The 61,668-nt window shown below is 37.0% G+C and overlaps 3 protein-coding genes across 5 annotated transcripts; 1 reads left to right on the forward strand and 2 right to left on the reverse strand.

Annotated features, from left to right (window-relative positions):
• Positions 1-11,492: 11,492 nt before the first annotated feature.
• Positions 11,493-22,490, reverse strand: MAIP1 (matrix AAA peptidase interacting protein 1). Of its 3 annotated transcripts, none has more exons than XR_006720696.2 (5): positions 21,857-22,490; positions 18,289-18,360; positions 17,746-17,872; positions 16,356-16,457; positions 11,493-14,630 (listed from the first exon to the last, which is right to left on the reverse strand). XR_006720696.2 is itself a non-coding variant. In XM_010971894.3 (5 exons), exons 1-5 carry the CDS (start codon positions 22,304-22,306, stop codon positions 14,552-14,554), a joined length of 876 nt encoding a protein of 291 aa, XP_010970196.2. In that variant the 5' UTR covers positions 22,307-22,484; the 3' UTR covers positions 11,493-14,551. The 3 variants fall into 3 exon arrangements, 1 of the variants encoding a protein (XP_010970196.2); XM_010971894.3 differs by having other exon boundaries at positions 16,356-16,503; positions 21,857-22,484; XR_012507137.1 differs by having other exon boundaries at positions 14,584-14,630; positions 16,356-16,499.
• Position 22,491: 1 nt separating this feature from the next.
• On the forward strand, positions 22,492-41,090 carry TYW5 (tRNA-yW synthesizing protein 5). Its single transcript, XM_010971895.3, has 8 exons — positions 22,492-22,704; positions 27,544-27,698; positions 31,767-31,836; positions 34,141-34,185; positions 34,936-35,073; positions 36,791-36,878; positions 37,263-37,379; positions 39,423-41,090. The coding sequence occupies exons 1-8, from the start codon at positions 22,627-22,629 to the stop codon at positions 39,677-39,679; spliced, it is 948 nt and encodes a 315-aa protein (XP_010970197.1). The 5' UTR covers positions 22,492-22,626; the 3' UTR covers positions 39,680-41,090.
• A 2,797-nt stretch (positions 41,091-43,887) lies between these two features.
• Positions 43,888-54,455, reverse strand: C5H2orf69 (chromosome 5 C2orf69 homolog). The gene is made up of 2 exons (XM_010971897.3): positions 53,483-54,455; positions 43,888-46,885 (listed from the first exon to the last, which is right to left on the reverse strand). Exons 1-2 carry the CDS (start codon positions 53,837-53,839, stop codon positions 46,058-46,060), a joined length of 1,185 nt encoding a protein of 394 aa, XP_010970199.2. The 5' UTR covers positions 53,840-54,455; the 3' UTR covers positions 43,888-46,057.
• Between the last annotated feature and the right edge of the window lie 7,213 nt (positions 54,456-61,668).

A 61,668-nucleotide genomic window follows, 5' to 3' on the forward strand; every position in this document is an offset into this window, starting at 1 on the left:
GACCGCCTCAGGATCTCGGATTCAGATCTTTGACAAGGGAGTGTCTACAAAGGTTGGGAAAACTGCACACTAGAATCAAGTGCCTCTGCGGAGGGCTTAGGGTGAAGGGCCATCGCTGAAGGCAACACCCACAGGAACAGGAAGCAAACAGGAAGCAGCTAGTTCTTCCTCTTCCTTCCACTTTCGGTCCCTCTTTGGCGCCCCCTCCTGGAGACAAATGGCTGACCTTCTTCCTCAGTCTTCAGGGCGTGTGTTCAGCTTATTGATGAACCTTATTTACAGCTTATTGATTAAGCTGTGCTGCAAACTTTATGGTGGATGAAATAAATCATTCAGCTCTATCACAATCCTAGGAGTCAGAAATGGCCACAAAGAGGTTATAAATAGACGTTATGCTTATGCATAACCAGTCTGGGGTTTTTGGGGGTTTCGTTTGTTTGTTTGTTTGTTTGGAGAGGAACCTTAGTTTGGTAAAGAGTCCACACAGCTAGGAGCCAACATTTTTTATTCTTTTTTTGGCTCTGCTACTGAATGGGCAGTCTTATATAAACCACATAATCTCTTCTAAAGTAACAATAATAAAAATACATTCTTGTATGGCATTTATCATTTGCCAGGTACTAAGTGTTTTACGTATATTAACTAATTTAATCCTTGCAACAGTTCTATGAAGAAAGGGACTTTAGTTAATTCACCCCAGGTCACAAAATAGTGAGGAAAAGACCAGGGTATGAACCCAGCAGTCTGATATACAAATTTTCTCTTCGTTCCAAGCATTACTGCCTCTCACACCCTGAAAATAGAGAAAAAGTCCTCAGAGATAAAGCCCATTACGCCCATTTTACAAATGAGGAAAATGAAGCCAGAAAACGCTGATACTCTCTGGCCTCCATCGCCCTGTCTGTCACATGAGGAGATTGGACCAGCTGACATTGAACACTGTTTCTGCAAGACACTAGGATTCTAATATAGAGGAGGTCAAGGGTTCTGGCTAAAACCCGGCTAGAAAGACTCCTTTTACATATTTGCAGACCCCTCTGATCTCACAAGTTTTCCACTAGCCCAATCGTGCATAGAAGTACAAAACTTGCCAACTTAACACAGGTTATTCTTCCACATCATCTATTCTTTTGCTAGGAATTATATTGGAAGCAAAAGGAAGGGATCAACAGCTTCATTTAGGGTGGTCACTTAGGATAACCTGTTTCTAGCTTTTGGCAAGTAGCTCTGTGGCCATACCCACACCTGACCATCACTCTCAGCGTTAAATTGGAACAGAGATAACACACACTTTTTATGACTTTGCTTTTCCCCATTTTTTATATTTTATTTGACTTTTATATTTTCAGTCTACCACAGCCTTTGAGATAGGATAGTATTTTCACAGCGGAAAGGTTCAGACCACAGGGAAGCTCAAGAACTTGCCTGAGGACACCTACCCGGTAAGAACTGAGCTGGGATTTGAACTTGTGATGAGTTTTACCTAAAGTGACAGTATCAGGACTGCTAGGACTAAAATTGATCTTGTCTTAGAAATCTGATTTTGTTTTCAACAAAAACTCTCCTGTCAGTGTATATAACATTGTAACTTTTGACAAGCCCAGGACAGGGACCTTGGTAAATTTCCAGCCCCTCAACCAAGTGACCTGACACCATTGAATCCCTAGCAGTGTCACCATAGCAAGTCACAGGCCAACCATGCGCCATGCTGATACCATCTGGGGTCCACAGGTGTCTAATGTCCCCAGGAACTTCACACCATAATACAGGGCCTGGTATGTGGAATATGGCAACACCTTTAGGAACCTCAGCATGCAGTGATTTTTTAAAGACAGATGCCCATTTTCTTAGAAATGTTCCTATGAAAAAAAATTGTTCATGTGGGCAAAATCAAGCCCTCTCTGTTCACCAACAGATGACTTTAGCCCACACTTTTATGGTGTGCCGCTTTAACTAAAAAATAAGTTTCCTAATTGTCTTTCGGACTCTAATCTGCTGGGAAATGAAGGTTTCCTGTAATAACAGAGAGAGATCTTAATTCCTCATTTGAACATCTGAAGAACCCCGTAAAATAGTTGAGGTAAGGATGCAAATGAAGGGAGGAGAGCAAACCTCCCCAAGGAATGGTCCTGGAACGCAGGTTCCATGTGATCGATTCCAGGAAGAGTTAAGCGAAAAGATGATGGAGAGCTGCTCTTGTTGTCCCCTCTCCTTCCCAGCTAGGCTGGAAGTCCTCTGGGAATTCTGTGCTCCCTTTACATACTGCCTCCCACAGCTTGTGCCCCATGTCCTCCTCAAACCTGAAAATGAATGACTGAATTCAACTAGCAAAGTCAACAGCCAATTGAATCCAACACTCCTGAAGGGAGGTTGGAAGGCTTTGGGAGTTTGTTACATTGGTTCCAATCCCAGGTCCTCCAGCGACTGCAATTCTATGCAGGTAGTTCGAGCCTGGGTTTCTTCATTTGACCAGTGAGGGTCACAGTACCCATTTCATCAGCTGGTGTATTAGTTTCCTATGGCTCTTGTAACAAAGTACCATAAAGCAGGTGGTTTAGAATAACAAGAACTTATTCTCTCATAGCTCTGGAGGCTGGAAGACTGGAATCAAGCTATCAACGGGGCTATATTCTCTCTGAAGGCTCTAGGGAAGAACCCTCCTGGCTTCGTCCAGCATTTGGTGGCCCCTGACGTTCCTTGGCTTGTGGCTGCATCACTCCAATCTCTGCTGTCTTCGCCTTCCTCTGTGTCTCTGTTCTCCCCTTTTCTTATAAAGACATCAGTCATTAGATTCAGGGCCAGACCTAATCCAGGGTGCTCTCATCTCAATCCTTAACTAACTACATCTGCAAAGACCCTATTTCCAAACAGGATCAAATTCTGAGGTTCCAGGTGGACGTGAATTCAGTGTGAGGTGGTGGTGGCGGGACAATCAATCCATGATAATAGATTAGGGGGTTGACTGAGAAGGTTGCAGTTAAAGTGCCTCATAGAACACCTGCGCATTATAGGACTTCAAGAAATACAGGGGTGGTTATTGCCTTTTGTTATTATTGCTGCAGTGGGGTTCATCGTTGCTCTTCTAGAGGATAAATAAAAAGGTTTGATTTGGGCCTGAGAAGCAGCCAGGGGAGGGGCAGCGGTGAAAAGTAGGAGGTTTGGAAAGAGGGAGGAGAAAGTGCTGGGGGACAGTCATCGCCTGAGCTTGCCTGGTTCCTGTGCCCTCAGAGGCCAGGCTCTGGGATACACTCGGCGGCGTCAGGCAGGAAAACGGACACCGCAGCCCAACTAGCTCCCCATGTGGCCTTACTTCCCTGAGGGAAAAGAAACAGAAGCATCGGGGAAAGAAATGCTCTATGTGCCTCCTTCTTCCTCTCCTTCTGGTGCGGGTCTTTCAGAGTTGTCCCTATGCGAGTTGGGGAACAACACTCGCAGAGCGCGGAGGCCTCCTCCCTGAAAAATAAGTTGAGTCTCAGTGCTGAGTGCGGAGAGAAACTCCTGTTATTTCAGAAGATTCCTGAGCCCTGGAAATGAACCAAGCATAACAAAAGTATGAAGTCAAAGGCAACTGGAAAAGCTAGGCCCCTTCCTCCCCAAGGCCAGGATGACAGATGCTCTAAACTCCAGTCAACACAATTCTAAAGACACCAAAATTTCATCCTGATGTAAACTGGACGCTGCCAAGCATCATCGCTACTAGTTTCGACATGTGTGGCACATGTTTATGTCCCCGGAAGAGATCCAAGGGCGAGAGGTGAGTCATGACTAAAACTAATAAGAATACATATCCCCTCGAAGACTAATTTCTTTTCTCCAGAGACCAGCCTAGTAGCCTGTCAGCCAGGTGTTCTTAACCCTTTTTTTGTACCATAAACACTCTGACAGTCTGGTGAAGTCCATGGACCATGCCTCAGAATAATGTTTTAAACTAAATAAAGTAAAATAAAATACATAAGATCACAAAGCAAACTAACGATATCAAAAAACAGGTACTAAAATACCATCAACAAAACAACAAATATGTTGTTCTTTCTTTTTTTTGTTAATTGGTGCAAATCTTCTAATGCCATGTATGTGTATTTCTGATGTATTTACATCCTTACTATTTAGACACAGGCACTTCTTTCTTAATGTATTAAATCACAAGCCCTAGCAGCAGGTCCTACAGCTACAGTAATTTTGAAGGAGTGAGGGATATAAACGATATTTCAAGATCTCTGCAGCAGCTGTAGTGGGCTCTGCAAATATCCATGATTTGTTGTCTACACTCATAATCGAAGAAAATGCAAAATTTCAGTAGGAGGTTAGTGAGAATAAACACATATTTTTTCCCATCCAAATTCATGGAACCCTATTCATAGAGATCGGTGGCCGCCAACTTCAGAACCCCTATTCTGAGCAAACGTTTCAAACGTAGCCACAATTTTTGGTGGTGCTCTGTGGGTAAGGCAGTTATGCTGGCAAAGGACGCCCCCTGCTGGCCAAAAGGTCTATGCCAGTCATCCGAAAATTCACTTAATTGGCCGTGTTAGAAAACAATAGGTCAGGCGATTAATTCACTGACTCACATCAAGAAATGGAGCTCAGAAGGCTACTTGTCAGCCAGGCCCTGGGATAGCTAATCAGCACAGATTTAAAAGGCCCATTTGGCTTAATGGGAAAGCGCTGATGGTTTGTGCTGTTGGTCATTAGCAGAGGAGGAGGTGCCACCCTGGACGGCGGTTGTACAAGGCCGGTTTCCCCTCGCCCTGTCGGTAACAACAAACCCTGCAGACTGCTTACAGGTTAGATTTCCCCATGGGCTGGTCTGACTCAGGTCTTTAAAACCTGTTTTCAGTGCTTGCAGCTTGGAGCCGAGGACAGAAGAAGGAGAGGAGATAGGAGGAATTCAGGACTTAGTATGTTGCAGAAACCTGGCTAAGTATTTTCATGTATGCTATTGCAATCAGTCCCTAAAGCAATGCTGCGTAATTCTTATTATTGTTATTCTTTACAGAGGTAACTGAGGCTTGGAGAGGAAAGTTGTCACTTGCACATGGTCGCTCAATGAATGGCTGTGTGGGTTGGGAGGATGGGTAGCCCATCGGATGCCCAGTTTCTGCCACCAGAGGCTGTGAGACTCCCACATCCATGCCCACTGCTGTTAGCACAGAGTTCTGGAGCCTGCTGTCTGGTTTGAATGCTGGACTTCACACTTATTAATGGTGTGAACTTAGTTTATCAATCATCCTGTGCCTCAGTTTCCCAATCTGGAAAATGAGGATAATAATAGCACCTATTGTAAGGATTGTTATAGAAATTAAATGTAAAACTCATAAAACAGTGCCCTCTATCTGTAGACAGTCGATGAAGGACAGCTATGATTACTCTGAGACAATTCTGCCTCCTGAATACCACAGCAGCAACACAGCGGCCAACGTTCTAAACCAGGGTCCTCAACTGCAGGCTGTTTTGTTCCCTTGGGGACGTTTGGCCATGTCTGGAGACATTTTTGATTGTCACAACCAGGGGACATCTAATGGGTAGAGGCTAGCGATATTGTTAAGCACCCTACTCTTTAGGAAAAAAGATTGCCTCAAAGTACTCAATGGTAACTGAAATATGTGATTGGTTATGTGGTATAAATTTTAAGTTAGTTTTAAGGTTGTTTCCTTTAGGAAGCAATAATAGGGAGTCTCTTCCCTAGCAATGAATTAACAAGGTCAATTAACAAGGTCAGTTATTGGATTTGATTACTTCCAGTTTGAAATAAGCCACATATGTCTTCCCGTTCTCTGTAGCGTGGGGCTTATTCAAATGCAGTAACGTAAGACGGAAGTTTAAAAGGAGGGATTGCAGAACATACTTCTGTTTTGCTCCATTGGAGCCTTTCAGCTGCCCTGCGTAGAAGGCAATGTTGCAGTGCACACTTCAGGAATCAATAAAGCCAGGAGAGGGGGTGGGGAGGAGGGCAAGCAGCATGCCAGCCTTGCCCATAGCTACTCTGCACTCACAACGTTAGAGGCTAAGGAAAGTCCTATACAAGGAATCGATTATCTATTTCTTCCTCTGTTTCTGGTGGATTTCTCACATAAAGCTGGGCCAGGGTTGTAATTTACTAAGCAAGTAGATGAAGTAAATTTTGATAGAATGTCTAATAGGCTGATTGGTTTATAAAATCAAGGTGGAGTGCAAACAGGAGGAGGTTTCTATTTTTGAAGATGGGATAAACTATATCCGGGGTCCTATAAGCAGGAATGTGTGTGTGGTATAAATAACAGGGAGTGAGCCCTCAGAGGTCTGGACATACTGTTCGGAGCATCCTTAAACAGCTCTGGAATCAAAAAGTCTTCTCTGGGTGCTCTATGACATTTAGTTTTAAAAATTACCTGGGCTATGTTTAGGACTATTTCCAGACCCCAGTTAGAAAGCATATGGGCTCTATAAAGCTAGCTTTCAGTTAATGAAATTGGCAAAGCAAGCCTGTCAGCTATTTACCAGAGTCAGCACTGATTCATGACCCAACTAGGGCAAATTGCTAATTATCTTCTCTTCTTCCTTAATCTTAGGACCCCCTAATTTTATTCAGGGCAATACATTGTACTAGCTGAAGACTGTGTGTGTATTTCCCAGCACCACCAAAATTGTATGTGGCTACATGACTAATTCCTAGCCAATGAAATTAAGTGGAAGTGTTTTGTGTGACTTCTTGGAAAGCATCTTAAAAGACCATTGCTATATATACTTTACTCATTATTTCCTTACCCATATTCTGCTGCTTCCTATATGGATATGATGGCTGGAGCCCTACCAGCCATTTTGTGCTATGAGGACATGTTCATACACTAAGGAAGGCCGTGGTGACTAGAAAGAGCCTGGACCCCCAAGGACTTTGTAGAGTTGGTATACAGCCCAAAGTATCCTCTCTCTGGACTTCTGTTATGTGTAAGAGAAATCAACTGCTTCTATATTATTTAAATCATGATTTTAAAGTTTTTGTTTAATGCAGTCGAAACTAATTCTAAATGATATACCAATATTTGCATAATCTGCCCACATTGTGAGACTGATTGACCAGGACTAAGTATTCTCATAAAGTTTTATTTTATCTGTCTCTTTATCTTTATAATAAGATTGATACCATACAAGGTCTTAGCTGGCCAATTTTGATTTCATTTGGGGCCCCCATTAATCTAAGAAGTGTTATCATGTACCTTGGCAGATCTTATCAAATGAAGAGAATGGAATTCAGATGTTCTATGGCCTTTTTCATTTACAGCTGGCTTAAGACACGTGCAATCATTGGTATACAGAAACAGAGACCCTCATCTTCAGGCTTCTACAGCAGCGTATCAATAATTCTCAGCTAACAGTATGTCACCAAAGTACTGGGAAGTCCCTCCTTCTCTTGAGCCGCCTGATCTTCCTGATGCAATAGTGTGTGCTACCTGGCTCCACAGTCACCCTTCCCAGGGTCAAAATAAGAGAAACAGCTACTTGCACCATGTGATAATCATTACTGCTGCTCACCAAAGACTTCTCACTCTCTGCCTTCCAGCCACAAGATAAAATTGTACTTCCTGGGTCTCTGTGGTTGATTAGGGCTGTGTTCTGGCCAGTGAATTGTATCACTTCCAAGTTTGGCATTTATTGCTCGTGTGAGACCCTTCAGGGTTATATTTTTCATTTGCCATAGTATCACGTTGTGGCTGCCTGTCAGCTGTGTCCAGGAAGGCAGGAGATGCCACTACTGAGCAGTGTCCCCAAGTGTCTCTTACTGGATATGTGGTTTGAACAAGAAGTATACCTTTCTGCTTCAATCCACTGAGATTTGGAGATGGTTACTGTGGCATAATCTATATTATCCTGACTGATACACCACATCATCCAGAAAAAGCCTTCGGAGGACGGTTGTAATCACAGAGGAACTAGTACCAGCAATCTGAAGACATGTGGGTAAAAGTTCTCTCTGATTGGACTCATGCATTTAACCCTTTTAACATTCAACAAATTCTGTTCAAAAAACTTTTTTGTTGAGAAGTTGCCTATGGTGCCCCTAGCTACAAAAATCTATCAGTAAGCAAAGCAATCGTCCTGTTTCTCAGTGACTTCAGAGCCTATCAAACCCACTGCTGCTCCTGCCTTTACATTCCATACACAACTGGCTCCACCGTGTGGTGTTCAGAATAAATAACATTTATTATAGGACTCTAAAAGCAAGGTCACGTATCCAATAATAATACCCTGTATGCCTGGAGGGGATCCTGTACATGATAAAAGAAATAACATCCATCTTGCTAGGGCATTAAATCAAAAGCAGGAGGGAAAATGCTTCTGTCACGTGAGCCAGGAAACACAACAGCAGTAAGGCTCACTCATTTCCTGTTCACTCATCTGATATTTACTGAACTCTACTATGCACCATATATCACCCCAGGCCCTGGGGATGGAGCGGTGAACATGACAGACAAAGTTCCTGCCTTAGTTGGAAGGACAGACAATGGAACAAATCAACAAAGTAGTATTTACTGCTATGTTGGGTGTGATAAGTGCTATAAACCAAAAGAAATTTGAGTTAGGGCAGAGAGAGAGTGATGGGAGGGGTTCTTTTAAGTAAGGTTGACAGAAATAAAGGCAGACAGTTCACATTTAGTTATCCCAAAGTTCCTCTAGATAAATGATCCAAAATATCAAATACATATAAATATGAACATTCTATTGCCAACACAAAAGGTTAAAATGCTTCAAGATGCCCAAATCTTGGTTTCTAAACATTATCCTGTCTTGGTCCGTTCAGGCTGCTGTGACAAAAATGCCATTGACTTTGTGGTTTAAACAACACACATTTATTTCTCACAGTTCTGGATGGAGGCTGCAGAGTCTAAGATCACAGTGCCGGCAGACTCAGTGTCTACTGAGAGCTGCTTTCTGGTTTGAAGGTGGCCGTCCTCTCACTGTATCCTCACGGACAGGAGGAGGGAGCTCTTTTATGAGGGCACAGATCCCCCTCATGAGGCCCCTGCCCTCATGACTTAATCCCTCTCAAAGGCCTCACCTCCTAATAACATCCAGTTGAGGATTTCAGCCTATGAATTTGGGAGGGACATCAACAGTCTGTCTGTAACAGCTGCCCTGAAAGAAAATCACGACTCCTGGGAGAAATCACTGATTTTTCAAGTCTGAGGCAGGACATAGACAAGAAGATCCTGGGGCATATTGTTGTGACAGAAAATGTAGAAGCATTCAGAGACTAACAACATGGTCACAACGACCTTTGACCTCAAACAGCAGATTATAGGGGCTCCCATTGGCAAACGGGGCAATTTAAGCATCAAGAAGAATCATAACCATAACTGATATTGCACTGGGCAATTAAAATTCATGAGTGAGTGGTTTTATTTTTTTAATAGGGAAGGGGGCTGTGTTTCATAGAATGCCAAAAGAAGATATAGAATTAGAGAATCATTTTGCAGATTATAATGGAATACTGATTCAAGCAAGCATCATCTTGTATATTAATTTCCTGTTGCTATTAACAAAGTACTGTAAACTCCACAGCTTAAAACAACACAGATTTATCATTTTACAGCTCCGGAGGTCAGAAGTCTAAAATGGGTCAGCATGGCTGTGTTCCTTCTGCAGGCTCCAGTGGAATTTTTTTTTCCTTTTCTAGTTTCTAGATGCTGTCTGCCTTTCTTGGTGCTCATGGTCCCATATCACTACAACCTCTGCCTCTGTTATAGCATCTCCTTCTCTCTGACTCTGACCCTTTGACCTCCCTTTTACAAGGACCCTTGGAATAACAATGGGCCCAACCCAGATAATCCAGGGCATTCTTCCCATCACAAGATCCTTAATCACATCTACATTTTGCCATGTAAAGTAATATATTCACAAGTTCCAGGGCTAGGGGTGTAGACATCTCTGGGAGCCATGATCCAGCCTACTGCAACTTTATATATATATAAATATTTATATATATATATATATAAATATAAATGTGTGTGTGTATATATATATATACACACACATAAATAAGTAAAATGTGTGTTATATGTTATGAAGTACACAAATCAAAAGATATTCTTGAATCTAATCAAGGCTTTAGTCCTAACTTCCAGCTTACAGAAATGACACCATAACAAAATAATCCAAACATTCATATGCCTATTACCCTAGACTCCTCAAAATTGAAATGTCATAAAAAGGATGGTGGATATCCTAAAAATTTTAAAAAGGTTTAAGAGACATCATAACCAAATGCATTGTGTGAACCTTGGTTGAATCTCAGTTCAAAAAGATATTTTGAAGACAATTAGTGGAATTTTACATTTGACTTAAATATTAGATGATATGAAATTATTGCTAATGTTCTTATGGATGTTTATATAGGATAAATGTCTCTTTTTTTGAAAACACATGCAGAAAAATTTCAGAATAAAGTATACAATGTCTGCAACTTACTTTCAAATGATTTAGATAAAAACTGTGTGTGTGTGTCTGTGTGTGTATGTGTGGAGAGAAGGAGAAAGATATGAAGCAATATGGCAAAATGTTAAAGTTCGATGGATCTAAGGGAAGAGTATATAGTTGTGTATCATAGCTGTGATGGTTAGTTTTATGAGTCAACTCAGCTATGTCACAGTATTAAGATATTTTGCCCAACACTATTCTAGATGTTTCTGTGAAGGTATTTTTAGATGAGATTAACATTTAAATCAGAATACTTTAAGTAGATTAGCCTCCATACTGTGGGTAGGCCTCACCTAAACAGTTGAGGGTCTTAATAGAAAAAGACTGACATCCCTCACCTGCAAGAAAAAAGAATTCCACTAGCAGACCACCTTCCGACTTGAACCACAACATCAACTCTTCCCTGGGCCTCTAGCTTGCCAGCCTAGCCTGAAGACTTGGGACTTGCCAGCCTCCACAATCACATGATCCAGTTCCTTAAAATCTCTTTCTCAATCTCTCTCTCTCCCCACATATATATGTATATACATGTGTGTATACATATATGTATATATACAAAATGTTATATATAGCACATATATAATAGGATATATTTTATTACATATAATATATAGAACATAGAGCACATATCTTTAATATATACATATATGTGTGCTATATATAGCACATACCTAAAATATATTTTACACATTATATACTATTATATATTATATATATATATATATTTGGGTATAGAATTTGAGATTTTGTTAGATTTGCGTTGTCCTGGGCTATCTAATTTATACAGTTAGCTTGCTTAACTGCTAGCCTCTCAAAAGGAAAGAATGGTTAAAAGTAGCAGGATGGGAAACAACGGGAAGAAATTTAAAGAACCCGATTGTGCACAAATAAACAAAATGGCTTTGAAAAAGAAAAAAAAAATACACACATGACACACACTACATAGGGACATACAGTTTTTCCCTTAAGGATAACTGAACAAAGATTCAAAATTGTAAAGGAAGTAAAGATAAATTAATAAAAGACTTTAAAGATAGACATACAATCATACTGTATTTTATTGTTTCTAAGCCACACATTTCCCACCCATTTTAAAATCATTGAATGGAGATGCATCTTAACACCTGATAGCAAGTGAGCTGAACTGGCTGCATGTTTTTCTTTCTAGTAGTAAGGGCCTTATTGCTCCATTAGCTGTTTCATCTAAGATTAGATGAAACACAAATTAACTTTTTTATACTTTGTAAAAATTTAATCATCTGAGCTTATTTTTCCGCAACTTACTTTTCTTGCTGACCATTTTAGCAAACTTTATTTAGGTATAATTTGCATAAATACACTAATTTACATATAATAAAATGCACCCATTTTAAGTCCACAGTTTGATGAGTTGTGATAGCTGTATAAAGTAATCTCACCGCAGTCAAGGTATAGTATACAATTTTCATCACCCCCAAAATCTTCATACATCTTTGCAGTCAAACCCCCCTCCTCTACTATTACCCCCAGGAAACTACTGATTTACTGTCACTATAGAAAAGTTCTAACTTTTTTTTTTGAGGTATAATTGACATATATAACATATTATTCATGATTCAATACTTGCATACATCGTGGAATGATCACCACAATAAGTCTACTAAACATCCATCACTATAGTTAAAAACAACTTTTTTTCTGGTGACAAGGGCTTTTAAGATCTACTCTCTTAGCAACTTCCAAATATGCAATACAGTATTACTAACTATTCACCATGCTGTACATTACTCTCCTAGGACTTAATTATTTTATAACTGGAAGTTTGTACCTTTTGACCCACTTACCCATCCCTTCCTCATGCCCAGCAACCACCAGTCTATTCTACCTATGAGCTCTATGAGCCGTTTTTGTTTTTTAGATTCCACATAAGTGAGATGATACGGTATTTCTTTCTCTGACTTATTTCACTTAGCATAGTGCCCTCAAGGTCCTCAAGGTTCTATGTGTATACACACACATATGTGTATCACATCTCTATCCATTCATCCACTGATGAACATTTAGGTTGTTTCTGGATCTAGGCTGTTGTAAATAATGCTGCAATGAACATGTTTTAACTTTTCTAGAATTTTACAGAAATCGAACTATATAGTAAGTAGTCTTTTGTGTCTGGCTATGTCACTCATCTATCCATTCATCCACTGATGAACATTTAGGGTTCTTCCAGTTTGTAGTCATTAAGGAAAAAGCTGCTACAAACATTCTCATACACTTTGTAGAGATGTGTTTTCACTTCTCTTGGGTAAGTATCTAGTAAGAGAACTGCTAGGTCCTATGTTATGTTTGTAAGAATCTGTCAGAGTATCTTCTGAATCTCTGCACTATTTTGCATTATTATTAACAATGTGTAAGGGTTCCAGTTGCTCTGTACCTTCAATATCGTTTGGGACTGGCAGTTATTATTTAAGGCATTCGAGTGGGGTTGCAGTGGTATCTCCATGGTTTATATTTTTCTATTGACTAAGGGTGTTGAGCATCTTTTTATGTATTAACAATTTGAACATTTTTATGAAGAATCTATTCAAATCGCTTCCCTAATATTTATTGCATTAACTTCATTATTGAGCTATAAGCATTTCTAGATATAGGTCTTTTGTCAAATATATGTATTACAAGTATTTTCTCTCAATCTGTGATTTAGCTCTTCATTTTCTTGTTGCTGCCTTTCAAAGTGCAAAAGTACTAATTTTAATAAATTCCAATTTATAAATCTTTTTTCACAATTCATGCTGTTTCCTAAGAAATCTTTCTCTAGTCCAAGATACAACTTCTATGCTTCCTTCTAGAATTTCTAGAGTATTAGTTTCTATTAAGTCTGTGATCCACTTTGTAACCTAATAATTTTGCAGTACAATTATGTGTGGTGTGAGGCAAGAGTTGAGGTTATTTCCTACTTGAATATATAATTATCCATGTGTTAAAAACACTTTCTTTCCTCGTTGAATAACTATGGCACCATTGTGAAAAATCCACTGTCCAATATGCATGGGTTAATTGTTGAACTCTATTCCCACTGACCCTAACATTTCTTACAAAATATGTCTACTGGCAACAAATCCTCTTATCTTTTCCTTGTCTGAAAGAGTCTTTCTCACCTTTTCTGAAGGATATTTTTGCTGAATATAGAATTCTAGGTCAGCAGGGTTATTTCTTTCAGCACTTTAAAAATGTCATGCCAAGGCCACTCACTTGCAGTTTGAGAAAAGAAATACATTCACTCTCTGTTTGGAATGTCTTTTTTTCCTCCAGCTGCTTTTCTCATTTTCTCTAGTTTTCAACAGTTTGATTATGATGCACCTTGGTGAAGTTATCTTTGTGTGTTACCTTGCTTGCTTGTTGAATTTCTTGAAATTTCTTAAAAATCTGTGGGTTTATAGTTTTCATCAATTAGGAAAATTTTCAGACATTATTTCTTACATTGTTTTTGTCTCCCATCCCAGCTTCTAGGAGTTCAAATACAAGTATGTTAGAAGACTTGAAGTTACTCCACAGGGGGCTGAGACACTGCTCTACTTTTTTCTCTCTGTGCTTTAATAAGCTTCAAGTTCACTGATCCTTAGTTCTGCAGTGACCTATCTGCTAAATTCCATCCATTCCTTCTCATCCAGCTAGTGACCAAAGAGGTAATCAAATAGCAGCAGTGATTTTTAAAAATAAACCTTACACATATGTGATTATTGGTATAAATGTATTAACCACAAATAAAATGTTTAAGGATTATTAATTTATAAATGTATAGTCTTTTCCAATACCTTCTTTACTGTCTATAAAATTAGTTTGTGTGTATATACATATCATGTAACATTAGAAATGATACTGAATGACACCAATGATAAGCTGTTGTCATTTTTTAACTTTGACCTCTTCTATAAAAGGTGATAATGATCTGTGGAAAATGCTTTATTGTATCATGCCAACTTACTATAAGGAGTATTTCAAAATAATACAAAAGTAATCCACAGACTTGATTAAGGGAAGAGCAACTGATCCAAACATTTTTCTTCCTCAGTTTTTCATAGTAACTGCTGCAAATCCAATAAGCTGATTTTTCCAAGAAAGTTTATTCTAATAACTTTGGGTGTTCAATCCGTGCAATGGTCCAGTCAGGCTTTACTCCTTGTGTAAACTCCCTCTGAAATCTAGGGAAAAAGTTACAAATAATGTGAATCTTTTATCAGTCCAAGCACGTCCTGGATAATTATATAATTTGCAAGTATATATTAGAGGCAGTTTTTAGCAAAAGGCTAATGGTAAATAGTAAATAAATACCAAAACAAAAGTTTAATCTACCAACTTGATCACAAAAAATATCCCCACAAAATTACATGTGCATTCTCAACTAAAATAAGTATTTCTAATGGACTGATCTACACTTCAACATCTGCCAGTCCTTGAGAGAAACCTGGATGTTATTCTGTTGTTAAATACTAGCTATAACATAGGTCTAATGTGAGGAGAGATAAACTGGACTATGGTGACAAAAACAGCACTTCCATGGAAGTTGGTTTATGTGATTAGGTGCAGAGCTTACACTAAGATCAACCTTGAAAACAGTGTTCACGAGCTGCCCATGATCTTAGCAGGGAACGTCAGAAGAACCAAAGGTTAGTGTTGATTAGTGTTCTAGATGATGTCTTAAAAAAGAGACAATTCAGTAGATTAAAATCAAATAAGTATTTAAACATATAGAATATTTTGGGTAATTACAAATAAAGCAAAATTCAAAACAAAAAAAAAAAAAGAAAGAGCCTTTACTTCAAGAAAATGAAAAAATGAAGATATAATTCCCTTTATCTTAGTGAACAGAATATATTTTCTTTCTTAGGTCATTTTTGGGATTTGTTCATTATTTTAAAGCAAACTTGTATAACTTTGGTGACATAATAGTACTCCCCTTTAAAAAAGTATTAAACTATGTCTCCACTGACTTGTTTGACTTGTTCACTGTTTCAAATTTTATTAGCATAATAATACACTATAGTGCCTCTTTTAAATAATTAGCTAACTTCAAAGGCAGGAACTCTTTAATTCTGTATCTGAACCCCTACCAGAGTACTTGGTAAACAGGAGATAGCCAATACATGTCTAGTAAGTGGATGGTCTATGTACCAATTATGGCAGATTTTATATTCCAAAGGTGGCCATGACTACATCTCCCATCCTACGTGCTCCTCTGCAGTGTGACCTTGCTGTTGCCCCATGAAGAGGTGGTGTCTCTCCGCACCCTTTCAATGTGCAGATCTTGTGCCTGTGTCTGCTTGGACCAGCAAACCATGGCAGAAATGATGTTCCAACCCTGCACATAGTCTTTTATCAGTCTAGCATCTTCTGTCTTCTGCCTCTTGGAAGCCAACCACCATCTAAACATGTGACTAGCCTGAGACTATCACAAGCCCAAGCGACGAAGAGAGGCCCTTGGAGAATGAGATGTTTTGTATGGAGAAGCCAAGGAGCACCATGGAGCTGCCTGAGTGAGTGAAAAAGAATCCACTGTGGAAAAGAATCCCCTGGCTCCTGCCACCCCAGTTGATACCAGGAAGAACAGAGAAAATCCCACAGGTGAATCTTTCCAAAATTCCTGAGCAGTGGAATAGCAGGCTGTTTGAAGCTACCAAGTTTTGCAGAGGGTTTATAATGTAGCAAAGACAGCTGAAACACCGTTTAATTAAATTCAGCAATATTACCTCTTCCTAATTTCTGAACACTCCTGTTTCGTGGCCAGTATGTCTTTAAGACTTTCTCTCTTCATAAATAACTTGTCAAATTTCAATCCTTTTCTTCCTAAAGCTCCCTTTAGTTTTCATACCTTCATACTACTTTCTATTTTCTAGAGAAAGGAGACAACGAAACGTGATTAGACTTACTCATAGCTTGCACTAAGAAGCTGTTTAGTTTCCACGTTCTGATTCCCCAACTTAACCTGGAAAACACTGGCTCCGCTTATAGTTTCACTGGGGATGTTGGCACTGGTTAGATACCAAAAGCACATCAGGATGTTAACAAACTTCCTTCCTTAGAGAAAAAACATACACACATACAAACACAAATCACAATCATCTATCATCCATATATGCAAAACGAAACCAGCAATTGGCAGTATGTATACAGTTGTTACAGATCAAATGTTGTGCTTATTCTAGTCTAACTTAAGACACCTGTATTGACACATTTTTTGTTCTTTTTTTAGAAATTTCTCTTGGGGTTTATGACATATTTGCCCTCCTCTCTGCACTGCAGTAATACCAACTACTTTTCACTAAGCATGTACTATTGACTGAGGGTACTACATGGATTATTTTTAATTTGTGGCATTTTTCTAAAATTATGATAACAGGTATCTATTGTCAAAGCAAAAACAAGATGGTGGGGAGGAACACATTTTTTGCTAAGTAATTAACTTAACCCCAATTGCCTATAAAAGAAAGACTTCTACTCTGATTCACTCTGCTGCACCTGGCGGTTATGACAGTGCCCTGTGCAAAAATCAGGTAATACCTGTGGTGCTGAGATGCAATTTGAAATATTAGGAAAGAAGAAAATATTTATCATTAAAAGTACCTTTATAAATGTTTCAAATTAACAAGTGTGTGAAATTTTTTTTCACTATTAAGAGTCCTCTAGCAGAACTGCCTTGGCAAGTGTGTAAGCAAAGGCTAGATTTCCTGTGCGTCTGGTAAATATTTGTAGAAGGAATAAGTAAGTCAGTACGTTTTTAGGAATGCTATTGGGAAAACAGGACAAGGAGAAGAACTAGGTAAATGCTAAAGTTCCTTTCAACTATTTTCATTGTCTCCACATAAATCCAACTTGGGAGTTCTGAATTAATGTTACTGTCAAACAGTCTTTAGCTAACATTATTTACTTTTTCTTTTACTCTTTATTCCTATTTAACACACAGCTGGACACTCAAAGTGCTCAATTGTTTCCTTTAAGATAGGAAATCTGAAACAAGTATTTTCAGTTTGAGACATGGGAATAGCTGGTTCTAGACAATTTTCATTAACTAGTGACAGCATTTTCTTCTGTGAATTAAACATTATTAAGGAAAAGTTCTAGACAGAGAGGCATAAGAAACTATTATCCTATCTCAAATCTTCCAGAGCTAGAACTTTAAAGGATGAATATGTTATTTTCTCTGAAGTTCTATAAATATCCACGTGTACCAACAAAACCCCACTATTTCATGATTATTCACTAGTTTAGCTTGTCTGGACAATCGTGGATCATTTAAAGCTGACTCAGCTCCAGCATTACCTTTCTCATCGTAGTAAATAGAGATGTCTCCTGTTGATGTGTATACAATTTCATCTATGTCAGCAGCAAGGGCATTTTTATGGTTGTCAGGTAATGAAGTAACCTTTTCTTTCAATACCTGTAGCGCCTAAGTATGGAAAGAGCAAACCATAGTTCACCTGCTGAATTTTCAAAAAACTTTTCAAAAAGTGAAATGAATTCTTCACTGAATGAATTTTTCTAAAACTATTTTTAAATTTAGTACCATATTTATTCATCTTTGAAAGCAAAGCTGAAAAGCATCTAATTATTCAACTAGACAATTCCTAACAGAACATTCTTTGTAAGAACAGAGAGACGTCACATTTACTCACTTATGCCTTAAGGAGCAAGTCATTCTATACTTTTATATGACCCCGAGTACCCAAAAGGCAAGATACAGGGACTCTACTTTGGCTGATGGCACACATACTATTTTTAAACATAAATAAAGACAATGTATATCATTCTACTTCAAGAGAATACTACATTTATTTTTAAAGGAAAATTAAAAGTATACTTTACCTCTTTGGCCACAAGTTCTTCCAACAGATCAAATTTACACTGTGACAGCAACCTGGACACATAAGCAAAAGCCTAAAAAAACAGTGGGGGGGGGTAGTGATTATTATTTCAAAATACCATACAACATACAATGCTCATACTTAATAGTAACAAAGACTATTTTATGATAAAGGCAATAAATAATGTCAAACACTAAGATATGGATATTAGGCATGACTCCTAAGTTGACTGACTTTTCTTTTCTCATATGGCCTTCCCACATGTACCACAGTAAATGAACAGGTTGCTAACAATGTATCCACTGTAAGGACCTGGGAAAAGATAATGTGTGGTATACATACTATGTCCTCAATAAAAAATCTTCTATATATTTCCTCTTAAAATAATGATGAAGTAATGGCCATCGTGACTGTTACATGACCCCCTCTTGATCATGAACACACAGTAGCTGGGAAGTAGCACAACCTAGATGGTGCTGGGAGTCTGGAGATCTGGGTTGCAGCTGAGCCTCATTAAGATGGGTAAGGCAGATATGGGAAAGGGGGAGAAAAGATAACAAGTTTGCACAGTCTAAGACTGTAGATCCCAACTTTGAAGTATGAGATCCCATTTTAAAGCAGAGGGAAGCAGCTGCAATCCTCCACATTCCTAGCAATGAGGAATGGAACTGTGCATAAAACTCTACCTGTGTTCCAGGGGATGGGAGAGGGGAGTAAAATGACAAGTTCAAGAATTATGATAGGGATAAGAATAGGATGATTTGGGAGCATATAAGTGAGCACTTATGCCATCAGGGAGGACCAGAGTGGGCTTCCTCAAGGAAGTAACATCCAAGATGAAATTTGAAGAACTGGCGAGAGAAAGAGAATGCACAGGATGTCAGAGAGATAATACTGTATAACTGTTACGAGCTGAATTGTGTTTCTCCAAATTTATATGTTGAAGCCCTATCTTCCAGCACCTGAAAATGTAACTAAATTTGGAGACACGGCCTTTAAAGAAGTGATTAAGTCAAATAAGTGTGGGCCCTAATCCAGTCTGACGAGTGTCCTTAAAAGGGGGGATTTGGACACACAAAGAGACACCGGGGCACACATGTAGAGAGAAAAAATACACATGAGGACACAGCAAGAAGGCAGTCATTTACAAAGGAGAGAGGTCTCAGAGAAACAGCCTGCCAACACCTTGTTCTTGGACTTCTAGCCTCCAGAACTGTGAGAAAATAAAGTTCTGTGGTGTAAGCCACCCAGACTGAGGTACTTTGTTGTGGCAGCCCTAGCAAACTAGTACAATGATGGCGCTGCATTTTGAGAAAAAGTGCATTTCCAAATGGATTCAAGGATTCAATTCTTTGCAAACACTTCAGAGGCCCTCAGGGTTCAGAGACACTAGATATTTTAGTAAGCTTTTGTATGTGGATGACGGGTGATACTTGATAAAAAGAAACAAAGACCGTAACTAACATGTTGAAACCCAACCATGAGACTGTAGTTTGTGTGGCCAAAGAAGATCACACCCGAGCAAACTATCCTATAAGGTAGTAATGAACCCTTAGGAGGCTGCCCTGATAAGGCTTTGATGATGTAAGATTGTCTAACCTAAACAGGCTTCTAGGAAATAGCCCTCGCTTTCATAGAAAAGGCCAAAATGTGCTGGCAAGACATAGGAAAACAAACAGTGTATGTTTAGTGTGGTTTGATGGTAGTAATACAGAAGATATCATATGTACGTAACAATGGAAAGGAAAGTCTGTAGAGAAAATAAAGCTGTTTAAGGATTGTATATCATTGGACTACCTATTTCTCTGGCTCACTTGATGAATAAAAGCTTGCCTAGATTGGTATAAAATACTCTTCAAGGATACACTGTATAACACAGGGAATATAGCCAATATTTTGTAATAATTATAAATGGAGTATAATCTTTAAAAATTATAAACCACTATATAGTGTGTCTGTAACTTATATATATAATATTGTACATCAACTATACTTCAATTAAAAAATCATTTTTAAAAAAAGCTTGCCTAGATTGTACTTAACCATTTCAATTTCTAGTGACTCTGGAGGAACAAGACTGCTTGTAGAGAGGGTCACAGGATAATGCACCCCAGCACTTGCTAGCTATGCATCCTTGGGCCAATTGTTTCACCTTTTTGGAACTCGATTTTATCATCTGTGAAGGAGAATTAGACTAGAATGATGAACCCTAGGTGCCTTTTTGTTTTCATATTCTATGATTAAAAAAAGAAAAATCTTAATGCGCATGATCTCATCGATAATTAGATATTCACAACCCAAGATAACATCTTATTGCTGGGAGGTTAACCTATGGAGAAAGGGCAAGTTGAGCCCATGAAAGTAGATAAGCTAGCCAATGTTTTTGTACCAGATTATTCCCAAGCCCTAGAATTTATACCTACGTAAAGGAAGGTACAGTTGCCTTATGAGATTGAGAAGGGAGAAGGTTTTTGGGCCATGTCTTTTCAAATCTTAGTTGCTGAAAAACTGACTTGCTTGATCTGAAAGGTCCATTAAGTAACCACTGGCTTAATGGAATTACTAAATATTTGTCATGGATGATCCAACATTCCTTATGGAAATCAGAATGGTTAAATGCACAAAAATTGACTTAAATGAAGCAAAACTGCATACAAACTGGCTGATGAAGGGGTGAAGAGACTACTTAATAGCAAGGAAAGGTGCTAAAATAGCCAACAGCCAGGACCACTTGGATCAGAGAGTGACTGAAAGTGTCCCCATGCTTCTCTGTGTTTAGAGGAAGTAGGGACTTAGGCCTGATCCCTGTCATTGGTGGGAGATGGTTTCCATTCCTTATTGACACATAAATGAGCACAAGGTAAACAAGATCTCAGGTCATCAGGAGGAATTGTGGAGAACAGTAGCATCCTGCCCATTCACCTCTCCATGGACAAAAGATTTTGAGAACTGATATGAGCAGAGGTTTATCCCTAATGATGCTATTGATCAAGCTTGCCCTTTGCTTTTTAATTTTTTTTTAATAAAAACATAAATCAGTCAAGAGTTGACTCAGGAAAGCAGAAAGCAGGAGTTAATATTGACACTGAGTATATAAAGCTGAAACAGTTAATTTATAACTGAGAGATCACATAATAAATATAAATGGCTGTGTTTATAGAAATAATCTGGGGAAAAAAACAGGAGTAAATATATCAATATCAGCATTCAAACAATATTATCCTCTTCATTTTGCAGAAAATCACATTCAGAAAAAATAAAGCCGTACAGCTTTTAAGTGGCAGGAACAGGCTTTGTTCTGTTCTATCTGATTCAAAACCTGTAGAGAGCATAAAGCATAATTAAGGGACTTCACCCTGGAAACTCAAATCAAATCCCTATTCCTTGCCGCCAGTGCAAACATAAGCAAAAGCTCAATTTAAGTGAGGAAGTGGTCGGAGGGCTCTGTGTCTGGGTCACTACCCAAATTTATAACTTGAGACCCAGTGGAAACCTCACCTCTAAACACTGTTGCGTGTAAGTTGAATGCACAAGAGGCTGACTGATTATCCACAAGGAAATAAACAAACCTGCTTCGCTCCCTCGGAGAATTCTGCGATGCTGAACTCTTGGTCGAAATAGGCCCAGATAAGGAAGGCGTAAATTCGAGTCCGAACCCAGTTGATGGGGTTGGAGAACCCCAGAATGATCATCTTTGTTTTCTGGCGCTGCTGGGGTTGCTCCTCAGTGCTATAGGTTCGCCGAAGGCAGGAAGGGAAAGCAGGGAGGGCTGCGATGAGTCCCGGAGGGTTGAGCAGGGGACGCCCGGGACCGCGAACAGGCAGCGTCAAGGCCGCCGAGGCCCAAGAGACTCGAGGAAATAGGGCCGCTCCGGAGCCGAGGCGGCGGCAGCAGAAGCAGCAAAGTCCAGGCAACGGCGGCCTCAGCTCGGCCGAACCGGGAGTCCGGAGGCGTGCGGCCAAGCCAAACAGAGACCGAGAGAGTAGCAACCGGGGTAAAATACAGACGGCCTGCGCCATTTTTGTGACCTTTCACCCCTGTGCTTACCTGCGCAGCAGGAAAAGAAAGTCGGTGGGAAACCGCTTCAGCGGGATTCGGAGAAAGAGGCTGGAGAGACAAGCTAGCTTGTTGCTGCCACCTCTGGTGGGTCCGCCCCATCCCCGCTCTCCGGCACAGGCCCGCCGGCCCCAGCCCCGCGCTGGGAACTGGCTGCTCTCGCCGACTCCGCCGTCCTCACGGACCTTTTCTCTCCGGGTCGTGTTTCCGGGCGGATCGTGCGAGGAGGAACGCGTTGGGGCCGGGGTTCCGAGGACTTTGAAGAGGACGGGCACGAGCAACCATGGCTGGGCGTCGCATCCCGGTACCCAGGCTGGAGGGGGTTTCGCAGGAGCAATTCATGGAGCAGCTATACCCTCAGGTGAGCCCCTCCCGCGAGACGGAACCGCCGGAAGCCAGAGGATACCCGAGCGGGTCCAAACGGGTTTCTTGCTACCCAGCGTGTGGGGACGAGGCTGCTGTCGGCTGAAGACGGCTGGTTGACTCTGCGGCCAAGGGAGAGGGCTCATGGGGGATGTTGACTGGCTCAGCTATTAAATTTTACAGAGAGAACTGCTTCACATTTTAGGGAAGCAGGATGACGGCGGAGAGCTGAATACGAGAAATATTTTGCCTAATAAGCACCTCTCGCTGCTTAGGGCGGCCTTACATAAGCCCTATCGCGGTATCTTCTGCCGTTTCCATGGCGACTAAGGGAAATATCCACCTCCCCCGACTCTTCCCATCTTCCAGTCCGACTTCCTAAATTCTAGTGGAGGTTTCGCGGATCCCCCCTGGTGGCGCAATGAGCGCCTGTCGGTTTACTCGAGTTACTGAATTCAAAGGAGCAATTTTTCACTGCACTGAGCCGAATCCCCCGAAAAACTTCCACTGGTCTTGGATTCTAACTAACGTAGGTTCTAGTTCCCACTTTCGACTCCCTTATATGTGTAATTTGAATCTTAGTTCTTTAACCGAAAACTCAGAGAAAAATATTAAGGGGGAGAAAACTGTTTTTACTAGCAGTGCTTTGCAGAGGAATCCAGGCTTCAGAAAAACTGAGAATAAAGAGTCCAGAAGATATTTAGAGAAAAAAACCCACAAGGTTACAGTTAGTCTGTTCAAGGTAGATAGCCCCCTGCTCCCCAGCTACTTTACTTGATATTTACATCTGTAAGGGTGGTTATAGAGCTACAGTTTGAGTATCACAAGAGTCAGGAATTAGGTTTTTTCCTTCAGAAATTAGCAACCTACAGGGAGTATTCAAGTCTTCATTTATTTCGGGAACTAGTGCTAAGTGGGTTGTTGTCCTCCCCACTCCCACCGCAGGACAAGTTAGTCTAAGATGCCTTCAGGGCAGTATTGTGAAGATTAAATGATGTATGTATGTGGAAGTGTTTTGTAACATGCATAGCAAAAAGTGTTTTGCAATTTAATCTTTCCAAACAGACATAGAATACGTCACAAAGAGCATCACCGAGTTTCATAAAATACAAACATCACTCTTGTCACAATGTAATAAAAGTAGAAATTAACAACTAAATTGTAGAACAAGACTTTACTACTTGGATATACTGAAGAAAAGCTGTGAGGGGGTATAGTCCTATCAGATTTTTAAACATGTTTTAATAAGCAACAGTGTGGTACAGGTGCATGAATAGACAGACCAGAGGGGTAGAATAGAAAGTCTGGATGGAGATAAATGTCACATATATGTGTGTGTGTGTGTGTGTATGTATATGTATGTGTGTGTTACATATGTATATACACATATATATACTTATGTATACACTCACACATATTTATCCAGACTCTGGATAAATTACCATTCATATGGAAATTTAGTATGTGATTGACATGACATTTTAAAAATCACTGGGGCAAAGATGAACTTCTAAATAGATGGTGCTTGGACAACTGGATAGTAATTTAGAAAATGATAAAGTTAGATTTATATCTGACACCATATATGAGAATAATCTCCAGATGGATCAGAGATAAATGTAGAAGCAGACTTCCTAAGTACTAGAAGAAAACATGGGTAAATGTCTCTGTAATCCAGTTCTGTGGAAGGGTTTTCTTAACTATGACTCAGGTATAATAAAAGAAAAGATTAAAATTTGAGTATGTAAAATACAAACTGGGAAAAATATTTGCAACATTTATTTCATTAAAGGGCAGTAAAAGCCCATGTGTGTAAAGAACTTTTAAAAATTAAGGGAGGAGGTGTCAAAAATCTGATTAAAAAGTGAACAATTGACAAAAAGATAAAAATGGCCTCTGCAACACATGAAAAGATGTTCAACTTTACTTATGAGAGAAATTAAAACTACACTGAGAAACCATTTATCTATCATGTAGACAAAAATCAAAAGGCTTTAATAATACACTCTTGGTGAGTCTGTGAAGAAACTGGCATGCTCACATTTAATGTCAAGTGGTTCAACTGTCATGGAGGGGAATTTGGCATGTCTAACAAAACTGCAGATGTGTTTCTAATATAGGAAGTCCTCTTTAGGAGGTTAATCTGGGGGTACACCTCCAACAGTATGAAAATATCTGGTGTTTATTATATTTGCACATTATTGCAAATAACCTAAAAACCTATGCATAGGATACTGATTGATTAAATTGTTTACACTGTGGTATACTAAGCCATAGAAAAGAATGAGGGAGATAATCTGAACTGATAGCAGTGATTTCCAGGATATATTTTTAGATTGAAAAAAAAAGCAAAATACAAGTGAAAATTCATAATAAGACTCTTTTCGTGTAAAAAAGAGGAGAAATAAGGAGGTATATACTATTATTTTTTATCACTTTGCAAGAAAGAAATAGAGTAACTGTAAGCTAGACAGTGAGACTGGTTATCTATAGGGGATGAGAGATTACAAGGTGGGTAAATGTAGATGTGGGGACCTTTTTATTTAATTTTGACTTTGGAGATCCCATTAATGTTTTCCATTCTAAAGTAACAGTCATAATAAAACTAACAAGCATGAGGAATAGTTCTTAAAAAATCAAACTCTAATATAGAATATAAAAGTAGCAAATAAACCTAAGTAAGGGGGAAGAAGAGAAGTAACCCCAAGTCACTTTTTTTTTCAGTGGAGGTACTGGGGATTGAATCCAGGACTTCCTGCATGCTAAGCATGCGCTCTGCCACTGAGCTTCTCTCCCATTCCCCCATCCACTTTTGAACACAGTACTTTGATTATATAGCCTCAGTCTAAAAACAAAAAGAACTGTAAACAATACTGAATTCGAGTTTGTAGGCTTTTTAAATAGTGGTATGACTTCACAATTGTAAAAGTACTTATTGTGACTCCTGAGATTGTACAATTGATTAAACATTGAGGATGATAGGAACCAGGTTTCTCACTAAGAGAAGGGAGGTTATGTATTTGTTAATAGTAAAGGTTAGAATAAATCTTGTGATATAAGATCAGAATTCAGAGGTATCAGTATTGGAAATATGGTTCGTCATACATCCATTAATTGCACTTGTGTTTGTAGTATATATGGAGAGAGAGGAATAGACATAATTATATGCATATGTGGGGTGTGTATATTTGGGGAGGAGGGAGTGAGAATATACACACCTTCATGTACTTCCTAACTCTGTCCCCTGAGAAGAACTAGAAGTAATGACACACCAATGGCAATGAACACATTGCTCCTTTCTACTTAGAGGTCAGTAAAGAAGGGTGCTTTGGATATGATCCAAAGTAAAGAAAAACTTTTCACTTTAAAAACTGTGCTGGGAGAAAAGCAAAGGCCCCAGAATATCCAAAGCAAACTTGAAAGAGAACAAAGTTGGAGGACTTAAACTACCTAGCTTTAAGATTTACTATAAAGCTAAAGAAATCAGTACAGTGTGGTACTAGCACCCAGATCATGGTTTCTAACTAGCATTCCCCACTAGAAGAAATGATTATAGGGCTGGGACAGAGATGTGAAAGGATCCCGGGTTGTGTTACTTTGCCATAAAGTGTTGAAGTGCTCAGGTAAAAAGTCGTAAGAGCCAGCTTGAAGGGGCTCTTACTGGACAAATCTGGGATAATTTGAGCATGAAAATTATATCCTGTAGATTATAGCTCAGTGAATAAAATGAATGGAGAAATTAGAACTGATTTTGACTTTAGAATATCGCCTAGCACACGTAGAAGATGATAGAGTGGTTTTTTAAAATCACAGTTTTTACACTCATCATAGCAATCCTTGATTTAGGCAGTTGATAAAAATTAACATCACAATAATAGGGAAAATATTGTGTGCCACCTCCCATGTTGCACTGAGAGGGGCACAACATTCCTTCCAGAAGTGTATAACTTGAATCTCATCATGAGGAAACATCAGATACTCCCAAATTGAAGGGCAGTCTACAAAATAACTGGCCTGTGCTAGTCAAAAATGTCAAGGTCTTAGAAGAAAAAGTCTGAGGAACTGTTTCAGATTAAAAGATACAGTAATTAAATGCAATGTGACATCTCAGAAATAGGAAAAATATAAAGGCTGTTATAAAGACAATTAGCAAAATTTAGGTACAGACTTAAGTATTATATCAGTGTTAAATATAATTTTGATAAGTATTCTGTGGTTATGTAAAAGAGTGTCTTTGTTTTCAGAAAATATACTCGAATTTTAGAGATAAAGGATCATGATATCAGCAATTTACCCTGAAATAGTTCAGAAAAAAATTAAATTATCTTTAATATGTCTCTCTCTATACACACATGGTGAGAGTGAGAGCAAATGGTAAAGTAAGTGGGGCAGAATGTTAAATTAACAGCTGGTGAATCAGAGTAAATAGTATATGGGAATTCTTTATAATGTTCTTGCAACTTTTCCGTAAGTTTAGAATGGTATTGAATAATTACAAACAATATTTGATATTAAGTACAAATTTTAATCATTTGTATTTTTTGTCATACATAACACTCATGAAGATGTTTTAAATAATGTTGAGATTTCTCTTGTTCCTAAGCTTACAATGCTACTGCTGTTTTGTTTGGTTTTGTTGCTGAAATTTTGTTCTAATTATATTACATGGATGCTCCTCCTGTTTCAGTTACAGCATAAATTACCAAAATTTTACGTTTGAGCATCTTGGGCTCAAGAATCATTTCTTATTTGTTTTTGTCCTTTTATTACCAAATACAACTCCTGCTATATTCTTGGTTTTCCTTAATTTTTTATTGTGTTTTTTCCACACTTACAGAGAAAGCCTCTAGTGTTGGAAGGAATTGATTTGGGGGCATGTACAAGCAAATGGACAGTGGATTACCTAAGCCAAGTCGGAGGGAGGAAAGAGGTGAAGATTCATGTTGCTGCAGTTGCCCAGATGGACTTCATTAGTAAGAACTTTGTATATAGGTATTTTCTTCTGAGGTTTACTCTGGGGATACAGATAACTTTTTTTAAACATTTAAGGTATTTTTGCATTGTACAAAGACCAAATGGCATTTCCTCATTTGTCTAGTTTGATATAATCATGGCATAGCTTACTGATTTTTAAAGAATGGCTTTTGAAAGACGAGAATTCTGAGCTTACATAATTATACAAAGACAAAGACCATTTTTAAAATAAGAGTGTATGCCCAATACCTCCTGGAGTCATGGAGGGAACAGGGCATTTTTGTAACTCGAGTTAGATTACATCTAAAGTTGGGTGTGCAGTATTCATTCAGTGCTTAATTAATTAGTTGATCCTCCCACAATAGTAATTGTTATCTAGAGTAGTAAATTCTCAGGTTTTTCTTCATAACCTATTTTGAATTTAAATGCTCTTATTTTTGGAACATTTTCTAATTCCAAATTGTTTTTAGATAAGTACAAGCTCATGTTTTTTTTCTGCCCTTTCCAGAAATATAGGACAAGTGGTTGCTATGTTTGGTATAATCTTTCATCAACTTGGATAACTTTAAAAAAAGTTCTCCTTTCACAAAATAACTTTAATGGTTACCGTTTCATGCCTTGGGATCTTTAAAAGTAAGAAATACTTAAAAGCTGCTGAATGTTTAAACTTGAAAGCTTAAAGACTGTAATCTTAATCTTAAGTCTTATAGATTTAATACACTATTTATTCCCATGAGTTAATCCCTTGAATTTCATTAAAAATGTTAAATTTAAAAACAAACAACTTTCAAATTCTGAGCACGTGCAGTTCCCAGCAAATTCAGTCTATTGAAAAACCATGTCGTTCACAAAAGACTGATTTTTAAAGAAAGGTAGCTCTTACTGTTCCTTCCAGAGTTTGGAGATGAGTTAAACAGAGCTTCTAATGTCCAGGGGCATTCTTTTCTCATTAGACTTTTCCAAGCTCATATAGCAGCCTGCCAAAGCATTTCTCGGTTTTTGATCCTTTGAATATTCACCATTATAGTTTCAGTTTTTAATAGGCCATTAATTGAATTTAATTGCCATAAGTTTTTCCAAGTTGTAAGAACTTTTCATTTTTTATTAAATCACAAAAGTGGAAGAAAGTGGTGGAATGATGAGCATTTTTCAGCCTGCGGTTAATGATGTTTATTTTTCGGGGAGCCCAGTGCCTTAACAAGTGGGTATTGAAACTTCATCTTGAATTGCCTTGATATTGTGTCATGTCCTATAAACTTTTCAAAACATGTTTTTGAAGCGCATATATTATGTAATAGTTCCTAACCCAGCTTCCTCCAAGCCTTTCACTACAGCTACTAAAGAATTGCAAGATTATTTTCTTAGAGGAAGAAAGAAAATAGATCTGGTCATTTTTGGCAGTTGTCAGGGAGTAGGAAAGAGGGGAGGCATCTAGGCCAAAGAGGGGCTAGAAAGTTGAGAAATCCTACACACGTGTATCATTATTATCACTTCAGTTTAAGGTTGCATTTTTGCTTATTGAACATTTGAAGATAAGTATGTTTCCAAGTCTTAGCTTTGATTTCTTTCCTCTTACTACCTCTCACTAGTCTTCCAGAGACAGTATACTATGAAAAAAAAGAGCCTTGTGTAGTGTTGGCATTCTCATGGTCGTAGATTTTTTTTTAAGTCTGAATCTTATATAAACTTTGGTTTGCTGCTTCTACTTATCACATCATCTAGTTCCTGTCATCGTCCTGTTTTCATTGTGTATTGTACTTTCGTCATTCCTAATCTTGATTTTGCAAAGCAGCCTTTCCAAAATGGGGAGCAGGACAGTACCTAATTTTTCTTCTTCTTTTTCTAAATGTTGGTAACTACTTGCATGCTGCCATATTATTGTTATTAACCCCACCATCTGTCCTTTATCAGGCATCCTAGATTACTCATTTAAACTTCAGAACAATCTGTGAAGTAGATTTTTTAAATAATAATTACACAGATGGGAAAATGGAAGCTTGAAAGTGTTAAATAACTGACCCAGGGTTGTATAGCTTGAAATGATGGAACCAGAACTTGTACTCAAATTTCCCTGACTCCATGGAGTCCTAATGATTCTAACCCTTCTTTGATACTACCGCCCTTACCAGTCTGTGTGTCAGTCCAGACAGGTGGAACTTCTGTATCAGATGCCCTTCTTTTTGCATCTATCCTATGCATAGATAAGACCTCAAGGCCAAGGAATTTCGCAATTCATATAACCTCATTTCCCCACCTCTCAGCTTTGCTTTTGCAGAAGCTCTGACACTACCTAAGGGAGAAGGTTGCTGGAGGCAACCACATTCTGATTCTCTGGACTGAGCTACTCTATCTGCCTGTTCTTGTAAAGGTCTGAGGTTCTCTAGTTAAAAAGCAAACCCTGGAAACTACACCAATTACAGAGGTAGCTCTGGGCCAGAGAGGTTTCCACATTGTTCCCAAACTCTTCAAAGATGCTTTGCTAAGAGTGAAGGGTAAATGGTGAGGTCAGAGATGGAAAACACCGAACAAATACATTTGTTGATATTATTAGGCAGAAACTATAGTAGGAGATTGGTCTGAGTAGATGACAGACTCCTTTCTTCTCTGTTGCTGTGCTCACTCTACAGAATTATCAGCAGTGTCCTCAAATTCACATTGACACCCACTAGTTCATAATCTGTCATCAGATCCACTTAGCTTTGCAAAAGGATACAAGGCAGGAAACAGCATTCTGGCAGGATAGTATCAGTGAGAGTGCTTACACCAATCCAGGTTCTGCTTTTTGGCTCACTGAGTGACAGCTTACTTAGAAGGGTGCAAGACTAGAGGCAAGACTAGCTTTGTTAAGCCACATAGTCCACAGAAACCACTAACGTGAAACGGCTCATGAACTTAGCTTCTAGGTACATACTCAGTTACTAAATTATATTGCACACAGGGACACCAAATCCTCTGCTTCCTAACAAGTGTTTGTAGTCGATTAACAGTCCTTCTAGTCCAGATATAATTCACCAGTCAAGGGTGATTTTTATAATAAACAACATTACTTGATCTAACAGCTGATATTTCACATTTATCTTAACCCAGTATGTTTCTAGGAAAACATTGCAAGGTCATCTTACAGAGGAGAAAGGGCTAACCCTTTCTCTTCACCTCCTCAGTACAGATTTCAAGTGGAAAGACATTTGGTAGTAACAGTGAAAGGTTACAACTCTTAATCAGAGGTGTGGAGGCTGGAGTGCAGTGCAGGAGGAGAGGGGAGTGTTTTGCTCAGATGCTTTTGAAGACTTCACTGTCTCGGTGTTCCTGATAAGGTATCCTCTTCTGGCAGTGAACAGTTTTGATTTTAGAAGGTTGAAGGGATAGAATGACCTAGAGAAAAGATAGCCCTCCGGGCTCAAGAGAGATAAGGAAACAAACTTTCCTTCTATGATGTTTAGCCCTGTTCACCAGGATGACAGGAGATGGGTATTTGGGCAGAAATATTGAAGAAGAATAAAACTTGGTCACTACTGGGTTTCTTCTTGAGCTATTCCTCAGGAGCCCTGAAATGATAGACAATGGTGCAAGAGGATGAGAGAAGTTTTGTGTGGTAGTGCCAGAAGGCAGGAAGATTGGTGAGAGGGGGAGGGACTTTGTATTCATTGGACCATTTGCCTGTTGTCTCTTCCAAAGGAGCACTAGCAGTTTGTCCCATTCATCACAAGACTTCTTGTGTCTTTTTTTTTTTTTTTGCCATGATACTTGAAAATTGGTAACAATAACAGCTTGAAATTTTGTGTATTTCCAACAGCAGCTTGGAATAGGAGTATATTAACATGAGACGAATCCTTCTGTACCATATTTAAAAATCTTTAATTTTTGAAATCAAAACTTCAGACCACCTAGGTCAAGTAAGCTTACCACTAAATGAATTTTGAAAATTTAGAATTCCACATAATGGGTTATAATAAAAATTATGGATATCATAAAACAGAAGATCATATCCAACTCCAACAAGCATATATATAGAGAGAAAGAGTAACTAGAGTGTTACTAGTTGATTTATTATTACTAAGTCCAAGGATTCTTTTGCGTTTATTTCAGAACTTTACCTTTTGACAAGTTGGTCCAGAGAGCAGCTGAAGAAAAGCATAGAGAATTCTTTATTTCAGAGGTAATTGCTTTTAACACATTTTTTAAAGAAAGCATTAGTATGTATATACTAAGCTATTTTCTCAAAGAACATTAGCTATGTAAGAGCTGTAGCCTTCCATATATTGTAGCTGTGCTATTTATTAGATCCATAAGATTTTTGTGACTAACTAAATAAAATCTGTAGAGTACAGCACAGTGCCTGAGATGTAGGAACTACACACTAAATGTTAGCAATTAATATTATTTCCTTTGAAAATGTGTTGGTCTGATATGCTAAGTTCAAATACTAATGGAGAACTTTATTTTCATATCTTACTATTAGACTGTTTCTGTATTTTATTATTGTTATTATCAACATGATTTTCATTGTGTGTATTTCCTATAACATTTGTTCAGGATTAAATGCAGAAGAATTCTACTTACCTACATTATAATCCAGCTTTAAATAATTCAATTAAATTTCTTGAGATAAGGCATTGAGGCTTTTATAAATACATTTTTTAAAAAAGTTTACTGTGTTATCTCAAAAGCACATTTAAAATTGCTTTTTAAGCTTTGAATAAATCTGTTGTCTGCATCTGAGACAGCTGGGCTGGTGGTCAGTTTGGTTGCAAAAAGAGCTGCATTTTCACAGTTCTCTCATCAGGTAATGTTTACACTAGATCCACTAGTATCCCTACAAACTCCTGAGCTCTGTGATTCTATAGTATGACTAGAATGTCTACTAAAACAGTCCATTAGCTATTCCTGAAAAATGTTCTTTCACTTTTTAGCCATGCTTTAACATATGTGTTCAGTTGCCCTTTGATACTTTTCCTGTCCAAGGGAAGCAGCACAGATTTAAATAGCCATGAAATGTCAAGTGAAGTAAAAGAAATACAGACAAGATAAAGGGATTAAAGTCCAAAAATTAGGGGGTGTGTGTAAATAAGTAGAATATGGACTGTCAGTTTGGTTCTCGAGAAAGCAGGTGCTAAGATGGAATTAGGAGGGCAAAAGTTTTATTGGGGAATACCTGTGAAGGGAGAGGAGAGGATTGGGTAGGGGAGCCATCAGACAGTGATGCAGAGCCGACGGTCTCTGCGCCAGCTCAGTGTGGAACTCCTGAGCAGACTGTCTCTTAGAAGAGTCCTGTCTTGGGTAGCAGTGTCTAGGCCTTTTTCCATCTTGCTTAGTCACTGGTTGGGGCTACCCCAAGAAGAGCATGACCTTTAGTTCAAAGGGTGAGGTGGACCTGAAGGAATTAACAGCTGGCAGCTGTAAGTTAATCACACTCCTTACAACTAAACAATGAATCCTTTCTTGTGGGGGGATCAGCGGTGCATCTCAGTATCTGCCACATGAATTAATTTTTGAAATCATGAATTAATTTTTGAAATCATGAAACATTAGAAGTGGTGGAAAGACCTTAGAACTTTGAAGAACAGACTTTGAAATCCATTCAGCCAGTAATAAGTCTCTGAAGCTTATTTGATATAGTACTAGTTAAAATTCTAAAAACAGTGAATCTAGGAGTTTGATTAAATTTTTGATCCCAGATGTGTATTATATTGTAAAGGTAAATAAGAAATATTTAGAAGTTTGTGTTCTAATGGTCAGTGTAGGTATAAAAGAGGCAGAGTCCTTGAGTTGGGCTGCCCCTGTGCTTGACCTGATGTATCTCAGTTCTCTGATTCTTACAGGAAATGCAGGCAGTACAATGCTTTATAATTCAAATAGTTGCCTATTGGAGCTACTCAGTGAAGTTATAAATGACAGTTTCTTAAAGCATCAACTTAAATTTACTGCTATGAAATGACATATTTCTGTTTCATACATGAGCTGACTGTTAAGGATTTGGCTTCAGAATTATGTGATCAGAGATAAGCTTAGCTTGATAAAATGCAATGTTTCAGTTTTTTTAAAAATTTATTTTTGAAAGTATAAAGTATTTTATTTAGCTTCTGTTCTGCATTTGTATTGTATTCATGAAGTCTGTTTGGGACCTCAACAGTACTCTGAGATCACGTGTGCTATACAAATGAGAATTCTTTTAAGTCTTAGGACACTGTTAAAATCCTAACTAATTTGGAATATAAAGTCTAAATTAAGCATTGTGGCTTTAGGTGTAGTATGTGTGTGCTGCCTTTAGAATTTACCTAATGCTCTGTGGATTCAGTCATTATTACAAGCAGCAAATAAAAACAGTTCTTCATATGGCCACCAGAGAGCATTAGTAGAAAGGGTAAGAAAACAACTTTTTCAAAAATGACTTAACTGGGTTAGATTGCATTCTCATATTTTTAAGTGAACACTGTTATTATTTTTCTTCGGAATATTTAAGGATGAGAAGTACTATCTTCGATCACTTGGAGAAGACCCTAGAAAGGTAAGAATTCTGAATGTAAAGAGTCTTCTACTCAAATATCTCCACAATTAAGAAACTAATTCTACTGTATTTTATACAGATGGCCATTCAGCTAATAAAATATAACCTAAAATAATTATAAAGTCCTGAATAATTCATTATATAAGCTTTGATATGTATTCAGAGTCAAATTAATATGGACACAGTATTAAGTAGTGGTCTCTAAAATGATCAAGTCAGATTATATTTTTTCCCTTCATGACACCATAATTTCGTTACCTTCTTTTAGTCTTCTCTCTTAGTAGAACCCACAGGCTTTACATAGCTGTTAACATTCAAGCTGATGACTTCTAAACTTAAAGTACTTAATATTAGAGTAAATGACAATTATATGATTCTTGCTTAAAGTAGGAAGAACTTTTCTATTAATGAAGCATATTAAGCTTAACAATAGTGATATTGTTGAATCTGCAGTCTTGTTCCGCAGTCTGTCATTCTTTCATTTGAAAGATCATGAGTGGGACATTGTGCTGTACACCAGAAATTGACACATTATAACTGACTGTACTTGAATAAAAAATAAAGAAAGAAGATTTTAAAAAAAGAAAGATCATGTGTTGACTATGACATCCTAATATTTTAAAGCAGTGAACAAACAGTTTTGCCCCATTCCTCCTTAATATGGGTTCTGTTGGCAGCCTTAGATAAAGTAACCATTATGCCAATATTGTATTTATAATTAAAGTTCTCCCTGTGTTTCTTTCAATGCAGGATGTTGCAGATATCAGAAAGCAGTTTCCTTTATTGGAAGGAGATATTAAGTTTCCACAATTCTTCAAAGAAGAGCAGTTCTTTTCCAGTGTTTTTCGAATTAGCTCACCAGGGTTACAGCTTTGGACCCACTATGATGTATGATACATAAATGAGAAATCTTAAAACTACAATAGCCCTTTAGAATTTATAGACTTAATATTCACAGTTTTAACTTTCTGTAGGCTACCCCAAAGATCTTTAACATATAATTTGTTGAAATACGAAATTTGAAAACGGGTGCTCTGCAAGGCGGTAGTATAGGAGTGAATTATTTATTTAGCTAATGCCAAAGCCTAGTTAGTTTCTCACATTTGCATTTCCCTGTGGTCTTGTTTTTAGTTCATTATATATTTACTAAATTTTATAAAGTAGTTTTTTTAAATGTGAAAAATGGGCACCAGATGAGGGGGAAAATTGTGAAAGTAGAAAAAGTGTTAAGTTTGTGATCTGTGAGGATGTTGACATACACATGACTGAATGGAACCTTTATTTAGGAGAAAGGCGGAAGCTTGTGGAGAGCCATTTCTAGTTATGAGAATTTGGGGGTATCTGAAGGTCTTAGGATATATATCCCTTGAGAATGTCAAATGTAAACTGTATTGAGCAGCAAGATGTGTAGAATATTGATCTTGATCATTCATTTATTCTATGGTGTTATAATTTTATTTGCTTAAATATATGCATATAAATACCTAAAAACATTAAAAATCTAGTATTGTGTTTGGTTTGGTGTTGGGTGGAGAAATTTAGAAGGCTTTAAAGCAATACCTAATAGGTTTCTAAAGATAAAAGAATATTTTTAAAAATTCTAAATCAGATGTAATAAGGTTTTATAAATGCGTTGTATAATTCAGCTGAGGACCTCTTGGGAGGATTTTAACATAGCTCTATAATTAAATGAGATAGATATATAAAGTCTTAGGTTTTTTTTTTAAGATTTTATTTATATGAATGATAATGTGAGAAAATGATGTGATAATTCATACATTTTTAACTAAAGTCAATAACTTTTTAAAATTTTATGTAGTATCCCTTTATAAAGCTTTTCTTAAATTGAAAATAAAAATAAGTCAAAGAACTTCCAGTTACGCAGTTAAAAGTTTATATAAGTCAAGGGTTAGTGGTAAAAGGAGAAATGCTTAGGTAAAAGTAATATATACATAATCATGAATATATCTTGCTTAGTATATATTTTAATTCTTTAGCTGAGAAGTAGGTAGCTCTGCCTTTTTAACATTTTTCAAAATTTGTACTAATGCAGTGTACCCTTACATACATTGGAAAACTCCATTAATTAGTTCATCAAAATTTGCCAAGTCACAGTCTATAGAAATAATTTGGAAATCAAGATTCACACCTATAATCAAATTATGGTTGGCTGTACGGTGGGAGGGTTTAGCGATGGTTGCAACAGCAGAACCATGTACTTTCCCAACACCTAAGTGCTAAGTGCTTTCAGTCTGTTGTCTGATGTCGGCCTTATAGCATTCCTTGACAGAGACATAAAATAGATACTTACAAAGGGAGCCTCAAATAGGTGTAGCAACATTCATTGTCATAATGGTGGGGCAAAGCAGGTCTGACTTCAGATTTCCCATGGTAAGGCAGTGCTGCCGAAATGTCTGTAATAAAGCCACAGTTTTGTTTGGAATGTAAATGTTTTCGTTGTTAAAATATTACCATGAGAGTTTTAGGTAGTGAGTCAGGTTTTTATTAAAGGATAGGATTTGCAGTTAACTGTTTGGAATACTATTGGGTCTGTTTATTTGAATTTTAGATAACTGGTTATCATTAAGTTCTTATTTATCTTCAGGTAATGGATAACTTCTTAATACAAGTGACAGGAAAAAAGCGTGTTGTACTGTTCAGTCCCCGAGATGCCCAATATTTATATTTATCAGGTACTATTTTTTTAAGTTTGTATTTCTAAAGTCTCTTTTATTCAATTAGTCTTTTTTAGAAGTTTCTTCATTGTCATAGAAAAACTTTTTAGGGCTTCTTCCTAATTGTGATGTATTGTATTCTCCGTGTACGTATATACATGTGATGATAGGCTATCTGAAGAATGAGATTTCCAAATTATCTTAATTACTTGGATGTCAGTGGTTATAAATAAAGGCTGAGTCACTGAGAATTATCTTAGATTTTAGGAGAATAGTAATGGGTACAGTAAGTAACCATACAGAAAAAATTACTTTTTCAAATTTATATTTGTGGTTACTGTTTTTTAAAAAAATGCTAACTTTACTCAATCTATATTATTATTATTTTTTGGAACTTTTCAGGTACTAAATCAGAAGTACTGAATATAGATAACCCAGACTTAGCTAAATATCCACTGTTTTCCAAGGCAAGATGGTACGAATGTTCCCTCAAAGCTGGAGATGTATTATTCATTCCTGGTAAGAGTTCTAGACCTCAGTAATTTGCTGTTTATAACATCTGTACTCTGTCATTCATCCACTATGATTTGCAAAAGTATATTTTTTATATGTATCCTGTCCTATACAAGATGATTTTTATACACAAAATGTCTGTGTATTTAAAGTATGCTTAGGTAAATTCTTATAAAATTAAGCCTTGTTTTTCAAAGACAACCTATAAAGTAATACTATACTCTTAAGTTATTTTATTAAAAGATATTAAGCAAGATACTTTATACTGAGAAAAGATTGTACCTGGTGGTTGTTTTAAAATCTTTTTATTTTTAAAATTTACACATTGTAGAACTATGTCACTTAAGTATTTACCAAGAAATAGTAAATATATTTCAGAGCCAACACAGATTAGAGACTTTATTAAATATCAAAATGTTGTAATCTCATCATCTGTGATGTCTTTGGTATGCATTATTTTTCTGTAGTCTGAATTAGTGTCACTTAATTTCTTTAAACGGTAAATAGGCATTAGTAGTTGTTAGTAACCAGTGATCTTAACATCTATAATTGTGCAAACTGAATACCTGATTATAAAAATCATAATTAAGATTAAAGAGATTCATTAACAAATTCTATGTCTATAATTGTATTTTCTGTATCTAAGTTAATATATTTATAATCATTAATAGCTCTTTTCAGTGATTAAGTTTAAAAAGTATTAATAAAAATATGATGATCTCATTTGGGGCTAGATTATAAATTCTTTGAGGACAAGGAACCATGTCTTGTTAAATCATTGTGTTCCCCAAAGGGCCTGATAAAATGTCCTTCCCATAGTTATGTGTAAAAATTTGATACATTGACTTCTTTTATTCATTGAAAACAACTAGCACACTATTTTTTAAATCCATTGCCATTACTTGCATTTTGGTGTTTTGTATCTTGAGAGGATGTTAAGGGCTATACGGTTTTCCCTTATTCTGTACACAACTTTAAAAAAGGAAAACAAAACAAAACCAGAAATACTGAACATTTATTTGCATGTATTTTGAAAAAAAAGTGTAAGTCCCATCTTCGGATTTAAATTTAACAGAATGGTTAGCTTTGTTTCTGTTATTTTGAATAAGTAAAAAAATATTTTGAAAGAAAAAGTAGTTAGATTAAAACCATGTTTGAAAACTAGTTTGTAAATCAAAATATTTTAAGCTTTTGTTTTTCCTAGAGCCCTCTTAGAATGAGTTTGTTTCTAAAATTCGGCGTGTTGTACATCTTCCCTTCTCCCTTTCATAAGATTAGACCTTTCCTGATGTGACTGGTATTTCATCTTTACGTGGCACTGCTTTAGTATTCCTTTAGCACCTATATTTTGAAAATGTTTAGGGCTCAATTAAAAACAAAGAAGTAAACTTTCTAGTGGAAGTAAAATATTAATTAGCTATGTGATAAAAGTTTACTCATCCTCTCCACCACCAAAATATTTGCTTTAGTTTTATATACTTATTGTAAAGAAGCTGAAAAAATATAGTGATTATAATTGCATTAGAAGGATAAAACTGAGGAGGTTACAATGAATGCAAATTTAAGCAAGTTAGGAAACCATCTGCAGTTTGAACAGGAAGTCTTTGAGAATAAAAGTACTGTACTGAGTCAGAAAAGGTCAAAGATACTCAAATAATTGAAATGTTCTGTGTATAAAAAATAAATACTTTTGATGTGGTTGTGTGACTCAGGAAGTGTAAACAAGTAACACAAAACACAGCCCCAAATTATAGAACCATAAAACAAATAGAACTTTATTATGCCTTTCAAGTTAAAAGGAAAAATTGCTACTTCCAAAGGTTTTAAATGTAGAGTTATGCTATTGACACTTTAAATTGGTTGGCAATTCATAAAAGTTAAAATGATTCTGTTAAAAGCTGGGAGTGTGCTAACGAAGGGATCTAGTTACAAGAATTATTTCTTGCATTGGCTATATGCAATTCGTGATATTTCACTGACATTTTGGGTTTTTTTTTTTTTTTAACTCTAGCTTTTATTTTTAACTTGTTTTTTTAAAAATTTCTCCAGCTTTATGGTTCCATAATGTAATTTCTGAAGAGTTTGGAGTGGGAGTGAATGTCTTCTGGAAGCACCTTCCATCTGAATGCTATGATAAAACAGATACCTATGGAAACAAAGATCCCACAGCAGCATCAAGAGCTGCACAAATTTTGGACAGAGCCTTAAAAACCCTGGCTGAATTACCAGAGGAATATAGGGACTTTTATGCCCGGCGAATGGTCTTACACATTCAAGACAAAGCCTACAGCAAAAACTTTGAATAAATAATGAAGTGACTGCAGTGAACATAAACTTTTAAATACAGTTCAGCTCAAATATTGGAAAAGTATAATAAGATATAAATTATTTTTTAAAGATTTATTCTTTGTTGAAATAGGAAAGATAAATCAATCTTAAGACTTATAGATTAAATAAGTATCAAGGCCTGTTTGTTTGGTACCTACTTAATACAGACTGTTTTGAATGAAAGAACGCTGAGTGGGACCATTCTTTAGCTTTCAGATGCAAATAACTGAAAATCTAACTTTAAATGACCTAAACAATAAGAAAATGTGTTGAATCATTATATATGAAGTCTACTGATAAAAAGGGCTCCAGTATTTCTGTTCCAGTGATTCTGTAGCATCACCAAGAACCTCTGGTTTTTTCCTCCCGTTTTCAACCACAGCATTGGCTTCATCTTAGGGCTGGCTGCCCTCCTGGTCATGGGATGGTTGCCAGTAGCAGTTGGGGCCCTGTTCAATTTCATTTACATGCAGTGAGGAGTCAGGCAGGATGCCAGGGGTCCTCTCTTAATATGCAAAAGCTTTCCCAAGATTTGCCACCAGATGCTTGGGTCTCATTGATCTAAAGGGGCTTAGACCTGTCCATCCTTGACCCAGTCACTGGTAGAGGATATGGGTAACCCTTAGGTCATTTGGGTCTGCTGGAGCTGAAAGTAGAATCTGCTTCCTCTGAGACACATGAGGTGTATATATATATACATGGGGCAGAATGGATAGTTTTTAAAATCAGAATTCTGATAAGGAAAAAATGTGGGCAAGCACAGTCTCTACTACATTAATCTTTTGAGCTTTTTATAACATGCAGATGGCTAGGCCTCACCTTTGTGGATACTGTGTTTGGAGTTTGTCATAGGAATCATTTACTAGATCTTATAGATTGTTCTGATGCATAATCAGGATTGAGAACAACTGGATTACATGATAGTACTTTGGACTATTAGTTTTGTGTTTTGTCCAAAACAAATGTTTGCTCTTATTCTGGTCTTTCTTGGTATCCTGTGTAAGTCAGGCCTGCCCCTTTTTTCAGTTTTTGAATGTCAGAAAATATTCACATCGGTTTTCATTTATACCTACAGTTAAACTTTAACCTAATTCAAGTTTTCCCCACTAAATGTATTCCACTATTCTTTTTTAAATTAGATTTTTTTTTAAGAACGAATACATGAGAGATCCCAGTAATGTTGTCATCATTGAAGACAATAAGCCATTGTCTATGGATCTGTGCCATTCTTTGTTTTGCACCTAGTAATTATATTGCAGTGTCACTGAAGAAAGACCAAATACAGTTACTGAATATAAATATGCCCATCTAAAGCATCTGAGTACGTCAATTTAGTGCATTTTAATTACGGAGAAAATTTTCTCTATTAAAAAAGAATTCATCCACTCATACTCTGTGTTTGGAGTTGGATTAATTTCAGATATAAAAAGCAAATTACAACAAAAAAGAAAGGAAAATTATATAAAAAATTGTTCTCAACTTCTTTGGTATCTCTGGGAAGAGAGATTGAAGTTAGGGTAACAGAAGTTAGGTCTGTCAGAAAAAGAATTGGTTTATTAGCCAGATCTAATTATTAGATTTTGATCTTTGGTTATTTCTTAGGTTAACCAAAAACTTCTTTAATGATTCCTTTTCCTTAGGCAAGAAAAAGAAAAAAAAAAAAAAACCCTGTTAGTTTGAACAGTATTTATAGTCAGCTGTTTAATAAGCCCCCTTTTTTTAAACGGTAAGAGAATCCATGCAAAATACACATGTACAGAGTAATGTAGAAAACTAGGAAGTAAAACAGATTACAATTTGGCTAATGAATATTCATTTTAATTCAGTTTATTTGGAAAATAAACTGGATGACCTTACACAAGTTAAATGAACTTAATCTTTAAGCTTATTTTTCTCATCTTTAAAACTTGTACTTTATAAGTTGCTACAAAAATAAATAAGATAGTTCAACGGCAGGCACATACTTGATGGCTGGTGCTAGCTTCCATTTAATTCCTCCTTTGCTGAGAGATTTAAGGTAGTTCCTGTTGCAATATTAAATTTTTATTTCTGGGGAGGAGGGTAATAGCTCAGTGATAGAGCATGTGCTTAGCATGCATGAGGTCTTGCGTTCAATCCTAGTACCTCCATTAAAAATAAAAAATACATATATAGTATCTGGAAAATGAGATGAAACCTTTGGGAAGTTTTAAAATTATTTTCCTGATCCTAATTTTTAATGTTCAGGTCTTTTATTTTAAGTGCAAAATAGTTCCATCTTTTTTGCCTGCCTGGTTAAGACCAAGTGAGATGTGTTTTTCATGTATCAAATATTACACAATATGTGTTAGCTGCAACTTCTCAAGAATTCCAAATCTTAGAATTTTATTGCTGAAAGGGATCTCAGAAATCATGTAATCAATCCAGATTGCTTAAATGATTGTCCAGGCTCACACAGATGGGAGATAGAAACTGGAATTACAGTTGTGACCAGATTAGTAATTCTCCATTCTTTCTCCCTTAAGTGTAGCTCATCTCAAATACTTATGAATATATCATATAGTTATTCTTTGGCTATAGTTAGGGCACAAAGGATTTTTTTTTTTTTTTTTTTGCTAGCAAAACTTCTCACTGTGCTGCTTGCTACACAAAGGATAAAAGTTAAGACTAATGAACTGATGAACTAATGAACAGGTAAACAGCAAAGTGTAATATAAAAATGGAATACTATAGCCAATGAATGAGACAGGTGTAGGTATGTACTGGCAAGGTATTACCCCAAGGTAATTAAGTGAGAAAAAGGTTTGAAACTATGGGTGCAGTAATGATGCCATCCATTTGTGTTAAAGGTATACTTAAGTAAACACCTACTTGTACATGCACAGAATTATCTCTGCAAGGATACAGAAGAAACCAGTGATAGTGATCGCCTCCGAGGTTAGACAAGTAGGTGGGCAGACTGGAATCTGCAGTTATGTATTTGAATTTTTTTCTTTTTCTTGATATATATTCAAAATATTAAAAGTACATGTTTAGACTAATTACTATCTTCTCACAAACATTAACAGTATTTGCCATGGTACATAATTACATTGGAATTCTTTTTATTCAGTGGTTTCAAACTTTTCACTTTGATGAATTATCAAAACAAGGGAAACAAAATCAATATGGCTTATTTTCTCTCTTTCCATCCTTTTAAACAGCAGCTATGTGAACATTTGGAAAGAACCTTAGTAATAAGGCTTTTCTTACCTATCTAGAGTTGCCAACACACATGGAAGCTGAATCTAAGAAGCTGACCAAAAAAAAAAAGGCAGGAAGCAGGAAAGCACATCTGAATGGAGTTGGACCTGTGCTGCTGTGCTTCCTTCCGGCAGTGCTCAAAAACATGTGATCAGGAGGAATTCACATAGGCTGGCAGTCACCCACCTATCTCTGGTGTTACCCTACAATCTTGTTTCAAGCATACAGGCCACTGGTGTTTGGGTGTCTTACATACACCTAAGTTATATTCTGTTTTTTCAAGTTCCATTAAATGGGATACTAAAATGACCATCCTAAGTGACTGCCTGTCTCTACCGCCAAGAGCTGCTTGGCCTCTCTGCCTCTAAAGAGCAACGTTAATTTGCAGAGAAGGTCTATCTACATGTAGATCTTATCCTCTAAAGCGTTTATCTCTTAAATGAAGTATAACAGAACAGCTCTTTGAAGAATAATACCTTTTGTTTCATATTTTACCACTGAAGTCAGTCTATTACACATTCCCACACTCACATGCTGGGACTGTTTTGTCTGTATTGTATCCTCAGTGCCTAGACCTTCCTTGCCCTTGGTGGGGCTTAGATATTACTGCATGAATAAAACCAAAAATAGATCACATTATACTCTAATCAAGTCTCTTGATGACAGCTAAAGGAATGCAGATACTGGGATGATTAGCACAGAAAAGGAAGAACTTACTTATTTTTCAGAGATTTTCTTCTTTAGGAAACCCACCAGAAGGAAATAATGCTAAATTTTGTGGAACAATTTAAAGGAGAGAAGAGATGTATTTTTACAGGAAAGGTTCAAAGTTGCTCGTATGAAAAAACACAGAGGTTACTGAAAACATACACAAACCCAAACTGGCAAAATGGAAACAGCTTCCTTCCAAATAATGAGCTGAAGTTTTAACAAATCTAATAACATACAGTACATCCAAACAGACTTCTGTGGATTAAATTTAATACAATTATACATTCATGCTGTGGCAGTAACAACTTTCACATTATTTGTATGACTACTTTCTCAGTTGACTCTTTCATGACTCAGATACAAAGGCACAATCCAAAAGGATGCACTAATATTTATAATAGTTTTAAACAAATGCGGAGAAAGAACAAATTTTAAGTATTAAAATATTTGAATAACGATCAACCTGAATATATTTTCATTCAAGAAAATATTTCTACTTTTCAACAGTCTCATTTTGACAGACAGTTCCAGGTGTTTAGTGAATTATTCTTAATATCCATTTAACATACAACAATTACAATTAAGCATTCACAAGACTAGAGAGCTCCAAGGACTAGATTTTTAAATATCTCAGATTTTTAAATGAACTCTTTTGGCAAAAAGCCACAGTTTTTCCATTTTAGTTAATCCTGTAAAAATAAATGCCTTTTCTTCTCCTCTCATTAAAGCATTCAGTAACTTAGCTATTTTACATTAGATACACATAAATTTAACCAAGGATTATTAAACACATTGAAGAAAGCCATCCAATCAATCATGGTGCTTTAAGACAAGGTAATAAATAAAATGCTAGAATTAGGCTGACTTATTTCCTTGTTGGGAATTTGGTCTCAAAAGAAACAGCAGGTATTTAAACTGAAGCAATATAAAACTGTACTTCATCCTTTAAAAAAAAATTAAAAAGATATTATTCTGTAGTTCACAGAATTAAAGGATGTTATTTTTAAGCATTTGGTAAGTAAAATTCCTTTCTCATAAGTCTGAATATTTGGAATGTATAGAGTCATTAAAATACAATTCTGGGAAGAAACCAAGAAATTAACATTTTAATTATTTTATAATTTTAGGCCCTCTGGGTTATTAAGATATTAAGATTCAGTCTTTTTTTTTTCAGTCTGAAAGCAGCATGTTACTTCTTTGCTTAGTTATTTCATGACCTGAAAAAGCTAATTATTAATAATTTTAAAATGACTGCTCACCTTTTACTGTAATCACACAAAGTTTCAATGTTGGTTGACATTCATTAGATCTTGGTTTTTCAAAATGTATTTATCTAGGTCAAGAAAAATGGGCAGAAGGAAACCTCACCCAAATTATGTAGCACTGTTAAGCAAATTCAGTTTTTGAGCCAAAATTAAATCATTTGTGTCTTCAAATTTTCCCTTTTAATTTTTCTAATAGCAATATAATTTTGCATTTTGGCCAAAGAGAGCTGCTTTCATTTGGCAGACAAACTCATGCTTCAGGAGAAACACTGACTTAGACCTACAGAATCTGTCTCCTTTTCAATACAGCACTATCAAATAGAGTATTATTAATATTTCACCTAAGTCGATTTCTTTTAAAAGGCTGATATAATGAAATGATTTTAAATCTGTACTATATTTTTACCCAATATACATAATTATGTTCAATTTAAAACAATTTTCCAAAATAACTTTTTTTGCCAAAATTTGAGAAACTCCAAAATGTCTTATCCAAAAATTGTCAATGAAAAATTAAGCCATGGTGCTTAAGTGCAATATTTTTTAAAGCCAACTTTACACTACTGCACGTTCTTAGATATTTAGAAACAAATACATTTTGACTTGCAAGAGAAGACTTGGTGGCACATTAAAGAATGACTCCATGAGTTTATAAACATAAGAGGCAGGGTAGAGTTATTGCAAAACGATGGAAAATATCAGTGTGCCTTCGCTTTGAAGAAAAATAGTGTTTCTACTCAAAAGTTTTGAGTGCCAAAACAGCTAATTACTGTTAGAGTATCACCAAAATTAGTTTTAAACATTACTCAGAAAATAAACTAGTTCCAACAATAACAATCTTAATTGCCTTTTATAAGGATTGTATCATAACTATAATTCTTAAGGATCTTGTATCTCCTCGTAGGATTATCACAAACCACCTTTTAGATTTCAAATGAACTAATTCTAACCCAGTCCAAATTAAAAACTATTCACATTCACAAGCAAGGAATACTATTGCACATTACACTCATATTTTAGGAATGTGTGCTTCCTTCCCCCCACCCCCCATCAAAAAAACCCTGTCAATGCATCTATGAATTACATCTCATCTGCATTTATAACACTCAAAGTGCTTCTGCTCCTCCACTGAACAAGTACATTAATAACACTGTAGTCTCAAAATACTTCATGAACCCTGAAGTGATTCTCTATGGAAGGAGCTTCGTTTGCAAAATGAATTTGGCTAGTCACCTGCATACCAAAATCTCCAAGTATCTGAACAAATTTCTTGTGCTCCTTTCCAATCCAAGATCTCATTGGGTCATGTACTTGATAAGGTGTTACATGGGTATGAACAATTATCCCTGTTTGTGCAAATTCTTTCAAGACTTCTGGATGAGTAACCCAAGTATTGCTTCCTCCAGAATGACCGCCATCCAGCCAGTACATTGTTTTTATGCTTTTGATAAAAGTATCTATGTTCTTCTCTTTCTTGGCTTCTTTCAATTCAAAAAGCAACTGATTCAAAACAACACAACCTTTACTGAATCCAATCAAAGTAAAAGAAGCACCGTTTAGTGATGGTGGATAAAAGCTCATGGCAGACTCATCAAATTTTTCACAGGTCCTCTCTTTTTCTCCCTGGCAACCATTAGTAGTATGAGAAGAACTGGATCTACAATTAGATGCTTTGGAGTCCTTATTCAAATCTTTCATATTCTTCTTGGATAGCAAGCTCTTCTGACTTAAGTTAAAAGCATTAACTAATAACATATAAAGGTGCTTAAAAGCTCCAAAGTCAGTATTGTGTTCTGGAGCACCAAACATATTACTTTTCACAAAATTGTCATAGCAGCTGAATTTGTGCAAATGCATTCGGGAACACTTTATCACCCAAATATAACTATTGGGGAACCGATGGGCTAAAGTGGTGGCAACATTTTCTAGACTCCAGTTTTCCCACTGGTAATTCTCAGGATGACGAGTCATAATTTCATGGTAATTCTGAAAAGTAAGAAAGATGAAACAAACATTAAGCACACATTTATATAAAATTATTTCCAAAAAATTAGTTTCCCATTTTTATTGTGGAGGAGGTTATAATGACCTATAGCTAATGTACTACACATGAAAACTATAAATCTATTACTTTCTGGTTATAAGATTTTAAACAAGTCACTTCTTCAGTTTAAGCCTCAAATCCATCAAAAGACAGGGTTATAACATATAGCTAAACAGCATAGTAGAAATTTTAAAAAGAAAACTTAGAAAGATTATAAATATTTTAATAGATTTTATCTAGTATACATATGATCTTTATTATTCTTAACACATTAACTGAAAATTACAATTTGGTTTATTAGGCAGACTTTCTGACCAAAGCAGAATTTTAAATTATTTTCCTATTAAAGCTGCAATCCTGAACTCCCTCTCTGGATTACTCCAGCAACCTGAATGCTATGTTTGATTTCAATTTTGGTATTAGAAAGCAGCAGTGAACATTACAGAAAAATCTTTCATACATCTGTGATTACATCCTTAAAAATAAATTCCTAGATGTGGAAAAAGTAGCTCAAAGAATATTTATAATTTAAGGTTGATTAAATAGACTACAATACTATCTTCCAGAGAAGTATGTATAATTTTTTCTTTTATCTTTGTTAAATTTCACTGTCACAGGATAACTTATTCTAATTTGAATTTATTAAAAATTTAAATGAAGTTGAAATTTTATTCATATATTTATTAACCATCTGGATTTCTACTTGTGCCTGTTCATATCTTTTGACTTCTTAAAAATGGATCTTATTTATAAGTATTCTACATATTTTAATAACTTTTTGTTTAGGTTCTAGGGCATGCATATAAATTATGTTTTCCTTTTAATTTTTATTCATAATAGCTTTTTTAAAAAAGGAAAATTCACTCAAATTTATTCATTTATTCTATAAAATTTACTGGATACCTACAGACTGGTCATGGATCAGGACAGACAAAACCCTGCCCATATGGAGTACACATTCTAGTACAGAAATGCACAATAAACAACTCCATAAGTAAACAGAGCAGCACTGTCCGACAGAAATACAACATGAGCCACACATAAAATTTTCTAGCAGCAACATTAAGAAAAGTAAAAAGTTAACAAGTGCAATTATGTTTAATAATATATTTTTTGAGCCCAATATATCCAGTATATTATCATTTCAACATGTAACCAATGTAAAAAATACTGAGACTATTACATTTCTTTTTCTTACTAAGTCTTTGAAATCCAGTGTATATTTTACACTTATAACACATTTCAGTTTGGGTGCTAAATTGTCATCGGAAATACTTGATCTGAATTTAGATTTCATAAAATTTACAGTTGCAAAAGTAGATTCACATACCCTAGTTGTTCAAATACACTTAAAAGTTTTCCAGGAACCAGACTGAGTATCAGTTTTTAACTCTAAACTTAAATACAATTAAAAATTTAGTTCATTGATTAGACTAAGGCTATTACCCAAGGCCAATCCACAGAAAAGGTCAAAGGATGTGGGAAGAAAGGGTTTTCTTTTGAGAGATTTTTCATCCCAGCTGGGAATGCAATGCACTTACTCTCCCTGTAGGGGTTACAGGGTAGGAGGCATGCTTCTCATCCCCAGTGAGGCAGGTGGCAAGAGAACCTCCTGGAGAGACTGAGAGGTGCTTACTCCACAGGTAGATGCTCGCTGATCTGCAGAAACTTAGAGAGGCCTATCCCATATTGCCACTGAAGTACAGGCACAAAGGATTTTTAGAAAAACTTGACATGTGTCTCCAAGAGTTTGGAGACATTTATGATAAAGAGGTGACCTAGGTGGACTACTCTTACAGCAGAGCAAGGAGAGCTATATGGGGTATAAGCTATAAGTTCCATAAAAAATGTGTCAAGGGGCATCTTTGCTGAGCATAAAGTAGACATTCCATGTGAAAAAGCTAGGACTATAACAGGAACTAGCCTAAGAAGGCTACCTGACACAGCACAGGAAGCCCCAGGCTACGTGACCAGATGTGAAATAATAGAGAGAGAGAGAGAGAGAGAGAGAGAGAGAGAGAGAGAGAGAGAGAGAGAGAGAGAGAGAGAGTGTGTGTGTGTGTGTGTGTGTGTGTGTGTGTGTGTGTGTGTGTGTGTGTGTGTGTGTGTGTGTGTGTGTCTGCCCGCCCCTGGTTCCTGGCACAGAGCTCCTAAAACCCTGGAATTTCCTGGTTGATAGGGGCTGGTCACCAGAAAGACCAGGACATGATTAGAATTTCCGAACTTTCAACACCACTCCCCATTCTCCAGAGACAAACTGGAAATGAAGTTAATGACTGATCATACTAATGCAATGAAGCCTCCATAAAAATCCCCGAAGTACAGGTTCAGATAGCTTCCAGGTTGGTGAACACGTGCAAGTGCTAGGAGAGCAGTGTACTCAGAGAGGCATGGAAGCTCTGCACCTCTTCCCACATAGCCTGCCCTGTGCATCTCTTCCATCCAGATGTTCATCTGTATCTTTTATCCTATCCTTTCATAATAAATGGGTAAACAGTATGTAAAATGTTTTCCAAAGTTCTGTGAGCCATTCTAGCAAATTAACTAAACCCAAGGAGGGTACTGTGTGAATCTCAGTTTATAGCTGGTCAGTCAGCAGTACAGGTGATGACTGGGACTTACAATGGGCATCCATTTGCCTGAGCTCCAGGTAGACAGTGTCAGAACTGAACTGAATTATAGGACAGATGGTGTTGCAGAGAATTACTTGGTGTGGGGGAAAAAACCTACACATCTGTTGTCAGAGTGTTCTGAGTGTGGTAACGGTGTGAGTAGTAAAGGAGAGACACAAAGGAGAACTTAAGTCTTTTCCTACCCACCAGGACATACACTTGGGACATGATCATCTACATATCCCAGTGTTTAGGAAAGCAAAAGCTTTTAAAGGTTAAAACCAGAAATGACCCAAATGTTCACGAACTACTGAATGGGTAAGTAAACTGTATATCCATACATGGAAAACTACTTGGCATTGAAGAATGAACTCCTGATGAAGGCAACACTGAGAATGAATTTCAAAAGCATTAGACTAGGCCAAATAGCTAGACACAAGACTACATACTGTATGATTCCTAACTAATGAAAATCTAGAAGAGGCAAAACTATAGTGAAGGAAAACAGATCAGTTGTTGCCTATGGCTGAGAAAGGATACTGACGGAAGTAGGGCACAAGGGTGCTTTTTAGGGTGGTAGAGATGCTGTATTATGTAATTGCTGTTATGGTTACATAATTGTACTTGTCAAAATTTATCAATTGTAAGTTTATGCTTTAAAAAAAAAGAGGTAAGTATAATTCTATATCCTGAGGATTTAAAAAGCAAGGTAACTCAAAAAAATTCGAAAGTATGTACTTAAAAAAATTCTGATCTCCCTCCAAAATCATTACTGATAAGAAAAACATAAAGGGTTCCTAAAGAAATGTGAGTTACTATGGCCTCAGCTTTCCTGTAATTCACATCATAAACGGACAAGCACAGAATAAAACAGGACATACAGCAAAAGATGACTGCAAAAGGAACATCAAGAAAGTAAGGGTAATTAGGATTTAAAATTTCATGGACAACCAGATACAATTAACACCAAATAATAAATCTGTGTTAAGATGAGGCAAAGCTGCTAACAGTACCTTACAAAGTTCTGTTTGGTCCTTCCTATTCTGTTCAATATTTACCCAAATTTTTTAAAAAATTACCCAAATTAAAAATAAAGATACAGAAAGAATGCTCACTTTACCTATATACGATACAAACCAAAATAAGGGTTCTAAAAGGAGCAACACAGTAAAAAGAGGAGCTACATCTAACAGGGCAATTTCATAAGGATAAACATTCGGCTCAAAAGAACCATGTGCAAAGACAAGGAAATCTGAGCCTAAAAGCATTTCATATAATAATTATAAAGCACTTAACACACTGTTCAAAGCAACTTACATATATTCATTCATTCAACAAGTTATCTACTGAGCACCTCCTTTGTGCCAGTCACTAAGCATCACAGATGTAACAGTGAAGAGAACAGACAAGAAGCTGTCATCGTACTAGTGGAAGACAAACAAAAACTGAAATGAGTAACTAATATAGTAAATGAAATGAATTAAAATAAAGAAGTTGACAGGGATCCTGTGCACATGTATGACTATTAAATAGAATGGTCAGAAAAGGCCTCATTGTTAAGGTGATTTTTGAGCAAAGACTTGAAATAGGTGAAGTAATGAATCCTTACAGATATCTGCAGGAAAATTGTTCCAGGCGGTATGTGCAAGGCTTTTGAGGTCAAGCGTCCCTACCATGAACAATATGAAGCTGGTGCGGCTGGAGCAGAGTAAAACAGAAAAGGCAGACAGTCAGAAAAGGAACAGGGTGGGAAAAGGTAAAGATAGTGAAGCGCCTTGTAGGCCATCAAGAGGACTCTGGCTTTTGTGTGGGGTGACATAGGAGCTACTGGAGAGTTTTGAACAGAGGTGTGGTATGATTTGACTTAGATTTTTAAATGATTATTCTGATCACTTCTAGATACATTTAGAAGGTAAAGCCACTTTATTTGCTATAGTGTATTAAGAGAAGACAAAAGGGTAACTTCAACATTTCTAACTTGAACTAAATAGGAAGAGTTTCCTTTACCTAAGGAAGAGCAAGTTTAGGGGTAATGATCCAGAGAGTTTAGGTTTGAGATATCTATTAAATGTCCAAAAGGAAATATCGTATATGCAATTGGTAAGCCTAAAGTTCCAGGAATATGTCTAGGATAGAACACAAATGTTGAAGGTTGTCACAGTATGAGGTAGTATGTAAAGGCAAAGACTGAAAGAGATCACGAAGGGAGTAAAGGTAGTCAGAGGAAAAATCCAAGGACAGTACACCCCAATAATTAAAAAGGTCATCAGAAAGATAAAAAGGAATGTAACTCATTGGGTATTCACATTTTTAATCCTCACTGATATCGTATACATTGTTATTCCCATTTTGTAGTTGAGGCAGCTACAATACAGAGAGATTTAACAACTGGCTAGAGACTTCATAGCTTAAAAAGTGCAGAATCAGGGTTTAAACTAGGCAATCTGGCCTCAGAGCCTCTGATGCATTATCCTCTACCTCTTCTCTAAAAGACCTGGGTTTTTAGTGCACGTCATACTCTGCATAAATCAACAGTATATCACTGTCCAAAAAGCTAATGGAATCTCAGGCTAAAGAAACAGATGATGTCAAAAGGAAAGGAGGTATTACTCCAACTCTATATTTAGCACTTTTTAGACTTCATCTGAAGACTTTGTTACATTCTGACTGGCACACTTTAAAAACACTTAGTAGGTGTTCAGTGAAGGTTAGTTATCATTAGTATCATCATCATCATTACAGATGCACACAGTAGCTGTTCCATAAAACTCGAGAAATTGCTGCCAGCAATGTCATGCTGTTTTCTCAAACTGGGCAAAGGGCATCACTGGAGTAAATTAAAGTTTTTTTCTTAAATCTAAATATTAGTTTTTTCACAGTTTTTTTTTTATTAGCAGTATACTAGACCAGTAAATCATTTGGAGGGCAAGAGAAAAAACTACATATACCTTCACTGTCATGTGACTTGGGACACAAAGTTCGTAAATCTACTATTTTAAAGCATTAATTTCAAAAACAATAAACTAATATTGTTTCCCATATCTAGCCATATTCTATCTTTACTTGTCTACATCCAAGCACTACCCAAGAGAACTTTCTGCCACAATGGAAATGTTCTGTGAAAGTGCTCTGTATTTGCACTGTCCAAATCTTGGCACATACAAACCTTAGGTGTTACTGAGCCCTGGAAATGCAGCTAGTGCGACTAAAGAACTGGATTTTTAATTTTATTTAATTTTAATTAATTTAAATAGCCACATCTAGCTAACAGCTACCTTATTAGACAACGTAGTTCTAGATTAAGATCTAGATTAAGACCCAGCTTTCCAGGGCAACATATTCTCGGATATTTGCTTGCAGCCACAAAATCAGTAACAGATAAAATCACACACAAAAACAAAAGTACAGAATTTAGGTGAACATCAAAATATTGACATGCTTGGCAATTACTGTCCTTTTTCTTCCACCCATTCTCCCTTTCTTAGGGTTACTAGAGTGTCACACCCTTGTACTAATTTTTCTGTTTACTTGTTTGCTTTTTACTAACTGCCAGCGTTTTTTTGAATACTGCATACTAAGTTAATTTAAAAATCATCTCTCAGTCTCCTGCCCCCCCTCCTCTGAGAAACCAAGTTATAAAATAAATATTCATGTATCTTAAATTCCACTCCCTCGTAGCCTGGACTGACAAGGGGTCTCTTCTGAAGTCATAGCCCTCCAAGGACACCTTCCCTCTGGGGCTCTATGAGGAGGGGGTCAGGGGCGTGGAAGGGGCGGTTTCAGATTTCGTGAAGCCACCCCGGTTAGCGCATGAGTGGGTGTGTTCAGGCGAGCGAAGGAACCGGGCACCAGCTACGAGGGAAGAATCTAGAGAATTTACATATGCACAAGAGGAAGGAACAGGTGCCTAGGCAGGCCGCAGGTTACCTGCACATCCCCGGGAAAATAGAGAACGTGATGCTGGGGCGGCGGTTGCGGCTCCTCCTTCGCCGGGTTCCCAGAGAGGTCCCGCCGTTCCGGTCCCTCCCCGGCAGCCGCTGCCGCCGCCGCCAGCAGGAGCAACTCGTTGCAGCGCTGCGGGTCGGCTCCCGGCACCGTGGACAGCTGCAGGCACTGCTGCCGGCGCCCCTCGGCCGCGGCGGAGCAGAGCGCACCGCTGCTGCTGCTGCTGCTGCTGCCCAGGTTCATGGTTCCGGCCTTAGAGCGGGACGCCGCGATTCCGATTCCGAGCTGGGGCAGCAGGAGAAGCAGCGGCGGCGACCGCAAGAGCCTGAACCCCCACATGGGTCGCCGCCGCCAGAGCGGTTCGAGGGGTGGGGGAGGTCCTGAAGGAGGAACTTCGGCCGGGCGCCCAACGGTCGGCGGGAGCGGCCCAGGAGGAAGCCGGCCCCGGGGGCAACGGCGGCGTCAGAGGCCGACGTCTCCGCGCAGCGTGCGTAAAGGAAGGAGGGGTGTGCGCGAAATCCGACTCTGGTTCCCGGAGGGACGGGAGGGGGCGTGGCCCGAGGAAGGACGTTTGTGATTGGTGGGCTCTGCCACGGCCGGGAGGTTCGAACGGAAGTCTGGGAAAGAGCCTGAGGCGGTGCAAAACCCGAGGGAATGAACCCAGGACCCCGAGCGAGAAGGTCTGCTGTTGTGACAGGCGCCGCATCAGGGGCTGACTGAGGGTCGCTGTCCCGTAATACGATCAAGAGTTTTTAGTATACCATGCTGCCGCTTCGGTAGGCCCAACTTTCTGGTGAGGTTTTTCTAGTCCTTCGAGCCTTAAAAAGGGCACAGCCCCAGTGACAGGATAATTATGTCCCATTAGAGAATTCTGTGGAAAGGCTTCTACATGCCCTGGATGAATCTCCTTCTTCTCATACCCTCGACTTTTGTAAATACAGAAAGATTTCTAGGTTCATGGCAATTAATTTGGATAGGAAGTCTCAGCATATCAGATTGGTAGCTGGGCACGTGGACTAGAACAAGAAAAATGCGGGCAAGGCGTTAATTGTTACACGTTTGCTGTTGTTGGTGCTTGCAGCCAATGGGATTTGCTATTTTAGAGTTTTCAAAAACCAGTTTGAACAGTAGGAAAGTCATAGGTCTCCAACAACCGTCTGTGGCCAGTTGTGTATGAATAAGCTTAGGCTAAACGTATGCTAAAGACGGGAAAGGGAGGGGGAGTCCAGTATTTTGAACTTATGTGCTTGTGAGGCAAGGCACTGTAAAGAAACTTGTGGGAGATAATGATGATGAAAATTTAAAATATTACAACCAACACTTACTGAGGCATACTCTAGGCCAGGAGTTGAACTAGGCACTTTATATATGTTCTGAGTCTATATATGTGTGTGCTTAAAGCACACATACTGTTTTCTTTACTACACATGTCAAATATTAATAAATAGCCTTGAAGTAAGAACACAAATGAGCAAATAAAATGTAATTTTCTTATACACACTTACTTATATGCACTTAGTAACTTAATAGAGGTGTAATATGCTAGCCTACTCTGGGCTAAATTATTGAGTTCCATCTGACATTGTAATAGTGTAACCAATCAAAATTATTTATTATTATTAAGTATGTTATTACTACTGCTTTCTAAAAATAACTGGTTAAAAATACAGAGGCTAATTATATAATAATAAATATGTAACCATGTTTTGGAAAACAGTCTTCATTCTATTTTGTGAATAACATACATGTTATTACTGTCTCTTGTTAGGTAGCAGATTACTGAAATGTAATCCCAAAGCCCAAACTGGTACATGTATTCCAAATGCAGCTTTTGATTTTTGTGACCTTTTAATTGAATCTGTCACTGTTGAAGGGAATGGGGAGGTCTTGTGTTTTAAAAAGAAAATTAATGTAGTAATCATTAAATACTCCAAACTTGTTTCAGTAGCTGTAAGACAACTGACATTTTTGAGAAATACAAATAAATGTATAAAGGACAAATTAAAGAAACACACTGAAGTAAGCACAAGGTTTTTTTCCCCACAGTCAAGGATTTACATTACCCTCGAGGAGCCACTTCCAGAGGAAGTAATTGCTCTCAATTCATCAGTTGAGGTATATCTTTAATGGTAAGTCATTAACATTGTAATTCCTTCTCATAGGTCCCATTGATATTACTGTAATATCTGTTTTCTTTCTCCAACTCCTCTTTCTTTTTCCAGGAAGACCAATTTTGTAAATCACTACTGTTCACAGAAAGCCCAGCAGTTTCTCTTTTTATCTGTCTGAGAGCTGGGCTTTTCTTCCTCACAAGAGGTTTTAAATATACAAAATTACTGCAACCTATTGTTTGAGTTTACCTCCTCCTTTATAACAGAGATCTTCATAAGGATTTTATTATGCTTACAGTGCCCAAAAGGCTACAGCTTACCTCTAGACTCTTTTTGTTTAGTTGTTTAATTTGCATTCCTTTTTTATTGAAGTTTAGTCAGTTTACAATGCTGTGTCAATTTCTGGTGTACAGCATAATGTTTCAGTCACCCATATACATACATATATTCATTTTCATATTCCTTTTCATTATAGGTTACCACAAGATATTGAATATAGCTCCATGTGCTATACAATATAAATGTGTTGTTCATCTATTTTATATATAGTAGTTAGTATTTGCAAATTTCAGGCTCCCAATTTATCCCTTCCTACTCCCTTTATTCCTTAATAACCATAAGTTTGTTCTCTATGTGAGTATGTTTCTGTTTTGTAAATAAGATCATTGGTATCTTTTTTTTTTTTTTTTTTTTTTAGATTCCACATATAAGTGATATCATATGGTATTTTTCTTTCTCTTTCTGGCTTACTCCACTTAGAATTATGATCTCCAGTTCCATCTATATTGCTGCAAATGGTATTATTCTTTTTATGGCTGAGTAGTATTCCATTATATAAACACACATACCACTTCTTATTTATCCATTCATCTGTGTATGGATATTTAGTGCTGCTGTGAACATTGGGGGTGCATGTGTCTTTTTGAATTATAGTTTTCTCCATACATATGTCCAGGAGTGAGATTACTAGATCATATGGTAATCTATTTTTAATTTTTTAAAGAACCCTTCATACTGTCCTCTGTAGTGGCTGCACCAATTTATATACCCACTAATGGTGTAGGAGGGTTCCTTTTTCTCCACACCCTCTCCAGCATTTATTATTTGTAGACTTTTTAATGATGCCATTCTGATTGTTGTGAGGTGATACCTCATTGTAGTTTTAATTTGCATTTCTCTAATAATTAGTGATGTTGAACATCTTTTCATATGCCTGTTGGCCATCTGGATGTCTTCATTGGAGAGATGTCTGTTTAGGTCTTCTGCCCATTTTTTGATTGGGTTGCTTGCTTTTTTGATACTAAGCTGTATGAGCTGTTTGTATATTTTGGAAATTAGTCCCTTGTCAGTTGCATCATTTGCAAATATTTTCTCCCAGTCTGTAGGTTATCTTTTCATTTTGCTGATGGCATCCTTAGCTGAGAAAAAGCTTTTAAGTTTAATTAGATCCCAGCTATTTATTTTTGCTTTTATTTCCACTACTATCAGAGCTGGTTTGAAAAAAGCATTGCTGCGATTTATCTCAAAGAGTGTTCTGCCTGTTTTCCTCTAGGAGTTTTACAGTATCCAGTCTTACATTTAGGTCTTTTGTCCATTTTGAGTTTATTTTTCTATGCGGTATTATGTTAGGGAATGTTCTAATTTCATTCTTTTACATGTAGCTAGACAGTTTTTCCAGCACCACTTATTGAAGAGACGGTCTTTTCTCCATTGTATATTCTTCCCTTATTTGTCATAGATTAATTGACCATAAGTATGTGGGTTTACTTCTGGCTTTTCTATCTTATTCCATTGATCTATGTGTCTGTTTTTGTGACAGTACAATACTGTTTTGATTACTGTAGCTTTGTAGTATAGACTGAAGTCAGGGAGCATGATTCTCCCAGCTGCATTCTTCTTTATCAAGATTGTTTTGGCTATTCAGGGTCTTTTGTGTTTCCATACAAATTTTGACATTTTTGTTCCAGTTCTGTGAAAAATGTCATTGGTAATTTGATAGGGATTACACTGAATCTATGTATTGCCTTGGGTAGTATGGCCATTTTAACAATATCGATTCTTTCAATCCAACAACACGGTATATCTTTCCATCTATTTGTGTAATCTTCAAGTTCTTTCATCAGTGTCCTATAGTTTTTGGAATACAAGTCCTTTGCCTACTTAGGCAGGTTTATTTCTAGGTATTTTATTCTTTTTGATATGATGGTAAATGGGATTATATTCTTAATTTCTTTTTCTGATATTTCATTGTTAGTATATAGAAATGCAACTGATTTCTATATATTAATTTTGTATTGTGCAACATTACCAAATTCATTGATGAGCTCTAATAGTTTTCTGGACTCTTCTTTAGGGTTTTCCATGTATAGTATCATGTCACCCACAGTGACAGTTTTACTTCTTCTTTTCAAATTTGGATTATTTTTATTTATTTTTCTTCTCTGATTGCTATGGCTAGGACTTCCAAAACTATGTTGAATAAAAGTGGTGAGAGTGAGCATCCTTGTCTTGTTCCTGATCTTAGAGGAAATGCTTTCAGCTTTTCACCATTAAGTATGATGTTAGCTGTGGGTTTGTCATACATGGCCTTTGTTATGTTGAGATCTGTTCCCTCTATGCCCACTTTCTGGAGGGTTTTTTTTTTTATCATAAATGGATGTTGAATTTTATCAAAAGCTTTTTTGTATCTGTTGAGATGATTGTATGGTTTTTATTCTTTAATTTGTTAATATGGTATATGACATTCGATGATTTGGGGATATTGAAAAATTCTTGCACCCCTGGGATAAATCCCACTTGATCATGTTGTATGATCCTTATAATGCATTGTTAGAGTTGATTTGCGAGTATTTTATTGAGGATTTTTGTATCTATCTATATTCATAAGTGATATGGGCCTTTAATTTTGTGTGTGCATGTGTGATATCGTTGCCCAGTATCAGGGTGATGGTGGCCTCACAGAATGTGTTCGGAAGTGTTCTTTCCTCTGTAATTTTTTGGTATAGTTTCAGAAGGATAGATGTTAACTCTTCTCTAAATGTTTGGTAGAATTCATCTGTGAAGCTATCTGGTCCTGGACTTTTGTTTTTTGGGAGTACTTAAATTATTGGTTCAATTTCAGTACTGGTAATTGGTCTATTCATATTTCCTATTTCTTCTTGGTTCAGTATTGGCAAATTGTACCTTCCTAAGGAATTGTCCATTTGTTCTAAGTTGTCCTTTTTGTTAGGGCTTAGTTGCTCATAGTAGCCTTTTATTATCCCTTGTATTTCTATGGTGTTGGTTGTAACATCCCCTTTCTCGTTTCTGATTTTATTAATTTGGGTTCAGTCCTTTTGTTTCTTAATGAATCTGACTAAAAGTTTATTGATTTTGTTTATCTTTTCAAAGAATCAGCTTTTAGTTTCGTTGATTTTTCCTGTTTTTTTTTTTTTTTTAGTCTCTATTACTATTAGTTTCTATTATTTATTTCTGCTCTAATCTTTATGATTCATTTCCTTCTACTAACTTAGGGTTTTGTTTGCTCTTCTTTCTCTAGTTGCTTTAGGTATAAGACTAGGTTGTTCATTTCAGATTCTTCTTGTTTCCTGAAGTAAGCTTATGTCACTATAAACTTCCCTCTTACAACTGCTTTTGCTGTGTCCCAGAGGTTTTGGATCACAGCATTTTCATTTTCATTTGTCTCTAAGTATTTTTTAATATCCTCTTTGATTTCTTCAGTGATCCATTGATTGTTTAGTAGCACATTTTTTAGCCTCCACGTGTTTGCAGTTTTTGTGGTTTTTTTCTTGTAGTTGATTTCTAATCTCATAGCATTGTGGTCAGAAAAGATGCCAGATATGATTTCAGTTTTCTTAAATTTACTGAGGCTTGCTTTGTGGACTAGTGTGTGATCTATTCTGGAGAATGTTCCATGTGCACTTGAGAAGAATGTATATTCTGCTGCTTTCTGATGGAATGCTCTATAAATATCAATTAAGTCCATCTGGTCTGTTGCATCATTTAAGGCCTATATTTTCTCATTGATTTTCTGTTTGGATGATCTGTCCATTGATGTAAGTGGGGTGTTAAATTCCCACACTATTATTGTGTTATTGTCAATTTTTCCTTTTATGTCTGTTAACAGTTGCCTTATATATTGAGGTGCCCCTATATTGGGTGCATATATGTATTTACAATTGTTACGTCTTCTTCTTGGATTGACCCCTTGAGCGTTATGTAGTGTCCTTCTTTGTCTCTTGTAACAATCTTTATTTTAAAGTCTATTTTGTCTGATGTATGTATTGCTACTCCAGCTTTCTTTTGGTTTCCATTTGCCCTGGAATATCTTTTTCCATCCCCTCACTTTCAGCCTGTATGTGTCTCTCTTGTAAACAGTATATATACAGGTCTTGTTTTTGTATCCATTCAGCCAGTTTATATTTTTTTGGTTGGAGTGTTTAATCCATTTACATTTAAGATAATTATTGATACATAAATTCTTACTGCCATTTTGTTAATTGTTTTGGATTTGTTTCTGTAGGTCTTTTTTTCTCCTTCTTTTTGTTCTCTTCTCTTGTGGTTTGATGACTATAGCATTACATTTGTATTCCTCTTTCTTTTTTGTGTGTATATCTATTAGAGATTTTTGATTTACAGTTACCATGACTTTTTGGTATAGAAGTCTGTATATATAAATATACACATGATTGTTTTAGTTGCTGATCTCTCAATTTCAAATGCATTTTAGATACCCTGCTTTCAGACCCCCCTCCCCTCACAATTACTGTTTTTGATATATTTTACATCTAATTGTTTTGTGTATCCTTTAACTGCTTAGAGTGGATACAGATGATTTTACTACTTTTGTCTTTCAACTTCCCTATTAGTTTGTATGTGGATGATTTCCTACCTTTACTGTATGTTTGCCTTTACCAGTGAGCTTTTCCATTTTGTAATTTTCTTATTTCTAGTTGTAGCCTTTTCTTTTCTACCTAGAAAAGTTCTTTTAACATTTTGTTGTAAAGTTGTTTGGTGTTGCTGAATTTTTTTAGCTTTTGCTTATCTGTGAAGCTTTTTGTTTATCCATCAAATCTGAATGAGATCCTTACTGGGTAGAGTATTCTTGGTTGTGGGTTTTTCCCTTTCATCACTTTAAATATATCATGCCACTCCTTTCTGGCCTGTAGAGTTTCTGCTGAAAAATCAGCTGATAATCTTATGGGAGTTCCCTTGTATATTATTTACTGCTTTTCTCTTGCTGATTAAATATTTCCTCCTTATCTTTAATTTTGTCAGTTTGATTATTATTGACTTGGTGTGTTCCTCTTTGGGTTAATCCTGTATGGGACTCTGCACTTCCTGGACTTGGATGACTATTTCCTTTCCCATGTTAGGGAAATTTTCAGTTATTATCTCTTCAAATATTTTCTCAGGTTCTTTCTCTCTCCCTTCTCTTTCTGGGACCCCTATAATGTGAATATTAGTGCACTTCATGTTGTCCCAGAAGTCTCTTACACTATCTTCATTTCTTTTCATTCTTTTTTTTTTTTTTGTCTGTTCTGCTGTAGTGATTTCCACTACTCTGTCTTCTAGTTCACTGATCAGTTCTTCTGCCTTATTTAGTCTATTCTTGATTCCTTCTAGTGTATTATACATTTCAGCAATTGTATTCTTCAACTCTGGGTGTTCTTTATATTTTCTAACTCTTTGCTAAAAACTTCGCCCTGTGCATATATTCTCCTCCCAGTTTCTCTGATCATCTTCACAATCATTAGTCTAAACTCTTTCTTCAGTAAATTATCTGTTTCCTCATCACTTATTTCTTCTTCCAGGATTTTATCTTGTGCCTTTGCCTGGAACATATTCCCCTGCTGCCTCATTTTGTCTAAATTTCTATTTGTATTTTTATATAGGTTAGTAACATTTCTCGACCTTGGAGAAGTGACCCTCTATATAAGACTTCCTATGCATCCCAGCAGTGCACTCCCTTCTTGTTACCCAAGGGCCAGGATCCAGCTGGTCCCAGGGTAGAGTCTAGCCTGTGTTTGCAGATTCCTTCCAAAGGCTTTGGGATTG

The sequence above is a fragment of the Camelus bactrianus genome, chromosome 5 (genome assembly GCF_048773025.1).
Source record: "Camelus bactrianus isolate YW-2024 breed Bactrian camel chromosome 5, ASM4877302v1, whole genome shotgun sequence".
In the NCBI taxonomy this organism is placed as follows: Eukaryota; Metazoa; Chordata; class Mammalia; order Artiodactyla; family Camelidae; genus Camelus; species Camelus bactrianus.

Coding starts and splice junctions, on each gene's coding strand:
- MAIP1 (XM_010971894.3), bottom strand. CDS start 22,306: ATGGCGCAGGCCGTCTGTATTTTACCCCGGTTGCTACTCTCTCGGTCT. Junction 18,361..21,856: donor TCTCCGAGGGAGCGAAGCAG/GTTTGTTTATTT, acceptor CTGTTTTTTTAG/GCTTTTGCTTATGTGTCCAG. Junction 14,631..16,355: donor CTTCTTAGTGCAAGCTATGA/GTAAGTCTAATC, acceptor CTTTTTCCCTAG/ATTTCAGAGGGAGTTTACAC.
- TYW5 (XM_010971895.3), top strand. CDS start 22,627: ATGGCTGGGCGTCGCATCCCGGTACCCAGGCTGGAGGGGGTTTCGCAG. Junction 22,705..27,543: donor TGGAGCAGCTATACCCTCAG/GTGAGCCCCTCC, acceptor CCACACTTACAG/AGAAAGCCTCTAGTGTTGGA. Junction 36,879..37,262: donor CCAATATTTATATTTATCAG/GTACTATTTTTT, acceptor GGAACTTTTCAG/GTACTAAATCAGAAGTACTG.
- C5H2orf69 (XM_010971897.3), bottom strand. CDS start 53,839: ATGTGGGGGTTCAGGCTCTTGCGGTCGCCGCCGCTGCTTCTCCTGCTG. Junction 46,886..53,482: donor ATTTTCCCGGGGATGTGCAG/GTAACCTGCGGC, acceptor CTTACTTTTCAG/AATTACCATGAAATTATGAC.